The sequence below is a fragment of the Lynx rufus genome, unplaced genomic scaffold, assembly GCF_022079265.1.
Source record: "Lynx rufus isolate CCGP_SWC_20201006 ecotype Redwood Valley unplaced genomic scaffold, mLynRuf1.p SCAF_7, whole genome shotgun sequence".
NCBI lineage: Eukaryota > Metazoa > Chordata > Mammalia > Carnivora > Felidae > Lynx > Lynx rufus.
Genome location: NW_025814889.1, coordinates 129,830,331 through 129,900,405, shown reverse-complemented (window position 1 = coordinate 129,900,405; position 70,075 = coordinate 129,830,331). Strand labels below are relative to the sequence as shown.

Genomic DNA, 70,075 nt, shown 5'->3' with positions numbered 1-70,075 from the left:
ATGCGTTCTTTCTGAACCAGCCAGTTCTGTGGATCACCTATAGTGTGTACAGGATTTTGATGCGAACTGAAGGTTAGTATAAAGCAATAACCCTGCTCGTCAAATAACAAAAATAATCATTGTGAAGATCGAAAAAAAAGAACTTCTGAACCTTAAAATATACTGGTAAGCGTACACCCAATTTCACGGCAACATTATTCACAACAGCCCAAAAGTGGAAGCAATCCACCTGTCTGCGGACAAGTAGATAAACAAAACATGGCGCGCACACATAATATTATTCAGCCTTAAGAAGGAAGGAAGTTCTGGCACACGCTACCACATGGATGAGCCTTGAAGACATTTAGCTGAGTAAAATTAGCCAATTACAAAAGGCAAATTCCATAGGATTCCACTCATATGAGGAACCTGGAGTAGTCAAATTCCCAGTGGTAGAGAGGAGGTTGGTGGTTGTCAGGGGCTGGAGAGATAAAGGAATGTTTACTCAGCACAGAGTTTCAGTTTTGCAAGGTGGAAAAGTTTGGGAGATGGACGATGGTGATTGCTGCGATGGTGATGTACACTTAAACATGGGTGAGACGGCTTCATGTTATGTCTATTTTACAAGAGGAAAGCTAAATTTAATATATATTCTATATGTTCTATTATGTTATGATTTTATGTATGTGTATATATATATATAGGCGCCTGGATGTCTCAGTTGGTTGGGCATCTGACTCTTGATTTCAGGTCGGGTCATGGTCTCACAGTTCATGAGATCGAGCCCTGCATTGTGCTGATAGCTCGGGATTCTCTCTCTCTGCCTCTCCCCCTGCTCCCACGCTCTCTCTCTCTCATAATAATCAATAAACATTAAAAATATATATATATATATACACACATACACCACTAAGGAAGTAAAAGTCAAGACACAACCTGAGAAAAGATATTTGTGATAACTATATCTAACAAAAGACTTTTATGTATAAAATGCAAAAGAACTCCTACAAATCCATAAGAAAAGTAGCCTAATAAAAATGGGTAAAAGGCTTGGACCAGCACTTCACAAAAAAGGACATTCAAGTGGTCAATAAGCCCATGCGTCCATCAGCTCAACATCATTGGTAGTCAAAGAAATGTACGTGAAAGCCACAATCACACAGGTATCACTCCAGGCCTAGCAAAATGGTTAACATTTTTTAGAAGTGACCAGGTCAAGAGATGACGAGGGTGTGAAGCAACCGGAACTCTAACACATTCTTGATGGGAATGAGCATTGACATCATCGCTTTGGAAAACTGTTCAGACATATTTATAAATATAAACATGCACGTGCCTTCAACCAGCAATCCTACTACTGAGTAGATTTCTAAGTGAAATGAGTATACAGGTCTTCCAAAGTACACGTGACCAAGGATGTACATAATGAGCCTTATTTACAACAGCCCCAAACGTGTCTGTCACCATCCGAATGGACAAAGGCGTTGTGATATATTCATATAATGGAGTGATAATCACTGCAATAAAAAATAACGAATTAGCAGGGCGCCTGGGTGGCGCAGTCGGTTAAGCGTCCGACTTCAGCCAGGTCACGATCTCGCGGTCCGTGAGTTCGAGCCCCGCGTCAGGCTCTGGGCTGATGGCTCAGAGCCTGGAGCCTGTTTCCGATTCTGTGTCTCCCTCTCTCTGCCCCTCCCCCATTCATGCTCTGTCTCTCTCTGTCCCAAAAATAAATAAACGTTGAAAAAAAAAAAATTAAAAAAAAAAAAAATAACGAATTATGGCTACGCACCATCTCACAGACAGACCCGTGGGTGCAAAAGACTACATACTGTGTGGTTTCATTTGGATGAATTTTACGAGCAGGTAAAGCTAACCAATGGGGATGGAAATCAGAATAGGGGATGTGGTAGCCAGAATTATAGCCCCCCTCAAATGTCCCATCTTAATCCCCAGAAACTATGTTATGTCACATGGCCAAAGGGCCTTTGCGGATGTAACGAAAGTTGTTGACCCTAAGAGCGCGGGTAAGAGAGAGGATCCTGATGGGACTGATCTCATCACAGAAGCCCTTAGAACCAGAAGTTTCTCTGTCTGGAGGCACGAGGAGGTCAGACAGATTCAGAGTTGTGAGAAGGGCTTGAGCCTCAGTGGAAACCACGAGAAGACAATGAATTCTGTCAACACCGGGATGAACCTGGAAGTGGACTCTGCCCCGGAAGCCTTCCGAGAAGATCCCACACACCCTGACTTTGGCTTTGTGAGACCCTAAGCAGAGAACCCGGTCAAGCTCCCTGGACTTTTCACCCTTACAACCGTGAGACAACACTGGGTGTTGTTTTAAGCTGCTGAGTTTGTGGTAATTTATTATGAATTTGTTATGGCAGCCACAGACAACTGATACAGTGAGTATTGACTCAGAGGGAGATGAAGGGAGCCCTTGGGGTGCCGGAAATATTCCGCATCTTGGTCAGTTGGTAGTTACAGGGACTATACGTAGGTAAAAGTTTATTAAGCTGGGGGGGGGGCGCCTGGGTGGCTCAGTCGGTTAAGGATCCCACTCTTGATTTTGGCTCAAGATCTCTTGGTTCTTGAGTTCAAGCCCCGCATTGGGCTTTGCAATGACAGTATGGAGGCTACTTGGGATTCTCTCACTCTCCCTCTCTCTCTGACCCTCCCCTGGGCTTGCTCTCTCTCTCTCTCTCTCTCTCAAAATAAATATTTAAAAAATTTTATTAAGCTATACACTTACTTTTTTTCTTTTTTTTTTTTTTAAGTAGGCTCCACACACAGGGCTGAGCCCAATGTGGGGCTCGAACACACGACCATGAGATCAAGACCCGAGCTGAGATCAAGAGTTGGGTGCTCAACCGGCTGAGCCACCCAGGTGCCCCTAAGCTTAATATTTTTAAAACCCAGTTAAAAATAGAAAATGAGCCCCACCCCTGTGTCATTTCAGAAAAAAAAAAGAAAGAAAGAAAATGAGGGTGTGTGTGTGTGTGTGTGTGTGTGTGTGTGTGTGTGTGTGTGAAACAGGTGATGGGGATTAAGGAGTGCACCTGTCATGATGAGCACCAGGTGATGTATAGAAGTGCTGAATCACTATATTGTACACCTGAAACTAATATTACCCTCTATGGTAACTAACTGGAATTAAAATTTAATTAATTAAATTTAATTGATTTATTTCAGTAAAAATTCACTATCCTTGCTAAGTTACAGCTTTATTGCACTATGGTCATAGAGTCATACATAATTTCTTTTTTTCCCCCCTAGTTTATTGTGGTTTTCTTTGTAGACAAGTACTTGATGTATTTTTACAAATGTTTCCTGAGCATTTGAGAAACTCCATTCCCTGTTAGGAACAAAATTTTGGATGCATATCAAATTTTTTCATTGCATTATGTAGGAGGAAATGCTTCTTTTTTTCCCTTTGCCCATGTGGAGGGAGCTCCATTAGAGGAACACCCCGGACCCTCTTCACCCTCTCCGGAGGAGGAGGAAGAACCTAGCTGTTAATTTTTGCAGAAGGCGGTTCATGCATAGCTCAGCCCTTTGCTCAAAACTCTCTTTGGGGCTTGCCTGCTCGCGAGAGAACACGTCCTGTGTTCCTTCTGTCCAAGCTGCACGTGTCAGGGAGGTAAGCCCACAGAGGACACTGTCAGTTCTCCCAGCACGCCTGCGCCCCGGGAAGGGAGCCGGCCACTTGTGCGGTGAAATCCTCACAAGCCCACATGCCTTGCAGAGAAGGCTCGCCTCATTCTCCAACAGCTTCGCTGGTAACGAACGTAATGTTTCCATGTCCATCTGCCTCCTTCTTGCTTGTGTCTAGCTCTGGGTTGCTGCAGTGGCCCCAAACTTGGAGAAGTATACTAAGAGTGTAAGGGGCAAAATAACACATGGGGTTGCTAAAGCCTAAATTTAGGTCTTTGGCTTTGGTTTTGTAGGTCATGTGTGGTTATGAACTTGGCAGCTCACGGAGGCAGGTGGCCTTGTCCTCACGAAAGGCTGCTTGCTTGCTTTTTCTTTCTCTCTTTCTTTTCTTTCTTTCTTTCTTTCTTTCTTTCTTTCTTTCTTTCTTTCTTCTTTCTTTCTTTCTTTCTTTCTCTTTTCCTTCCTTCTTTTCCTTCCTGTTCCTCCCTTCCTTCCTTTTCTTTCTTTCTTTCTTTCTTTCTTTCTTTCTTTCTTCCCTTCTTCCTCCCTTTCTTTCTTTCCCTCTTTCTTTCTCTCTTCCTTCCTTCCATCCTTTCCTTCCTTTCCTTTCTTTCTTTCTTTCTTTCTTTCTCTTTCTTTCTTTCTTTCTTTCTCTTTTCCTTCCTTCCTTTCCTTCCTTGTTCCTCCCTTCCTTTTCTTTCTTTCTTTCTTTTTTCTCTTTTCTTTCTTTCTCTTTCTTTCTCTTTCTTTCTTTCTTTCTTTCTCTTTCTTTCCCTCTTCCTTCCATCCTTCCTTTCCTTCCTTTCCTTTTCTTTCTCTTTCTTTCTTTCTCTTTTCCTTCCTTCCTTTCCTTCCTGTTCCTCCCTTCCTTTTCTTTCTTTTTCTTTCTTTCTTTCTTTCTTTCTTTCTTTCTTTCTTCCCTTCTTCCTCCCTTTCTTTCTTTCCCTCTTTCTTTCTTTCTCTCTTCCTTCCTTCCATCCTTTCCTTCCTTTCCTTTCTTTTTCTTTCTTTCTTTCTTTCTTTCTTTCTTTCTTTCTTCCCTTCTTCCTCCCTTTCTTTCTTTCCCTCTTTCTTTCTTTCTCTCTTCCTTCCTTCCATCCTTTCCTTCCTTTCCTTTCTTTCTCTTTCTTTCTTTCTTTCTTTCTTTCTTTCTTTCTTTCTCTTTTCCTTCCTTCCTTTCCTTCCTTGTTCCTCCCTTCCTTCCTTTTCTTTCTTTCTCTTTCTTTCTTTCTTTCTTTCTTTCTTTCTTTCTTTCTTTCTTTCTTTCTTTCCTCAGGAATAGGTCTTGGTTGATGCCAGACCCTTTGGCCTCAGTAAACGGTGCAGCTCAGGAAATGGATCAATCACAAGGAAGAGAAACTCTGTTTGCAGCTCTTTTCGACACTGATAGATGGGACTAGGAGACTATTTTTTCCCTGCTATCAGGTAGTTTCTCAGCCAGGCCGCACACAGCAGCTCCAAATCGATGTTAACCATTACAAATTCATGACGTTAAAAGTTCACTGGGCAATGAATTTGAATACACATTTCTCCAAAGAAGACATACAAACGGCCAATAAGCACATGAAAAGATGCTCGACACCACCAGTCATCAGGGAAATGCACGTCAAAACCACCGCGAGAGACCACCTCGCAGCCATTAGCACGACCGCTACTGGAAAAACACTAGAAAATGACAAATGTTGGTGAGGGTGTAGAGAAATGGGAGCCCGTGATCATGGTGGGCAGGACTGTAAAATAGTGCAGCTGCTACAGTAAATAGTATGGAGGTTTCTCAAAAAATTATAGACTTCCCATTTGTTCGGGCAGTCCCACTTCTGGGGATTGGCTCAAGAGAACTGAAAGCAGGGACTCCAACTGGCATTTGCACCCCCGTGTTCACAGCAGCATTTCATAGCCAAGAAGTGGAAACAACCCAGATGACCACAGGTGGATGCGTGGCTACCCAAAACACGCTGTATACACATGACCAAGTGTTATTCAGCCCCAAAAAGGAAGGGAAGTCCAACATGTGCTATGACATGGATGGACTTTGGGGACATTATACTAAGTGAAATTAGCCAGCCACAAAGCAACAGGTATCGTATGATTGCGCTTCAATAAGTTACCTAGAGTAGTCACATGCAGAGAGATGGAAACCCCAGCACTGGTAACCAGGGCCTCTGGGGGAGGGGTTAAGAGTTAGCGATTAAGGGCGACGGTTTTGGTTACCGATTACAAAAATGTTCCGGATAGGGACGGTGGTGATTGTTGCACAACAGTGTGAATGTACTTTTTTTTTTTAAGTTTATTTATTTATTTAGAGAGAGTGAGATAGAGTGCAAGCAGGGTAGGGGCAGAGAGAGGGAGAGACAGAATCCCAAGCAAGCTCTGCAATGCACTGTCAGTGCAGAGCCCGATGCAGGGCTCGAACCCATGAACCCATGAGATCATGACCTGAGCCGAGACCAAGAGCCAGACGCTTAACCAACAGAACCACCCAGGTGCCCCAACAGTGTGAATGTACTTAATGCCATTGAACTGTACACATAGAAATGGTTTAAATGGAAAATTCTATGCTATGTATATTGTACTGCAATTTTAAGAAAAGAGAAAGAGAATTGCCATTTACCCAGTTTAAAAAAAAAAATTTAGTGTCACGCCTGGGGAGGCTGTGTTCCTTCAGCGGCCCCAAATTCTGTCTCTCTTTCGTTAAAATATTATTTTGATCCACCCTCGGGACCATCCCTCCATGGTACCCACCCTGAATTCCTCAGACTTGTCTGCTGGTTCCAAGCCACGTTTCACCGCGACAAATGTCTTCATCCTAGGAGGTCCCCCACGGTTTTAGAATTCAGATACCCAGACTGTGGCTTCACCCAGAGCAGGGTGGTAGATTTGGTAACTAATAATTTTTAAAAAGAAGGGAGGCAATCACATTTGCTGGGGTGCTGCAGACCAAGGCTGTACGCAGGCACCTCCCCAATGGGGTGCCGACAAAAACTCTCAAGGTGGTGGGGGTGCTGCTGACCTCCCTGGGAATCCACCTGGACGGAAGCCACCTTTGGGGAAAGTGTCAGCTGGGAAGCTGGGTGGGGCAGCCTTGGAACCCACCAGAAAGCTGCCTCTGGGGGTGATGATGAACTCACTGGGATCGATCCCCCCTGGCTTCCACCTGGTGGTTGAGCTCCACAGGAACCAGGAAAGGAGCTCACACCAGAGCCCCGAGGAGAAGTCTGCAATGCGCCCTCTACCGACAAAGCTTAGAATCTGGGTGTAGGTGTGTGAGCGTTCTTCGGAGTCTTCTTGAATTCTTCTGGATGTTTGGAATTATTCCTAAGTTTAAAAACTTAAATCAAAGAACCCTTTTAACTGAAAATGACCGAAATAAGACACTGGGGAGGATGTTTTTTTTTACTTTAAAAAATGCCTTGGGCTCTAGAGGAGAATTTGGTTTTGGACTTTGATTCTTTTGGACTTTAAAAGATTTTGATCTCTTTGAACTTTTATCTCATGAGGGCAACACAATTTGATTTCAGACTAACTCTTTCAAACTTTAATTTGCAAGGAGATCACACTTTCATATTTTTTTTTCCTGGAAATTTGCAATGAAAAGGGGCTTAGAAGCAATGTGGGGGTTCTCGCTGCTCGCTATTTACCGTTGGACTATCTTTCTGCTAAATCTTGACCTCACTGCAAAATCTCTGAAGAGCTATACTGGACATGGATATCATTTGGGATGTGGAATGGGAGAAATTCTGGTCATAGTGAGACCTTAGAGTTCATTTACTACTGTTTTGATCTGACCCATTTCTTTTAAAAACTTTTTTAATGCTTATTTTTATTTTTGAGACAGAGACAGAGTGCAAGCAGGGGAGGGGCAGAGAGAGAGAGGGAGACACAGAATCCGAAGCAGGCTCCAGGCTCCGAGCTGTCAGCACAGACCCCGACGCGGGGCTCAAACTCACGAACTGTGAGGTCATGACCTGGGCTAAAGTCGGCCACTTAACCGACTAAGCCACCCAGGCGTCCCTGATCTGACCCATTTCAAAACCTCTCAGCAGCAAACTTTATACTGCCCAAAGCTGACCCGGGATGATTCAGACAGAAGTGGTTGGTACAGAGGGGACAGAAGGGTGAAGCTGAGAGCAGGGCCGTTCTGCTGCATGGTTGATTGCCACCTGCTGACCATGGACTTGACAGATAAATCTGATGCTTATTTAAAAGAAGATTAGGGGGGGTGCCTGGGTGGCTCAGTCGGTTGAGCGTCTGACTTCGGCTCAGGTCATGATCTCACAGTCTGTGAGTTCGAGCCCCGCATCGGGCTCTGTGCTGATGGCTCAGAGCCTGGAGCCTGCTTCCGATTCTGTGTCTCCCTCTCTCTTTGCCCTTTCCCTGCTCATGCTCTGTCTCTGTCTCAAAAATAAATAAACATTAAAAAAATTAAAAAAAAATAAATAAAAGAAGATTAGGAAGTGTAGAAGGAACACTTATTCCGTTTCCATACGGAGGAATTCCATCCAAGTAATTCCTCCATCTTGCTTACCAACTACAAGGAAGGATGAGCAAGTTATATGGTGGGCAAGTTGGCTGGAAGGAAATGCCATGGATTTGAGGTCCACTGGCCTTCCTAAGCTTACAGGGCTGGCCCGAGGTTGTCCTGTACCATGCGTGGAAAGGGGGTGAGACCATCTAATTGAGGAGTGAAGTGGCAACAAGCCGTATTGGGCATCCAACCCATTTCCTCCAAAGCCGTTTCCTCCAACAACTTTAATCAAGACGATGCTTTCATCTCCACCTGCCCGAACCAAGTCTCTTTCTTCATTGGCTCTAAACTTGGGAGGGAGAAGAGTGGTGCTGTTTATTAGCCCCCACACATCCCAACTCGCCATTCAAATTATGTTCGTCTTTTTTATTTCACCGTCTACATCAGCGCCGTTCAGTAGAACCATCGTGCAAGCCGCACCCATGTAGCTGTAAATTTTCTGCAGTCACATTTAAAAAATTGGGTGAAACTGATTTCAATAATACATTTAATTTAATGTAATCTTCCCAAAATGTTACCATTTCAACATGTGATCACTTAAAATTATTAATTGGATATTATATATATATATATTTTTTTTTCTTTTTTACACTATGCCTTTGAAATCCAGTGGGTGTTGTATACATACAGCACATCTTACGTGCTGAGTGGCCATGTGACCAGTGGGGCTACCATATTGAACAGGGCTGGTCTACATGATCTTGCGTATCAAAGAAAGGAAGGCTAGTTTTCCACTGTGATTTTGTCTAGGTGAATTATAACAATGAATTCAGGCTATCTCTCCCTTCCCCCCTCTCTCCCACAAACACACGTCTTTTTCATTTTCTCAAGGGACCAGGAATAGGTTCAAGTTGTTTCTGACATACTTTCCCCCAGACAGCTATTTCTTTGAGCGTAACATGTGCCTTGACTAGAACACATGGCCATTTGGTTTGCTTGCAGTTAAAAGTGAGATTTTAGACCCACGGGACTGTGATTTATAGATGACAATATTTTGCATTTTTTTCACAAGTTCAAGGGCCACCTGAAGTTCATAGTTGAAGATGGACCTGGGTGAGCTGGGGTGACACATGAAGGCCCCTTGAGGCCACCCACAGGTAGTCAGGTGCTGATGGGTCTGGATGAGTGAGGTTTCTGAGACCTAATTGAAGCCCCTCCCCCTTCCCCAGCTGACTTGGGGTTTAGCTTAATGACTGAGATTCCTAATTTCCTTCTAGTAGGGGGGAGGGAGCAGGTCACCAGCAGGACTGTTGACCACGTGTTTGCTGCTGTCACAGACCTCAGCTTGGGCAGGACAAATTCACTGGCCCCTCTGGAAGGCCCAACGCTTTGGAAAAGCCTGGAACTTGTGTGTGTTAGATTGTGGCATCCCGGGGCACCTGACAGCTGCTTCTCCACACTCATGGGAGGATGCCAACGTGTGCGACTCCCTCGCTTACTAAAAGAGAGGTTACATCTCAGAACCGATAGGCTTCTCAGAATTCCTGACTGGCCGTGGTGGAGTCAGGCATGGGGCACCCATGAGAACCCCACTCAAGCCGGAAGAGTGAGGCCAGTGGTGGGGTGGGGTTGCCCTGAGGGACACAGATGGTTAAAGGGCATCTCTTGGCCAGGAGCACAAAGCCTTAACTAACGGGGAGACACAATGAGGTGAAGGCACCCCTTCTCCAGGATTCCGGGTGGTGTAAGATTAGACATCAGAGAAACAGACGGTGATGCGGAGAGAGCCCAGGATGGAAGGCACTGCCGGGAGGAGAGAGAAGGATCGCTGGGGCTCCAAGTCAGGGAGTGAGGTGCAGAGACACGTGCAGCGAAGAGTCTGTCTGGGAGCCCCTACCCTCTGGGAGGAGAGGCTGAGGCTGAGGGGTGGATGGGGAGGGAAGGACGGCCTCTCCGTCCCCCACCCTCCACCTCCCACCTCCCAGTGTTGGCTCAACAGCCTTCATAAGGACTGGACTTTCTGTCAAGGATGTTTTCTCCGAGACCACAAATCCACGCCCAAATGGAGCCCTGGATTTCATTCGGGCTACACGTGGGTCGTGGCTGAGGCACCCAAATCCAGGAATGGAACCCGGCGGGTAAGTGTCGGAGGTGGGTCTCCGACCTCCATGCTAACTCACTCTTTCACGTTTTCTTCCAGACATTACACAGAAGAAACAAAACCCCAGGCTTAGTGACTACCTATTCCGTGCCTGGTATCATTACTAATAGCGTTTATTTGGAACTTTAAGGACACATACACTAAGCCAACAGTATTAAATGTGGAGAAAGCTGTCTATTTACCGATGGTTGACGCACAATGAGCAACCTTTGTGGAATCTCTAGAAGTAAGAAAGAGAGTTTTATTCGAGCCCAAGTGAGGACAGCTGCCGGGGAAACACGCTCGTCACAGGGAAGAAAGTGCTCCGGAGAATGAACAGTTTCTACAGGGTTCTATGCTTTCTTATGTCTTGTAAAAGCTCAAAAGATTATGGATTTGCATTCAGGCAGGAATCACAAGTTTTATCAGAGAGGAATGCAGGGAGGCACCTGGGTGGCCCGGCTCAGTTGGTTAAGTGTCTGACTCTTGATTTCGGCTCAGGTCATGATCCCAGGGTTGTGGATGGAGCCCCAGGTCTGGCTTTGTGCCGAGCACAGAGCCTGCTTAAGATTCTCTCTCCCTCGCCCTCTGCCCTTCAGCTTTCCGCAACCCCCCCCCCCCCACCGCTGGTGCCCTCTCTCTAAAATTAAAAAAAAAAAAAGAAATACAATTTTTAAAAAAGAGAGAAAGGAGCACTGACTGATATCTCAAGGATGAGATGGTTTTCCTTCAGGGGCTCATTCACAGAGCAGGTGGGGGTGGGTGCACAAACCAGGCCTTTAGAGGGCTTTTCTGTCATCGCTATGCTCACCAAGAACTTAAAACAAGGACACGAGGACAACAGAAGCAGGTAGCACAGTGGCCCAGGCATGGGATGGCAACCGTTTCGCCACTTGGACGGTGAGAGGTGTAGACAACCAGACGGGCAGGCTGTGGTCTGAAATGGCGACGGTGGCTCTTTCTCCTCCACTCTTTTAAGTCTTTCCTCAACTTCCCATGATCTATTTCCCTACCGTGATGGGGGGCTGGGGGGGCGTCTCCTCCTTTCCCTTCATACGGTCCTTCTTTTTACCCCCGTTCAGGGACACAATTTCGAGAAAAAAAATCTCAACAATAACGCAACAAGTTTTTGGCACACAGATGTTCATTTTACCACTATGTATAAGTTTTAAAAATCGCCATTAGTCCAAATGTCCCTGAAAGAGGAGGGCAGCTACCGGACCCCTTGCTGCTTTCCTTCTTCCGGCTCTTTTCAGTAACCATACTGTTTTACCATAAACTCTTACCAGTAACCAGCCCGAGCAAAGGCACGGGACCCAGTCCTGACCAATCAGAGTGGTCCCTGCACCTTTGCTCCGCCCCTTTCCCCTTGGACGCCCCCAACTGGAAGGAAGGGGGCCACTGGGGGGTTTGGGGGTGCCGGGAGGGGTGGGGGGGTTTGGGGGTGCCGGGAGTGGTGGGCCCCACCGCCCCACCCCCACCCCCACCCCCACCCTCTTCCCTCAACCTGGTGGAAGCCTGGTTAACAAACGGGAGCCTGATGATGGGCGTTGAGGAGGGCACCTGTTGGGAGGAGCCCTGGGTGTTGTATGGAAACCAATGTGACAATAAATTTCATATTAAAAAAAAAAAAGAAATGGGAACCTGATGACATCATTTTTACCCTCTGGATCCAGACACACCTGACCCCTAAGCTTTTTAAGTACATGAGTCAATAAACTCCCCTTTTTTGGGTAGGCCAGTTTGCATTGGTTTCGGCCACTTGAAACAGAAAGTGATGACTAACGTGTCTAATTTAAAAGACTACATATGGGGCGCCTGAGTGGCTTGGTCGGTTAAGCATCCGACTTCAGCTCAGGTCATGATCTCACGGTTTGTGAGTTTGAGCCCCGCGTCGGGCTCTGTGTTGACAGCTCAGAGCCCGGAGCCTGTTTCAGATTCTGTGTCTCCCTCTCTCTCTGCTCCTCCCCTGTTCATGCTCTGTCTCTCTCTGTCTCAAAAATAAATAAACGTTAAAAAAAATTAAAAAAAAATAAAATAAAAGACTAGATATAATCGAGAATATTGTGCAACACACGAAAAAAGTCTATAAAAACTAAGTGAAAACAGCAAAATGGAAAGTGCTAGATCTGTAGGCAAATGAAGGAATTGAGAATGAGAGCAAGACCACTCAGTGGGCTGCAGAAAAAAAAAATCTATTACGTAAAGGCAGCCTGGAGGAAGCCCCGCCCCCCGCCCGCACGCAGTCTAATGACCGCTACACTTTAACACCCAAAGCAAGTAACCACGGGAAGGAAATTCCACACCCGGCTGCCAACAGTGGTCACCCTTGGTTGATGCATTGTTTCCAACGCCTGGTTTTTACTTTCCTGAACTTTAAAAAAAGTTGTACCTCATGTCCATGCACTGCTTTCAAAATAGCAGCTAAAACATAAAAAAGAAGAAAAGAAGAAGAGACAGGTGAATGGGGAAGCCTGGAGAGGTCCTAAGTTGTGCAGAGCACTTGGGGAGAAAGGGAGGGCTCCTGATGGAATCTGGTCCGGCAGGTTCCGGTGACATCCCTGTGTGTGCAAACCCAGGGTTTTACTGCAGGGCAGGGGGAGGAAGAGAGCAGAGCAAGGCAGCCGGTGAGCGCAAGGTGAGCCCAAGGTGACCTTCACCTGAGGGACCTTCCTTGTCTTATGGTCCCCGCTTAGCAGAGAGCCTGTGTGCACATGAGCGAACGGGGTGCTGACAAAGCAGTGGGAATGAGGTGGCTCCCCAGGGAAGAGTGGGGGACAATGAAGAAGCCGGGTGGCAAAGGAGAGGCAGGACAGATGGCCCTGGCCACCCTCACCAGCCGACAGCGCCCTCGGGACCCAGGTGGACCTCCCGGTTGCTCAGTTTCCGGGCATCCCTTCTGCCAACCAGCCCGCCTCCGCCCTGCCCCTTTTAATTCTGCTCAGAGGCCCGGCGGCTCAGCCTGCCCTCGTCCTCTTGTGTCCCCTGGGGTCCTGCTTCCCCACGCCTGGCTGGGGGCTGGGGCAGAGACCCCGTGGCTCCTCCCGAAGATGAGCTCCTGGGTCTTTCCTCTTGGAAGAGTTTCTGTAAAGAAAGGAAAACAGCAGTCACAGGAAAGCTACAGAGGGCTCCGGCTCAGCCTGGCGGGCAGCTCCGGGGGCTTCTGCGGTCAGGCTTCCTGGCTGTGTATCCTGACTCTGTCACCACCCAGCCGAGAACTTGGCGAGCCTCAGAAGCTCCCCGTCTTAGCCAGCTGGGGCTGTCCTAGCAGAACACCACAGGCCGGCGCCTTGGATAACAGGAATGTATTTTCTCCTTGTTCTGGAGGCTCCGGCCCATTGGGTTCCTGGTGAGATGTCCCTCCGGGCTTGCTGATGGCTCCCACAGCCTTTCCTCTGTGCGGGCGCAGGCAGAGAGAGAGAGCCCTCTTGTGTTCCTTCCTCCGCTTAGGACACAGTCGTATAGAATCACCCCTTCCTGAGACCTGAATCAGCCCCAATCACTTCCCAAAGGCCCTCTTTGGGACCTCTACCGAGTCGCATTGGGATCAATCATGAATGTTCAGGGGACACATGCCAGTCCACAACACTCCGTGTGGCTCAGTGCCCTCTTCTGTTCAACCGGAAAGACCCTCTTAGAGCACTGAGAAAGAAATAGAAGGCATGACCAGGGCTGTCCAGGACAGGCGCCATTATCATCAAGATGCCCCCGACGTCATTTGGACCTTCGGGGCCACCGTCTGCCCCACGTCCTCAGGAACATCCAAGCAAACTACACACACGCATACACACACACACACACGCGCGCGCGCGCACCCCGGCTCCTTCAACACCTTTCCCATAAGCCTTGGTGCCCATAAGTCCCAGTTCAAGCTTCCCACCTCCCTCCCCCAGCTCCACCCAAGAGGGAGATGTCAGCCTCACCCTCCGCTTCAGGCTCTCATAGAGCTGGGTGAGTTCTGTCAGCATCCTTTCCAGCTCCCAGGTCTGGGCCCTCAGCTCTTCCGCAGACTTCGTCCTTGCTCCTTCCTTCAGTTGCTTCCAGTCCTTCAGGAGGGCGGTCAAGTCCTGGCCGAGGGATAAGCCCGCCATCGCACTCCCCAGCAAGCGAATGTTTGTCGTCATCAGCAGCGTCGTGCCTTTAAAGGCCCTTTGCACCTGCCTGCTCCTTCGGGCCGAGACTCGGCCGGTGGTCAGGAGACGCTTAGCAGCAGTGGCCAGACGTGGGTGGGCTCTAGCTATCTGAAGGGCGCGGATGTCCTTCTTAATATCCTTGATGGCACTTCCATAATCATAAGCCATCTTTCCAACAGCCATGAGGTAAGATGCCTTCTGCCCCCCGGGCTCCCCGACCTCGTGGCCACGGGTGGGCACTAGGCTGCTGGCCTGAGCTCGGGCTTCTTGATTTCGAAAGTGTCCCAAAATGTTGGTCAAGATGCTGGTGACCCCAGCTGCTGTCCCCAGACCTTTACCAGCAGCGGAGAACATCAGACTTCCTCCTGCTGTTGCTGGAGCAAGGACTAGAGCCAGGATGCTCATGGCTCCTGAGACCACCGCCATGGAGTTGGCCGCCATGTTGGTTTTGGTGAGTGTTCTGTGGGTTGTGTCGATGTGGTCTGCAAGGGCGTGGAGCTTTCTGATGCCGGCTTCTAGCTCCTCCTTCACGATGGGGAACTCTTCCAAAAATGTTATCTCTTCAGCTGACAGACCCTCCTCTCCTTGCTGCACACCTTCACACGGAAGAATGTCATCCTGGTCCCTGTGGATGAGTGAAATAAAGATTTGGCTTCAGTCTCCCAGGTGGCAAAGTCACACTCTTAGGCCCATTGCTGTTTCTGGATGCTCTCGCCACTCCTGACTCTGAGTCCTTCCTGCCTCTCCCTGACACCTCTGTTACCTCTGACCCAACTGTGGAGAGTCCCAGAACGCTGTTGGGAGCTGCTCCTTCCGTAAAGAGAAGAAACACGTAAGAGGGGCTTCTGGAGGGACAAATGTCCTGAGGGACATTTTCAGCCTTGTTCAGAGACACTGTCACCCAGGAGAGGGCAGTGGGGGAATGGTAAGATCTGAGTCAAGATGAGCAACGTGGGACTAACGGAGGGACCGGTGTGGGAAACGCAGGAGAAAGAGGAGACCAGGTTGAGGGTCCCATATATGCAGAGGCAAGTCAGAGGAAAGAGGCGCCATATTGTACAACACAGCCTACACGTCCGTGTCCTTGAGTTTGGCTGCTGTGGTGACCTTTGCTTCCACCGGGAGTTGTACACCAAGAGGACTGAGGTGAGTTATCACCAACGTTCTGGAGGTTCTCCTCGGCACGTGGCCAGTTTCACTTGGCCACTCAAAAGGACGGGATTGGTCCTTCGTGGAAGACGTCAGGGACAAAGGGACCCAGGCTTCTCCTCCCCAGTATCTCACGGTACAAAGTTTCACCCCAGCGGAGTCTGACCTTACGGGAGAGTGGTATCGGGCAAGAGCAAACGGACTCCAAGAGCCATCGCTCCACCAGGGAGGGTGTAGGAGGCCTGGCGACGACACAGGTTCCCTGGCCCAGAGGAGGCAATCAGACCTGGAAGGGACCCCAGCCAGGACCCAAGCTGCCTCCTTTACTTTTCAGCAGAGGCAACAGAAGCCCAGAGAGGGAAGGGGGACTTGCCCTGAGGAGCACATGAGGTGGGGGCGGAGCTCCGAGAACCTTCTATCCTGCCGGTTGTTTCTTTCTCCTCTGTCAGCTGATGTCAGGAACTCCTCACTGAAATATATATGCTTATACTGTTGAATCTCTCTCTCTTCACACACACACACACACACACACACACACAATTTCTTAATGGGAAAGGTTAAAAACCAAATAGACTTCCAAGGAAACCCCTTAGCGCTAATAAACTAGAAAATTTAGGCCCAATGATCAGTTAACCAGCAGCCATAAATCAGGTCACGGAGCAGAAGGTTGCGGGGCGGGGGGTGCTGGCCGTGGAAAAGGGGAGGGATGCAGGCAAGGAGGCGGGCCCTGCCGAGGAACCTTAAGCTTTACGGATCCCACAACGCAGCCCTGCCTGCTCGCTGTGTTTCCTCAAGTGAATAGAGACAAAGAGGAGAAAGGGCGAGCAGGGGCAGAGTTGACACCCCCCACTCTGTGCTCACTACAAAGTCACGAGACGGCGGTGCCCACTGACGGGTGTAGACTTGCGGTGCCACTGGAGGAGGCACCACGCAGTGTAGATGCCCTAACTCACTCAGCGGACATATGCTGATTTTCTACCTTGGGCTGCAAGCTGCTGGGGGCTTCCGCCGATGAACGGATAATCGGGCCCGAGTTCATCGATGCAGGGCCACGAAGGGGCTTTTTTGGTGATGTGTGAGCCTTCACGGGCCTGCCCTCTGCGAGGGGGGCAGTTTCTGCCCTTTGAGGCCTATCGCCCGGGGTCATGCACCTGACGGGATCTCGCTTCTTCTATCCAAAATCTTTAGCATAGTCCCTTTTTTCTCCTCGTCACGTATCAAGAGGATGCCCAGGACGTTTCGGCAGAAGCAGCCTTCCCCAGGGACAAAGCGCTCCCAGTTACCTCTGCAAACCAATGCCAGCCTCGAAGCCTTTCCCCGCCTGGTCATCCACCAGCTCCTGGGCCACCAAAGCTGTGCTCGTCCTGCCCATGGGAGAATGAGAGGTGTCCTCACCAGTCAGACAGCCTTCTGGTTGGGCACATGGAAAGCAAGGTTACTGCCGGTGCCCTGATCCTTGTGAAGTTCAAGGTTTGTGGAGGGATTTTAGACTACATAAAATCGAAATAATGAAAAACTCACAACAAACTATTGTTTGTACATTTTATATCGAGGGGCAGCTTATATACAGGAAGTAGACAAAATAAAGTCCTGGGCTCAGTGAACGTTCACTTATATACGCCCCCGAGGAATCACCACCCAGATCGAGATACAGGACAGCGGTTTCTGACTTCTATAACCATGGGTCAGTTTGCCTACTCTTGAATTTCACATGAATGGACTAATTTCTTTAGCTTCCTTCACTCAATGTGATGTGTATGAAATGCGCTCATGTGGTGGGTATCACTGATTTTAAAAATGATGTTTGTGGGGCACCTGGGTGGCTCAGTCGGCTAAGCGTCTGATTTCGACTCAGGTCGTGATCTCACGGTCTGTGAGTTCGAGCCCCGCGTCAGGCTCTGTACTGACAACTCAGATTCTGTGCCTCCCTCTCTCTCTCCCCTTCCTCTACTCACATGCTCTCTCTCTCTCTCTCTCAAAAATAAACATAAAAAAATGCTTTTAAAATGATTGCTATGGAGTATTTCATTGTATAAATACACTGCAATTTATTGATCTATTCTTCCACTGATTGGTATGTTTGGATTGTTTCCAGCCATTGGCTGTTGTGACCGAATTGATTATAATGATGAAAAGATCATTTCACAAGAGAACAATTTATAAGGCCCTTTTTACAAGTTAGATTCCAACGGACATATTGATATTATATTAGTATTATGAGAACTGTAAAAGGTCCTGCCTGAGCTTACAGCTGGGATCTAAAATCCATCCCAGAATCGACTTGCCAAGGTGTGAGCCCTTGGGGGCCACAGATGGGGGGAGGTGCTGTGTCTATGGGGAGAAAGGAGCACTTTGATTGCTTGCTTGCTTGATTGATTGATTGCATGAAGTTGCTATCCATTTGTGGAGCCAGGCGTCCTCAGAGCTATATCTACACTTGTTAAGTGGGTGAGCTTTTTCTCATAAGCCCCAGGACACTGTATGAGCCAGTAGTGCTCCTCATCTCACTTATATGTTAAAAATGATCACTCAGGCTGGAAAATAGACTCTAGACTTGCAAAAGAGGAAGCAAGGAGGCCAGTTAGAAGCTGTTGCAATAGTCAGAGTGAGAGGGGACAGCTGCAAGGGACCAGGTTGATAGAAGTGATGGCAAGGATTATATTTGTAAGAAGCCACAGGATTCATCAGGGGATGTGGGATGTGGGAGAACAGAGTCCCAGATGACTTCAGGGTGAGTCAGGTCTGGGGCCTGAGGACTGTTGCAGTGAACGTTTCAGACTCACTTTGGGGGTGGGTTAAGTCTGAGGTGCCCGTGAGACATCCAAGCGATGCTTGAGTAGGCAGTGGATATATGATTCCTGTTCCGGCTGGGGGATGAAATGTGGGAACCATCTGTGTAGAAAGCGCTCGAAACCATGAAATGGCATAAGAGCCTTAGGGAGAGAGTACCAGCAGAGGCCAGGGATGGTCCCAGGCCGAACCCCAGAGTACCCCATCAGTTAGACCCGGGAAGAAGACAAGAAAGCAGCAAGAAAAGGAGAAGCAGCAGCGGGTGAAGCACAAGGAGAACAAGGACTTTGGCATTTTGGGAGCCACGTCTTTGTGTATCCTTGTGCTTTTCAATGTTCTGGATCACTCTGCTTTTCGTCTTTCTCTTACAAAGACATCACTGGATTCTGTTTTCCCCTCTAAGGAAAATGGCTGGGATGGAGAAAAGCTTACCCTGGCAGATGTGAGGGGCCTCCATTGTGGTGAAGGTCCAAGCGGTGTCTCTGCTCTTCTCCATACTCAGAAGGGCAGGGCGTCCGGCTGGGAAGAGACATGGTTTTAACCTTCCAGAAGAGGAAACTCACCTATCGTTAGTATAGAGACAGTAGGGCAGAGTGGGTGGGAAGTCCCCCTCTGTCACTTACCAGTTCTGTGATTTCAAGAAAATTAACTCACGGCTCTGTTTCCTTTCCGTTATCTGTGAAATAGCTAGGACAACGCCAACCCCAATAAACAGTGAGGAGCAGTAATTTTTCGTGATTAAAATGATGTAATCACAAACAGGATAAAAACCCTCTCTCAAGACGAGAACACCCTTATATTGGCTTAGAAAGCAAAGCCCAGCTATATACACTGTTTACAAGAGATCTGTCTGAAACATAGCGAGCCAGAAAAAGTTAAAATGGACAGTCAGAGCAGGCCCAGGAGGTGGCTGTATCTATAAAGGGGCGGGGGGGGGGCACAAGGGATGCATGTCACAGACGTGTTCTGTATCTCAATTGTGGTGTTGACCACACAAATCCACACGTGTGAAAAAAATTGCATAGAACTAAATACGCACACAAACGAGTGGGGGTAAAGCTGGGGGGCTCTGATTAAGTTCGGCGGTTCGTATCAACCACCATATCAACCATCGCTGATTGCCCACGGGAATGCCAAGACGCTTTGAAAGACCTCTGGGAAATTCTCACAAAGCTCAACATACTCTGATCATACGATCCAGCAATCACGCTCCTGGATATTTACCCAGAGGAGTTGAAGACTTAGGTCCGCACAAAGACATGCACACGGATATTTATAGCAACTTCATTCATAATTGCCAAAGCTTGGAGACCACCAAGATGCCCTTCGGTAGTGAATAAACAAAGTGTGGTCCCGTCAGATAAAGGCGTATTATTCAGCACTAAAAGAAATGAGCTATCGAGCCATGAAAAGACATAGGGGAGCCTTAAATGCATGTTACTAAGCAGAAGGAGCCAGTCTGAAAAGGCTACATTCTGTGTGATTCCCACCATATGACTTGACATTCTGGAAAAAGGCGTAACTCTGGAGACTGTAAAAAGATCAGTGGTTGCCAGGGGCTGGGGAGAGGGAGAAACGAATGGGTGCAGCACAGAGGATTTTTAGGTCAGGGAGACTATTCTTTCAGATACTATAGCGGTAGACACGTGTCATTATCCATTTGCCCAAACCCGTAAAATGTACGCCAAGAGTGAACCCCGATGCCAACTATGGACTCTGGGTGATAACGATGTGTCAGCGTAGGCTCACCATCTGCAAGGAGTGGACCACTCTGGTCTGGGATGTTAATAGTGGGGGAGGCTCTGCATGTGTGGGGAGCCAGGGGGCACAAGGGGAATCTCTTTAGGCTCCCCTCCATTTTGCTGTGAATTTAAAACTGCTCTAAAAAAAAAAAAGTTGGGGCGCCTGGGTGGCGCAGTCGGTTAAGCGTCCGACTTCAGCCAGGTCACGATCTCGCGGTCCGTGAGTTCAAGCCCCGCGTCGGGCTCTGGGCTGGTGGCTCAGAGCCTGGAGCCTGTTTCCGATTCTGTGTCTCCCTCTCTCTCTGCCCCTCCCCCGTTCATGCTCTGTCTCTCTCTGTCCCAAAAATAAACGTTGAAAAAAAATTAAAAAAAAAAAAGTCTATTAAAAAAAAAGAAAAGAGCCGGGCATAGCATGCAGATACAAATAGGAAGCATCGGAGCATTATTTGTAACATAAAAAAATTAAAGGAAAGAAAGAAAAGGAAAAAGGAAAATCGAAAACCACCCCAAATGGATCAGCTGAGTAAACTAGGGTTTATCTACCGATGAAACGGTATGTAGTCATTAAACCAAATGAGGCAAATCCATGTGAACAGAGGGAAGGATCTCCAGCATACACTGGTAAATACAAAGGCAGGGTGTGGAACACTGTATACTACACTTGAACTTGTGTAGGAGAAAGACACGCGTGTTTGTAGAGACAAGAAGCCAGTAACATTGATTGGATTGGAGGTCAGGGATGAGAGAGGGAAGCTTGCTTTTTTTGTTGTTTTTAATGCTTATTTATGTTAGAGAGAGAGAGAGGGAGAGAGCCCACGATCAAGGGAGGGGCAGAGAGAGGAGACAGAGAATCAGAAGCAGGCCCCGCGCTGTCAGCACAGACTTGAGCCCAGGAACCGTGAGATCACGACCTGAGCTGAAGTCAGACGCTCAACCCACTGAGCCACCCAGGCCCCCCGGGAAGCTCGCTTTTCACGCTACGCCCTTTTATACTTTCCATAGCGATCATTTTTGCCATACACCTGCCTGTGATACCTTAATTTGTTTTTCAAGACTGTCCCCTGTAGCAGGTTGAAGAGCTGTGCCCCTCAAATTCATGTCTATCCGGAACCTCCGATATGACCTTATTTGACAGCTGTGTCTCTGCAGATGTAATCAGTTAAAGGATCTGGAGACGAATTCATCCTAGATGGGGGCGGGGTGGGGGGGAGCTAAATCCAATGACTGTCATCCTTCCGAGAAGAGGAGAGGACACAGAAGAGGTGGCGTGGTGACAGAAGCAGAGATGGGAGTCAAGCTGTCGCCAGGCAAGGATTGCCCGAGTCACCAGAGGCTGCAGGAGGTGAGCAAGGGGTTGATTCTTCCCCGGGAGCCTACGGGGGGGAGCTTGGCCTTGCTGACGCCTTGATTTCAGAGTCCAGCCTCCAGGGTTACAAGAGAATACATTTCCGTTGTTTCAGGCCACCCAGTCTGTGGCAGCCTTAGGAAAGGGACACGTCCTTTCATTTCTCCCGCTATATTTGGTACTTGGCCCCAGAGCTATGTCAGAAATGATATCTTCAAGATATGCCTTCTCTCTCATGGTCGTCTTTTTCTCCCTTCTTTTTTCTTTTTCTTTTTTTTAAAGTTTATTTATTTCTTTGAGAGAGAGAGCACGAGCAGGGGAAGGGCAGAGACAGAGGGAGAGAGGAAGAATCCCAAGCAGGTTCTGCGCTGTCAGCACGGAGCCTGATGCGGGGTTCGAACTCCCAAACCTCAAGATCATGACCCGAGGTGAAACCAAGAGTTAGAGGCTTAACCGGCTGAGCCGCCCAGGTGCCCCTCTCTTCCCTTCTTTCTGCTTCTGAAAGAACTTGGGGAAAAAAGTCCTCCCATACATAGTTTGAAGGCACAAAAATTCTTGTAATACTTTTTCCCCTAATTATTTAAATAAGTACAGATTTACTGTAGAAAATTTAGGGATAAAGAATAAAATTCTTCTGTATTCTCCACACACAGAAATGACCACTGTGGACATTTTATTTTATTTAAAAAACATTTTTTTTTACTGTTTATTCATCTTTGAGAGAGAGAGAGACAGACAGAGCATGAGCAGGGGAGGAGCAGAGAGAGAGGGAGACACAGAATCTGAAGCAGGTTCCAAGCCCTGAGCTGTCAGCTCAGAGCCCGATGCGGGGCTCAAACCCACAAACTGTGAGATCATGACCTGAGCCAAAGTCAGACGCTTAACTGACTGAGCCACCCAGGCGCCCCTGGACATTTTATTTTATAAGTAAAACAAGGGGCACTTGGGTGGCTCAGTCTGTTGAGTGTCCCACTCTTGATTTTGGCTCAGGTCATGATCCCAGGGTTGTGGGATCGAGCCCCGAGTTGGGCTCTGTGCTGAGCACCGACCCTGCTTAAGATTCTCTCTCTCTCTCAGGCCCTCTGCTCCTCTTCCCTGCTCACTCTCTCTCTCTCTCTCTCTCAAATAAAAAAGAAAATAAGCAAACCAAAATTTAGACTCATGATGTTCATACAGTTTTGTGTGAATTTTTGTCACTTAACATTGCATTACGGTGGCTCCCTGTATTAGTAAATAATTTCCAACAAGCTGTTTAAAGTCTGTGTGACATTCCATCAGACGGATGTGTCATTGTGCATCTGATAAGTCCCCTACTGTTGAATCTGTGGGTTGTCTTCAGTTTGAGCTTTGGTTTTGTTTTCATAAATAATTTTTTGCTTTATGAATAATTTTTGATCCTTACCTAAATGTTGGCCCACCCATTTGGTTATTTCTTTGGGATAGTCCTGGAGGTAGAGTTAATGCATCAAAGATAAAGACTCTCTCCTTGGGGCGCCTGGGTGGCTCAGTCCCTGAAGTGTCCAACTCTTGGATTTGACTCAGGTCATGGTCTCAGGGCTCCCGGCTTCAAGCTCCGAGTCAGGCATCGCCCTGACAGCTTGGGGCCTGCTTGAGATCCTCTCCCCCTCTCTCTCTCTTCCCCTCCCCGGCTTATGCTGTCTCTCTCAAGATAAAGAAATAAACTTTAAAAAAATAATTTAAAAAATAAATGGAACACATGTTTTCTCCTCTCTGACTTACAAAGCTAGATTCTGGAAGTTTGTCTCCAGGGCACCATGGCCTAGAACATGAAGCACGTTTTCGTGCTTACTTGTGCCAGATCTGCATTTCCCTACTTGATACACCTCTCAGTGATTCTGTGACATGGAGGCTAATATTATCCCGATTTTCCACATGAGGAAACTGAGGCACAGAGAGACCAATGCCATACATTTGGTGAATAGGAGAGGGCAGTGTGATCCCAGCCGGGCCTGCAGTATAAGCCTGGAGCCGTGGGTCTCAGTCAAGGGTGAGTTTTCTCCCCAGGGGTTGTTGGCAATGTCTGGAGACATTGTTTTAACTGTCACAACTCTGGGGGAGGCTGGCTGGAGGCCAGCGAGGTCGCTAAACAGCCTGCAATGCACAGGCCAGGCCCACAGTTAGGAATGACATAGTCCGAGATGTCACTGGGGCTGAGGTTGAGAAACTCCCGTCTGGGGCCCCACCCTCTGCCAGCGCCCTGTCGCCATTTTCCGTGAGTCCTATGGGATGAAGGGTGAAGGCGACACAGGGAGCTCTTTGGTCCCATCAGATCCCACCCCCTGCCCCTATGGACATCCCCTCGATGGGTGTGAGAGGGTGGTCACATTGAGAGAGGAAAGGATTGCCAAGAATGTTCTAGAATTTATTTCCATTTGCGAGCTTGTATCGCCGATGGTCTTTCTTCGCCTGCCTGGGGAACCTTTAGCTCCGTCCTGTTCTCCAGTGGCCCCTTCCCTGCAAACCAACTTCCCCCGACACCCAGGCTAAGGAAAAGGCAGCTCACTCTGAACACACAGCTTTGAGATACTCCCCTTAATCTTCATCACCATCTCCCCTCCCCCCTTCCCCGAGCCTCCCCTCCAATAAACCTACAATCCAGGGAATGAACGCTGCAGGTTCTCTTTGCAGATTGGAGACACATCCCTCAGCGTCTTTTTTTTCTCCAAGGATGACATCGAGGGAAACTCCTGTCGCCGGTGAGGCCCCCTAGGCTCTGGGGGCCGGGACCACTCGTCTAGGGCCGTGGGGTCCCCAGCCAGCGGAGGGGAGATGCAACTTGGTCAGTCCCGTCACCCTCTTAATCCCATTTTCGTTGAAACCTTCAAACAGCCCAGAAGGAGAGATTCCTACCCTGATTTACCACGAAAGACGTTGAACTTCAGATCTTTCCGGTGGTCAGGTATCTGGCGGGATGGGGATTTGGACCCTGGTGGCCCTGGCGGGAGCTCTTTTTCCTAAACCAAGTGCCTGCAGCCCATCGCTGGGGCACATTGCCCTTCAGGGCGGTGAGCAGTGCTGCTGTCTCACCGTGGGCTGGGGTGCCCAGGGAGAGGAGTTCCCCCCCTCCCCCGCTCCGTCCTCACCTCTGCGGGGCCTCTGGTCCGGCCGGGGGGCTACAGGGGGACAGCACGAAGTGCAGGGTCTCCAGCGGGTTCTGCTGACCAAGGGGAAGCCCGAGGCTCTGCTGGCCAACTCTGAGCGATCGGAAAAACTGGGTCCGGGTTCTACAGGCACAGAAATGCCAACGACTGAGGCAATTCTCCTGGGACGACCAGGGCTTGCTGAGAAGTGGCTTGCACTTTCCCCTTCCTTGTTGCTGTCTTCTCTAATAGATGTGCAATGAAGCCGAGCCGGGGGGTAGAATCGAGGGCAGAGGCCTGAGCACCACCCCTCCGCCCCCTGCCCCCCGCCCCCTCTGTCCTAGCTGTGAAGCGGGCACAACGGGCGTGGCTATGAACACCAGGACCCCGGTCCAGCCGACCACGGGGAGCGGGTTCCTCCTCTGTCCTGGGCCTCGATCCCCCAGCTGTGAAATCGGTATTAAAATAGTTCTTGTGGCACAGAGCTGTCGTGAGGAGAAAGTCACGCGGCGCCCAGCGTGGACGGAGCACGCAGCAAATGCGTCAACGGTGGCTGCCTCGGGTGCTGTCACATCCCTTTTCCACGCTCCTAGGTGGGTGACACCCAAGGTCTGAGACCTCATCCCTGCAACCGTGAGATGCAGAGTTCTCTGAAGACTGAGGCGTGCTTTCTGAACTCGTGTGGTAGAGGAACCCGACCCGGTTCAAGGTGATGGTTCTTACGCGTCCCACCTCGTTGGCGGATTCGTCGTTTTCCCGCGGAAATATTAGCAGCGTGTGGCTAGACGGGGCGGCCAGGGTCTTGAAAAACTTGCAAAACTCCAGAAAAAGTTGGAGACTCTGCAACACAGCTGGCCCCGGTGGTTTGGAGATACGGGATTGTGGCCGTGACTCTCCCACTTTGCAGATGAGGAAACTGAGCCCTTAGAAGGGTCACACAGCTAGGAAACAGCAGACGGGCTCTAGACCCCGTGTCTGTGGCCGTGGCCTGTATGGCAGTCACGGGCTGAGCTCTGTGTCTCCATGTGTGGGCAGGCTGGCATCGGGGGCCGCGTGGTTCATTCGTGGCGATGTGGCCAAAAGCCCCAAGTCCTCTCGCAGGACCCAGGTCCTCTCGCAGCTTCCAGAGGCCACACCGGGGGCTGTTGCTGGCAGGCTCTGGGTTGCTGGCACCCTGCCCGTGTCCCCTGGGGCCCTCTGAGCAGGGTGGGACGAGGGGGCACTCTGAACAGACGCTGTCCCTGAGGTAGGGCTGGCCAACCGGGGCAGCGGCCACCTGGCCTCCCTGCTGCTTTCTCTAGCAACAGACCCAGATGCCCAGGCCTCTCCTCGGTCCCGGGAGCCTCAGGGGCCAGGCCGGCCACCGCACTAGGGTGCTGTTTACCACGGCAGCCCTGGTGAAGCAAGAGTCCCAGGAGGCACTGGCGGGGGGGCGGGCAAGAAAGCCTGTCACGCGCGGGAGACGCTGCTTACGAAAGTTTGTGCCTCCTCCCCGAGAAGGCACGGGGCTGGGGATGCCTGTGTGTCCCTCGGGGGTCTGACTGGCCTGCACAGAGGCCGCCTGTGTCCCACCGTCCCACTGGGCGGCGGCCGTGGAAGACCACCTCGCGGATCTCTGCCGGCTGGGACGGGGCCCCTGGGCTCTGAGGTGTTCTGGTCCCAGCCGTACCTGCGTCGCGCCCACACGGCCGGGGAATAGACTCCTACGTCCCTGTGAGGTCCCCACGCCCTGGGCCCGGGTCCCGTGTTGCGCTGTAGGCCTTGCTCAGGCCCCGGGGGAGCCGCAGAGGGGGTGGGGGCAGGACCGGATGGGGGGGCCTGGGGGCAGCGGGGGCCGGTGGCCTCGACCCCAAAACACCACAGGCTCTCCTCTGGTTCCTGCTCCTGCCCCAGTCCTCTCTGCCCCCTCTGGCTGCCTCCTGCCCCCAGGGGGCAGGGAGTTTTCCAGCCGCTTCTACTTCTGCCAGAGTCCGGCCATCCTGGGAAGCTAACCCCTGACTCTTTGCTCTCTCTGCCTGTTTCCCTCCCAACCCTGGGAGGCTTCTCCCTCCTCCATTCTCTGTAGGCACTTCCCCAAGGTCACGTCTGCTTCTCTCTGCCCTGAGGACTTCTTGTCCTTTTCTCTTGTTCCCTGAGTGATTGAGAGTGAAGGGGGCCGGGGAGGGGGACGTCACACAGATAAAGGGGGCATTGGGAACTATTTCAAAAATATCCCCTTTGCTCTCGTCAAAGGCTTGGAGAATTTCTGTGTTACTAGACAAACCAGCAGTGTCTCCCTTTTGTAACCTAATTGAAGGCGGTAGGAGTGCCGACCAGTCTGACGCTGGAAGTCAGACCCTCCAGGTGGCCCTCCCTCCCCCGGGGGCCTGGCCACAACCCCTGGAGCCGAAGAATTAGGGAGCTGACTGCCAAACACCCGGCTGCCTGGAGCTGTGGTTTTATTAAATTTTTTGAACACAAGCGCTGGAGATTGATTCAGGCTAAATTTCACTTAAGAATTTTCTGGAACACCCCCCGAGGCAGTTCCAGCTTCAAAGGCGCAGCAGAACCGCCAGGCCCGGGGAAAGGTCCGGAAGCAGGCGTCCCGCAGTGCGTCAGGAGCTTGGGGTGACTCAGGAGGCTGGTTCCATCACTTAACTCAGTCACCGTCCTTTCTTGTCCCGTCAGGATTTGTGATCCTTCGGGAGAATCGGGTTGGCCTCGTGGAGGTCACAGGCGCACCTGTGTTTTGGGGTGCGTCTTAGTCCTTTTGGGGGGTGCCATAACAAAGTAACCGCAGACTGGAGGGCTTTGAAACCACAGGCATTCATTTCTCACAGTTGTGGAGGCCGGAAGTCTGGGGTCAAGGTGCCAAGACGGGGGGATTCTGGTGAGGACCCGCTATGTGGCTGCAGCCTGCTGACTTCTCCTTGTGTCCTCACATGTGGAAGGGGCCAGGGAGCCGCGGGGTCTCTTTTAAAAGGGCACTAATCCCGGGGCGTCTGGGTGGCTCAGTCGGTTAAGCCGCCGACTCTTGGTTTCGGCTCGGGTCACGATCTCACGGTTTGTGAGTTTGAGCCCTGCATCGGGCTCCACGCTGACAGCCCGGAGCCTACTTGGGATTCTCTCTCTCTCTCTCTCTCTCTCTCTCTCTCCCTCTCCCTCTCTTTCTGCCCCTCCCGTGTGCTCTCCCCACCCCCCCAAGTAAATAAACTTAAAAAAAAAAATATGTGCTTTTAAAAAATAAATAAGTAAATAAAAGGGCACTAATCCTGTTTCTGAAGGCCCCACCCTCATGGCCTCATCACCCCCCCGAGGCCCCACCTCTGAATACCATCACGTGGGGTGCAGGATTCCAATATGGGAATGTGGGGGGACACAGACACTCGGGCTGTAACAGGCTGGTAGGCACGGAGGTGAGGCTTGTTGGTTAGTGGGCTCACTACAACCGCAGGGGGTCGAGAGGCAGTCACCCGCAGGAAGGGGACGCTCTTCCTAGAAAAGGCCAAGAAAGGATGCTGGGCAGGCAAAAGCAACAGGTGTTTGGTCCATCCCGTCCTCCGCACTGCTCTCCCCCCACACACCCTCCTTCCAGGTACAGGACTGAAGAATGCCTTCCTTATGAGACGCGATGACCCAGATAAAGCCCTGGCTGTCCCCACTCCTGCCCAGGAGTCGTACCCGAAGTCACCACCGGGGACTACGTCTGCAACCACGGCTCCAGCCAATGGAGCCACAGGGCTCTGAAGCCAGGGTCTCTGGCCTTCTCTCATTCCATCACAACCCTTGTTGACATTCTCGAATCTACGGCCTCGGTGGTGAATTTAACCACCCTTAGGGAACCCACCTAATAAAGGGAACGAGGAGGAGAGGGACAGAAAAAAAATCCTGAAAAATCATGCTGACACGGCAAGCAGGGAGTGACAATTTTTGGTCGTGATCTCTTTCCGAAACTCATTTTCATACTAAAATTACGCTAATATTATATTATCACCAGCTTCAAAAAAATATTAGTAACAATAATAGCAGTAATCATGCTAGCTAGGATTTACTGAGCACTTGCTATGTACCAGGTACTGTTCCAAGGGCTTTGTAAGAATTAGCTCAAGGTCATGGCCAGGATTTGCAACTTTCCTCCTGATTTACCCATTCCTTTATCCCCTTGCCTTCAGCTGGCTTTCAATGTATAGGACGGACTATTATTCAACCTTGAAAAAGGGAAGGAAACTCTAACACACCTTATAACACGGAAGAGCCTTGGAAACATTGAAATAAGCCCGACACGAAAGGACAGACACTCTGTGATTCCACTTATATGAGGTCCCTAGAGGAGTCAAATTCATACAGACAGAAAGTAGGATGATGGTTGTTGGGCTGCGGGAAGGAGGGATAGAGAGGTAGTGATAGTGGGGACACAGTTTCCTTCAGTGTTGCAAGAGGAAACACGCTCTGGGGTGGGCGGGGTGACGGGGTGACAACGTGGATGTACTTCCTGCCGCTGAGCTGTGCCCTTGGAAGTAACTAAAACGGTAGATTTTGTGTAGCTCTCCTGCAGAGCTCGCTGTTGTCGGCTCAGTGGTCCCTTGTTAGGTGGGGCCCGAGCTGCGGACAGGTGCTCTCTCTTCCCTCCCAGAGCTGCCGGGGAGGCCGCCGGGATTGCACATGGAAGACAGCCAAGCTGCTCATGGGCTCCTGCGGCCCGAGGGCAGCTGTCGGTAGGGATGTCAGCACACCTAAATCCGGCTGGGCCCCTGGGAGCAGGGCGCTCTAGGGCCACCGTTATAAAAATCCCAAACCACGGCTCCGGTGCTCACAGCCCGAAAGGCATCTCGGGGAGCCCCTGCTCAGGTGCTGACAGTCAAGCACTGGGGAGAGGGAGCCTTGGGGAACACTCCGACCCTGAAAATCTTGAATTCCGGGATCTCTTCCCTCCTCCCACGCCTGCCCCCGGGGGAGCACAGTTTGCCAAAAGCAGCGAAAGTTCCATCCCGGCGCAGCAAGCAGCTCCAGGGAGAGAGGCAGGGAGGCAGCGGTCACAGGGGAGTGAGGGACACTGAGCCCAGTCGGTGCTGCTTGTCCTCATAATCCTCCAGCCCCACTTCCGGGGTTCCTGTGAGGCTCCAGTGAGTCACCTGGACAATGGGAAGACTCATCCAGGACTCTTGTCACTGTTACCGTTGACACACACACACACACACACACACGACTCACCTTTCACGGGACATTTGAGAGACTCTTGAGGGCACACTCCCCTTCCTTGTCCTACCCTGAATTAAAAACCAAGATTTTTGTGGTTTTGGGGTTGGAGGGATGGAAACTGCCAAGTGTAGAGCATTGCATCCGAGTCATGTGCCGGGAGCCCAGAATTCCGCCCTTGACTCCCAGGTACTCGTTTCCCCCGCCCCAGCAAACGAGTCTCTGACACCAGATGGGTGACTGACTACAACCTCATTCTGTTCCGACACTGCGTACCCAGAGACGGCATCAGATCCCGCAGGTTAGGGGCTCCGTCCTGCAAGGGTGCCCCTCCCCCACCTTCACACGCCCCCTGCAAGTCCCGGCTGTCATCTGTGCTTGTGACCTAGTGGCTGTAGACCGGAGGTCCCCAAGACCACCTCCATGGGCTCAATTAATTGGCCAGAGGGGCTCACAGGACTAGATCCCCAGTTTACCACAAAAGGATTAACAGAGGAACAGCCAGATGGAAGGGGGGCACCAGACAAGGTCTGGGGAAAGGGTACGGGGCTTCCACACCCTCTCCAGGGGCGCCAGTGTCCTCGCTGCTCCACGTGTTCACTCACCTGGAAGCTGAACCCTGTGCAGTTAATTAAATTAATTAAGTGACTCAATTCATTAAATCATTGGCCATCGGTGATCAAACTCAAATCTCCAGCCCCTTTCCCTCCCCCCCAGTCACACAGCCGGTGCCACTGACAAGCAGCCCTCCCCTCCCCCCTGCCCCCACTCCGTTTTCAGGTGATGTAGGGACATTCCAAAAGTCACCTTATTAACAAAAGATACCTTTATCACTCTGATCACTTAAGAGAGTCCAAGGGTTTTAGGAGCTCTATGCCCAGAATGGGGTTGAAAACCAAAAATAGGTTTCTTATTAGAAATCACAATATAACAGGGGCACCTGGGCGGCTCAGTCGGTTAAGCGTCCGACTCTGGATTTCAGCTCAGGTCACGTCTCACAGTTCCTGAGTTCAAGGCCCGCATGGGGCTCTGTGCTGACAGCTTGGGATTCTCTCCCCCTCTCTCTCTCTCTCTCTCTCTCTGCCCCTCCCCCACTCGTGTGTGCCCTCTCTCTCTCCAAAGCAATAAACTTTAAAAAAAGAAATCACCATATCACAGAGAGTTTCACACACAAACTCATTCCGTCCACACGGTCCTTCTAAGAGGCAGGGAATCCAAGCCCAGTTTACAGCTGCCAAGACTGAGGCTCATGGGCCTGGGCACCTTACCCAAGGGCACGGTGTCTGATCCCACTAAGTGCTAGGGCTTGGGTTAGAACCGAGGTCTGCCTAGGTCGCGGCTCCCCTGCCACTAAAGCACATCCCAGAAGCCCACAGTGCACTTCTATGGATGAGTATGTAAGCAAGGTTGCAGAAGGCACTCCCAGTGGTTGCCTGGCCAGGCATGGGGGTGGGCAGAGCTGGAATCGAGGCCAAGGGCACGCAAGGGGTGACTTCTTTGTTTTTTTACTGTTTATTTTTGACCGAGAGAGAAATCGCGCATCCACGGGGAGGGGCAGAGGGAGAGGGGATCAGAAGAGCTAAAAGCAGGCTCTGTGTTGAAAGCAGAGAGCCCGTGCTGGGCTCGAACTCATGAACCATGAGATCATGTCCCTAGCCGAAGTTGCATGCTTAACTGACGGAGCCACCCAGGCGTCCCAAAGGGTGAATTTAAGTAGCATTTTCTGGGGTTGCAAGTGGCAGACCCGACTTGAACCAGCATTGGCAAAACATGGATTTATTGGAAGGGTATTGATCTAGCTTGGTGGTTTTTCTACCGCAGATCACAACCCGGTAGTGTGTCATGAAACCAATTTAGTGGGTCTCAGCTGGTAGGAAAAGCAAATGACATGGAATAGAATGGGAAGTATCAGAGTGTATCACACATAATCAGGGGGTAAGTATTGTTTCATGAAAATTATGTACATACCATCACGTACTTGAGTGTGTGTGTGTGTGTGTGTGTGTGTGTGTGTGTGTGTATTCTGGATTGCAATGTGAAATGGGTCATAGACAGAATGTTTGAGAGCTATTGATCTAACTTCTGAATTCAAAGGGAAATCTACAAATTTCAGGTTCACCTTCAGGTCCTGAGATTAGGGACCTCCTCATGGTCATAGGTCTCTCTCTCTCTCTCTCTCTCTCTCTCTCTCTCCTTTCCCTCAGCTCTGTGTTTCTTTAGGGGGTACTGGCTTCATTCAGTCCCAGTTTAGGAAGGTTTTTTCCAGAGCCTCCAGCCTATTCCAACTCACGTCCTTCTGGTCCCGGGACTGTAGATGTAAGAGGGTTTCCCCTCCAGATCCAGTAAGAAGATTCCTTGTGTCCCACGTCCCACTGGTCCCTTGTGGCCAGGGGAATGCAGCTCTCTGTTCCCCGGCCCACATCACGTTCCCTCCCCCATAGCAAAAGCAGTGTGCTGTTTCTGGAAGTCCTCGTTGCAAGCGTGAGATTGGAGAGAGGAAGAAACAAGGCCCAAACCGAGGGGGTGTTCTTCTGGACAAGTCAACCGATGACTGTCCTCTACAAACGGGTCAGGTGCCAATGAGCCAGCTGTTGCTGATTTGGACCAGGGACCGCCCGGGCAGCATTTTGCAAAGCATCAGTTTGCCAAGCAGGTGGTCTTCCAAGGTGGGGGGTGGGATCTGGGCATCCTGTGGGTCTGCAGAGCCCTGGCTGAGCCCCCAGTTCTGCTCCAACAGACCTTAACCATTTCAGATGTCTGCCAACCTCTCCAGACTTGGGCTTCCGAAGAGGCAGCCAGTGGGCAGTCTTGCCAAGTTGCTTGGAAAAGGGCGGTCCCTCTGGCATTAAAACCTGACTTCTTGATTGGCTGGGGGTGGTGACATCTTACCCAGAGGCTTTATTTACGTATCCAAGGAACTGCTGGGGGGTGGCTCCAGGAAGTTCTGCTGTGGCCAAAGATGAAAATCCAGAGGCCGCCTGAGCCTGGCTGGGGGCCAGGGGACCCAGGTCTGCTCCCTTCGTGCACTGGCTGTGGGCATGCCTCTTCCCCTGTGTGGGTGGGCAAGTCGGCTCTGGCGGGCTGGGCTGGCCAGGGGGATTGGAGGTTGACGTATGGGGAGGGGTCCTCGGTGACGTCACGGGGAGTGTTTCCCACAGGAATACGTGGAATCCCATCCTTCAGGAATGAGCATGAAATGTGGCGGGCTGGCCCTGAAACCTCCAGATCCCTGCCCACATCTCTAGAACGAGGAAATCCCACTGCGTGGGCTACAGTCCTTTTCTTGGCTGTGATTCTACGATCCTTGGAATCTAACATTCCATGATTCTGAGATCCTAGGAACCGAAAAACGTCAATTATTTTTGACGATGTTCTCTCCCCAACCCCTTGGATTTGATTTTTCAGCCCTCCCCCTGCACCCAAGAAGGCCATCCACACAAAATGTAGGTTGGTCTCTCCCTGGCTCTCGCATGAGGCGGGCCTCGTCGAGGACAGGGTGTGCTTTTGCCCGGGACCCAGACTCAGAGATGAGACTCCTGCGGTGTCTGCCGAGTGGCCCATTTTTATACCCGCAACTAGGTGACCCCAGTACAGGGCCTGCACCTTTTGTTATCTGCCTTTCAAAGCGATTAGCTCCTTGCCCCATGAACCTTATTTTTTTTTAAGTTTATTTCTTTATTTTGAGAGAGACAGAGAGAGCATGAGTGGGGAAGGGGCAGAGAGAGAGGGAGAGAGAATCCCAAGCGGGCTCCATGCTGCCGGCACAGAGCCCGATGTGGGGATCGAACCCATGAACCGTGAGATCATGAAATCAAGAGTCGGACGCTTAACGGACTGAGCTGCCCAGGTGCCTCACTAGCTCCTCGAACTGCGTTGGCCCAACATAACCTAAATTCCACAGCTCACAGCTCTTGTGGCTCCAATCTGGTGAGATGAAGAAAATGTCATTCGCCAGAACTCCAGAGAGGTTGGGGTAGGCGGGGCAAAGGACCGGACTCAGTCCTTGGGAGGAGCAAATCTGAGCTCATGGGCTCTGGTGACAGAGGAAATGTGGGACTGGGAGGGGCCAGAGGGAAAGGACTGGCCAGGTGTGAGGCAGGAGGCTTAATTTAGCTGTTCCCCCCTGCTGTGCATCAAGACTGTGCTCCCCTCCCCCACCCCGCCCCCCACTCTTCCTGACCATGGGTCTGGATCTCCCACGTGGTTCTCAGGAAATGCTGGCTCTGTGAGGCCCACGGCTGTGCCTGGCGAAGGCTAACCCGGGCTGCCGGGACGTCCCACACCGCTCAGTGTTTAAGGTTCTAGATTCTCGTTCTAGATTCTCAAATCGCCTGGGAAAGAAGGCAAGAGTTTGGCTTGACACAGAACAACCCAAACTCACTTCTCGTCCCGGGCTATGCAGAGCACAAGGGTTGCTGGCTAGGGGGTGGGTGGATTTGCAAAGGGGCTCAGAGGTCTTCCCGGAGAGAGGGGGAAGTTCCCATGTCCCGGAGATCATGGCCTGAGCCGAAATCAAGGGTTGGACACTTAACCAACTCTTGAGTCACCCAGGCGCCCCAACTTAAGCCTTTTAATAACTGTATAGGGTCAGTCTCCTGTTGTCCTTGTTTTACCACTAAGAGCATGAAAACAGAAGTCTATGACTTGCCCAAGGCCACATGTTCGGCAAATGGAGACTTGGGCCTGAGCAAGGCCATGTGGGCTCTGAAGCCAGAATCCTAAGGCCCAAGGATTTAGAAGGATTCATCGCTTTATTATTTTTTTTAATTAAAGAAAAAAAATTTTAATGTTTATTTTTGAGAGAGAGAGAGACAGAGCATGAGCAGGGGACGGGCAGAGAAAGAGGGAGACACAGAATCCGAGGCAGGCTCCAGGCTCCGAGCTGTCAGCACAGAGCCCGACGCGGGGCTCGAACTCATGGACCGCGAGATCATGACCTGAGCTGAAGTGGGACACTTAACCGACTGAGCCACACAGGCGGCCCTTAAATGTTTTTTAGTGTTTATTTTTGTGAGAGGGGAAAAAGAAGATGAGAGGGGAAGGGGCCGAGTAAAAGGGAGACAGAGGATCCGAGCAGGTCTGTGCTGACAGCAGATGGCCCAACGAGGGGCTGGAACTCACAAACCGTGAGATCATGACCTGAACCAAAGTCGAGCACACCGACTGAGCCACCCAGGCATCCCGGGATTCGTTCTCTTTGCTCTGCAAAGAGAGCAGAGTCGTCTCCTGGAAAGAACGTGACCCTAGGGCACCTGGGTGCCTCAGTCAGCTAAGCATCCGACTTCGGCTCAGGTAATGGATCTCAAGGTTCGTGGGTTCGAGCCCCGCATCAGGCTCTCTGCTGTCAGGACACAACCTGCTTCAGATCCTCTGCCCTCTCTCTCTGCCCCTCCCTTGCTTGTACTCTCTCTTTCTCTCTCTCTCAAAGATAAACAAACATTGGGGCGCCTGGGTGGCTCAGTCCGTTAAGCGTCCAACTTCGGTTAAGCGTTCGACTTCTCAGCTCAGAGCCGGAGCCTGCTTCGGATGCTGTGTCTCCCTCTCTGTCTGCCCCTCCCCTGCTCGCACGCTCTCTCTCTCTCTCTCTCTCTCTCAAAAATAAACATTAAAAAAATAAAATAAAATAGTATTTAAAAATAAACAAACATTAAAAAAAAAAAAAAGAAAGCAACCCCAAGGTCGAGGGAACTCATTCCTCTTGCCCTCCTCCTCATTGTGACCAGGGTGGCCCCTGGCCTCCACAGAGAAGGGGAGGGGGGCCGGGACCCCGTGAGCGGGCCAGACGTGGACTCTTCCCCAGGGCCTGCCCGCCAGCCCAGGCCCCAGGCACAGAGCCAACCAGGAAAGGAAACTCCCTCCCATGATCGCAGTCTGGGCCATTCTGCACAGGAAAGGGCAGGCTCTCCCAAAGCCCAGACAGTCTCCAGATGGTTTTTCACTGAAGATTTTCCCGGGGCATCTTTGGACCCCGAGACAGAATGTGGGCGGGGCCAGGGCTCGGCCCAGTGTCAGGAGAACAGGCCCTCTCTTGGCGGCCCCAGTGCGCTGTGGGATCCCGAGCAAACCCCGTCTCCTCTGGGCCTGCGTTTCTCCCTCTGCAGTGGGTTGACCGTGATCCCGAAAAGAGAAGTCCGAGTCCTAACCCCAGTATCTGTGACCACGACCTTATTTGGAAATAGGGTCTTTGCCAACGTAATGAAGTGAAGGATCTCCAGAGGAGATCATGATGGATTTCAGGTGGGCCCCAAACCCAACCACAGTGTCCCGAAAAGGAAAGGAGAAGAAGATGGGGTGCCTGGGTGGCTCGGTCGGTTGAGCGTCCGACTTTGGCTCAGGTCATGAGCTCACGATCTGTGAGTTCGAGCCCCGGGTCGGGCTCTGTGCTGACAGCTCGGAGCCTGGAGCCTGCTTCGGATGCTGTGTCTCCCTCTCTGTCTGCCCCTCACCTGCTTGTGCTCTGTCTCTATCTCTCAAAAGTTCATAAACATTAAAACATTTTTAAAATAATAAAAGGAGGGGGCGCCTGGGTGGCGCAGTCGGTTAAGCGTCCGACTTCAGCCAGGTCACGATCTCGCGGTCCGGGAGTTCGAGCCCCGCGTCGGGCTCTGGGCTGATGGCTCGGAGCCTGGAGCCTGTTTCCGATTCTGTGTCTCCCTCTCTCTCTGCCCCTCCCCCGTTCATGCTCTGTCTCTCTCTGTCCCAAAAATAAATAAACGTTGAAAAAAAATTAAAAAAAAAATAATACAAGGAAAGAAAAGGAGAAGACACAGAGACACGAGGAGAAGGTGGCAAGAGGACACAGGCCAGTATCAGAGTGGTGCAGCCACAAACCAAGGTGGCGGCCGCTGGCAGCTGGGGACAGATTCTCCCTCGGAGCCTCCAGAGGCAGCCAGCCTGCTGAGACCTTGACTTCAGACCCGTGACCTCCGGAACTCTGGGAGAGCCCGTTTCTGTTGTTCGAAGCCACCGTGTTGTGGTCATTGTTACGGGGGCCCCAGGAATCCAACGGGCCCTCTCTGAGAGTACTGATCCGGCCAGGAAGTCCCCCGGGGGGTTAGGAGAGGGAGATAAGAGACGGAAACTTGGCTCCCACCCTGAGAAGCTCACAGATGAGTTGAGAAGTCAAAATCCACACCAAATTACTGCATGTCAAGCTCCAGCGTGATGGAACAGAATCTAGGCTGCCCAGACCGGGGGGGCTCCCGGCCTGGGGGTAGCGGAGGGCCACCTCCAGGGGACTCAAAGCTCCCCGTTGGGGTGGGGACCTGGGATGAAGGGCCATAGGGCAGCATCCTTATTAGGGGCTGTGGACTGCTAAGGTCTCAGGGGTCATGGTTGGCCATGGTAGCCAGTATGCCCAGGTCAGAGCAAGGGGTGCTGATGGCAAGGCCTAGCCCAGGGCCTTCTTTTCCTGGGAGTGTGGCGCTAGGAAAAACGACTTATCCTCTCTGGACTTTCCTGACCGCATCCTTAAAAAGGCGTTAATCTTCACACCAGGATGTGACATACACCGTCTGGCAAACGGTAAGTGTTTGTTTGATAGTATTTCCGAAGAGCACACAAATTCGAATAAAGGCAGCTGTGTGAGGCCAAGAGCACTGATAGTAAGTGTGGGAAGAGGGACGGATCGCGGGCGGGAGGAGCAAGGACAGCAAGCGTTTGTTACTTGGAGGGGATCAGGGAAGCTGTATATGTAGAAATCTTTGTATTGCAGGTGACAGAAATCCAACTCAAAGTACTCTGCGCACGAACCGGAATATTTGGCTGAGGTCACTGTTACCGTGCTTTGAGTAAATCAAACACACACCCACCTCAGGGCCTTTGCACTTGCGGTTCCTGCCCTCTGTTGGTATATTTTGTCCTCTAGATATTTCCAAAGTCTCTCCCTCACCTCTTTAGCTCTTTATCAAATAAGTTTAAGTTAATTTTAAAAATAAAATTTTAAATGTATTCCCCACTCAACGCTATGACTTTTCTCTGTTTTATTGCTTTATTTTTCTCCATAGCATTTATCATCATTTAATGTGCTATTTATATTATTTTCTTTATTTATTGTCTTTCTACTTATACCTTTCCCCACTATCATGTGAGCTCCGACAAAGGTAGGCCTTTTGTCTTTTTTTTTTTGCCTTTAAATTTTTTTTTTTTTTTTGAGAGAGAGAGAGAGAACATTTGAGCTCTTAACTTGGGGAGGGGCAGAGAGAGAGAGACAGAGAGAGAAAATCTTAAGCAGGTTCTGCACTAAGCACGGAGCCCAATGTGGGGCTCAGTCCCAAGGCCCTAGGATCATGACCTGAGCCAAAAGAGTTGGACACTCAACTGACTGAGCCACCCAGGCGCCCCAACTTTTTTTTTTTTTAACTTTTCTTTTTATTTTTCTAGTTTCCACCACCTAGAACCATGTGGTAGGTGTGATGGTTCATTTTATGTATCAGCTGACAGGGCCACAGGGTACACAGAATTTGGTTACATATTATTATCTTGGGGGTACATCTGTGAGGGTATTTCCAGATGAGATGAGCATTTGAATTCATAGACTAGCTAAAGCAGATTGCCCTCCCTGACGTGGGTGGACCTCATCCAGCATGGTGAGGGCCCGAATCGAACAAATAGGTGGAGGAAGGGGGAATGTGCTCTCTGGCTGGGTGTGACACTGGCCTGTTGATCTGTGATGTGGTGGGGGCTCTGCAGGGAGGCCTTCCTGGAGGAAGTGCCATTTGAGAAGGATGGACTCTGCACAGCAGGGGATGGATGTGGGCAGATGAAGCCACAAGACCTGACAGAGGAATGTCCTGGAGGCCAGTCTGGGGTAGAATGGGAGGAAAGAGTCTTTGGGGTTAGATATCAAGCTTGTACTGGCCTCTGCGAAAATAAAGTCCCTGGTGGCGGGTGATGGAATTCCGCTAGTGGCCACTGAGACAAGTCACGAGGGAAAATAGTACTCAGGACAGGTACATTTTGACAGAGGGGCAAGTGGAGGGAAAGTTCTAGAAAGTTCTAGAACACAGGGAAAGTTCTAAGCCATAAGTAGAATGAGACCCTAGGCCTTCAGGGAAGAAGTCGTAAGAGTTTCTATCCTCACGAGTTGTGCACTTTGCAGTTTACAAAGCATTTTGCCATCCATCACCTCCCCGGCCCTGAGTGGTAGGAATTCCCTTCTTCAACAAATATTTATCAATAACTTCCTGCTTAAAAGGGTCATGAGGATCCTTATGTGCTGTGTGAGAGGGGGTAATATAGCTGTTGTCAGCATGAACTTGGGCCTGTACCAGACAATGGAAATACAAGACAGATATGGCACGGGCTCTCATGGGCTTCACGGTCCACCGGGAAGAGGGACGTTATTCACTAATGACATAACAGGGTCAAAATTCTAACCATTAAAAGGAGATCTCTTTAAAAGCATTGTTTCTCTATTCGCTATAATTGAGTCCAGTAGCCCACAGTGTATTGAGTGCTTACTCTAGGTTTTTTTACCTAGTTTAGATTTCACCACATCCTAGAAGGCAGGTACCTTTATGATTGCCGTTTGGTTGGCAGAGGAAGAAACTAAGGCACAGAGAGGTTAGGTAACCTGCTTGAAGTCACACAGCTAGCAAATAGCGAAGCCAGAGTTCAAACCCAGTAGTCTGGCTCCAGAATCTACCCCGGGGCACCTGGGAGTCTCAGTCAGTTAAGCGTCTGACTTTGGCTCAGGTCATGATCTCACAGTTTGTGGGTTTGGACCCTGCGTCTGGCTCTGTGCTGACAGCTCAGGGTCTGGAGCCTGTTGCAGATTCTGTGTCTCCCTCTCCCTCTGCCCCTGCCCCACTCACAGTCTGTCTCTCTCTCTCTCTCAAACATAAACAAACATTTTAAAAAATTAAAAAAAAAAAAAGAATCCACCCCTTGATATCTGAACTACCTTTGTCTTTTGCTTATAAGCACTTCTCATTGCTATGTGTGGGGGGGGGGGAGCTGGGGGCACTTAGATGAGTCCCAACTCATCTAAGGGATGCCAACTAAGATCCCTTAGATGGGATCTCAGTCTTTCCTGATAAGTGCTCAGTATCTCAGGTTCTCTACCCTCCCCCATCCCCACCCCTGCCCCAAAGCACCACCACACCTGCTCCTCTTGAAGGTGGCTCCTGGGTGTATGGGAGAAGGGAGATGGGCCTTTGGATAGGGCCTGCCAAATAATACACGATCTAAAAATTTCACAACCAGGGGCGCCTGGGTGGCTCAGTGGGTTAAGTCTCTGACTCTTGGTTTTGGCTCAGGTCGCGTTCTCACGGTTCGTGGGTTTGAGCCCCGCATCGGGCTCTGTGCTGATAGCGAGGAGTCTACTTGGGATTCCCTCTCTCCCTCTCTCTCTGTCCCTCCCCTGCTCTCTCTCTCTCTCTCTCAAAAATAAATAAATAAAAATAAAATAAAATAAAAATTTCACAACCATTATCCAGTTTACAAACACGAATATTGCCACATAGGTAAGGTAAGAGCGTCTGTAACCTGGTCAGCCGTGGAAGGCTCCCCACAAGGAGGGGTTAGCAAGGTGAATAGGGAGGGAGACCTCTCCAGACCGAGGTGGTCTTAGAGTCTGACCGGGGAGTCGGGAGTCGGGTCTAACTGCCCCATGACTTCCTGCTGCCAAGGTCAGAGACCCGGAGTTACCGACCCAACAGCCCAGAGCAGGGGTCACAAGACAGGCCAGAGCCCAGCTCCAACTCCAAGCGCCTCCCCCCGGGCCCCCAAATCCAAAGTAGGAAGGTCGAGGATTCCGTGGAGAAATAAACCCTGGCTGCCACATGAACCAGCACGACTGTTGGCCTCCGGGCGTCTCCGGGCTGGGCCACCACACCTAATTTTAACTGACCTGCTGATTCATCCAAGATGGCTCCCTCCCTCCCCCGCCTGCCCCCCCACCCCCAGCCCAGGCCACAGCCAGCCACAGCCACTCCTCAGAGCTGCCAAAATTCTTAAAGTTCAAGGTCATTCCCCATCTGTTCCAAGCCCTCATTCCAACCTCATCCACGACCAGTTCCCTTCACAGAACTTCTAGCCCTGTCAACTAGTCTTCTCGGGGTTTCCTGAGCATTCCAGTACGTTCCTGCTTCCCTAACTCTCTGGACCATCTTTCGAGCCCCCACTCAAATGTCCTTTTCTGGCGGATGCCCTTCTACAGTCACCACAGACTGAGTGGCTATCCCTCCCCAGCCCCCTTCCCCTGCCCCCTCCCTTGCCTCCCAAGTAGTTTATCAGTGTGACCACACTCACCTGGAGGACAGATATTGCACACTTACTATGGGCTCTGGGGAGATTAAGACATTAGTCATAGGAATGTTTTCTTCCTTTTTAAATTTTTGACATATATTTGTTTTTGAGAGAGAGCACAAGCAGGGGAAGGGCAGAGACAGAAGGAGACACAGAATCCGAAGCAGGCTCCAGCTCTGAGCTGTCCGCACAGAGCCCGACGCGGGGCTCGAACTCATGAACTTCAAGATCCTGACCTGAGCTGAAGTCAGCTGCTTAACTGACTGAGCCACCCAAGCTCCCCAGGAATGTTCTATTCCTAGCCCCTCTTTCTCATTTTTCCCCTAGATTACAAAACCTTTTACTCTCACGGGGGGACGGTGGCAGCACAGTGCTGTGTGTTCACCAAGCCTGTCTCACTTTCTCTGGGCAGATGGGGACGTCTCACCCCCAGCCTCCGTGGAAGTCGGCACGGCCGCGTGGCCAGAAACCATGAGCATCAGTGTCAGGCGTGGCCCCCAAACCTCTCACTCTCCCCCTCTCTTTCGTCTGGCTTGCCTGCTGGATACAGAGGGAGCAGAGGCCTTCAGAGTCCTTGGGGACAGAGCCCGGGGCCCTGAATCGCTGTGTGGAGCAGAGCCCTCGCCCCACCTTCACGGAGGTGAAGGACAACTAAAACCAAGAAGCCACGATTAAAACCAATAAGCCGCTGAGGTCGGGGGCTGTTCGTTACAGCAGCTAGCGCTCTAACGAATACACTAATGTGCCCTCGTTTGTGCTGCAAGCCTCACCCACGCCTAGTATGTAAGAAGTCCTTCCTATTCATCTCCCACCGCGTGGCTCCCCTCCCGTCCATCCTCCACGTGCACACTTGACCCCGCCCGCTTCCCCCTGCCTCCCACCACTGCTCAGAATTTCCCAGGGCTCCCCCCTGTCCTCGGAAATTTCCTTCTCCCCTCCTCTTTCTCTCCCCAATCCTTAAAGGCTCGGGTGTTCCCCTGGGTCCTTCTCTTCTTCCCTCGGCACCCTCTCTGGGGCCATTTCTGCTGCTTCCTCTACGTTGACAACTCACTCGTGCTCTGTGTCTGATGGGGTAAACGGGAGCTTCTCCAAGTCGCCAGGTAGATTCAGCACGTGCGGTGACTCCGGATGGGGGTGGGGGGTGGGGGGTGGCAAGGCCTCTCTTTTAGCAGAATAAGGTCAGGGAATTAATTCTCAAGGAAAAGCTCAGTCATGCTAGTGGGAAGAACGGGAATATCTCCAGCAGACTAAGTGGGTTTTTGAGAGAGAAATTACTCATTGTGTCTCTTAGTTGGGTTCGATTGTGGATAAACCAGAGAAAACCCAACTGCGGTCTGGGTGTGGGTCCATGTCTTTGCTTCCTCTGTCCCCTCCCAGCAGGGCTGGTGCCCTCTTCCCTGGAGGAGTCCTGGTAGCTAGGACTTGGGCTCTGGTTGTTTTTAGAGGGAAGGGAGGAGGTTTTAGGAAAAGGCTGGGCGGTGTGGCTGCAGGATGCTAGGGAGAGAGGAGGGAAGGAGAGGGGAGGAAGGGACACAGCCCAGGGGCTCTCCCTCGGAAGGGAAGGCTCCTCTCCTGACCTGCCAGCCAGATGTGACCACACCCGTGCCCTGTCCACACTGCCTTCCGGACAGTGGAGGAGGGGCTCTCTGCCTTTCCCGATGGCAGGAGCCTTGTGGGCAGTGGGGCTTGGCCGGGGAGGGTACAGAAGCTGCAGAAACATGGCCACCACTTCCCCAGCGTCACCCACCAGAGGACAGTCCAGCCTCGGGGACGCATGTGTATCCCTACGCCCGCTAGACACATGTCACCCAGACGCTGCAGGTGCTGCCGTCCCAAGAGAGACTTGTTCTCTCCCCTGTCCTCCTGGGTGCCCCGCCCGCCTTAGTAAAGGGCGCCACCACCTGCCCGGTCACTCAGCCAGACACGGACTCCCCGCTGCCGGCCCAGGGCTCCACCACTCACGGACCTCCCTCAGCCTCCCCTGGAGCGTCTGTCCCCTCTCCTCCCCGTCCCTCAGCCCTCAGCTCGGAGCCCCTCCCACAGACCTCCGGTGCCTGAACAAAAACCCAAACAGGGAACAGTAGCTGTCTCTGGGAGGTGGTGGGGGTGGGGCGGAGGCGGGAAGGGGCCGGCGGGAACTCTCTGGGGTGATGCTGATCCTCTGTATTCTGATAGGGGGTCGCCCGACACAGGTATCTGGACTCGAATGCTCCGGGCACGTGCACTTCGTTGGACGTAAATTTTACAGCAGAAGAAAAGAAGGCAAACATCTCTTGAACTCTCATTAATGACCTGCCTGCCCAAGGATTCACGGGGGAGGGACGGGTAGATGTTTGCAGCCTGCTTTGAAATGCCACAAACCGTAAGGAAGACTGACGGATAGGTATGTGGTCAAACTAGTTTAGTCAAATGGCCGTGGTGGAACATAGGTGATGGGTATACAGCGTGCACTGGAAAATTCTTTCAGCGTTGCCGCACGTGTGAACATCATTTCAGAATACAAGGCTGGGGGGACGCGTCTCCGGACCTGTCCCCTCCATGCCCTTATTCCCATCTGTAACTAGTGTGGTGCTTCTAGGGCAGCATAAAGCCACTGGCCCTCCCCTGCTCAAAACCCTCCAGAGGCTCGCCGCTGGGGAGAAATCTTAGCCCCTGTGGCTCCCAAGGCCACCCGTGGTTGGCCACCGTTTACTTTTCTGGTCGAATCTTCCATTCCTTCCTCCCTCGCTCTCTTTTCCCACCACAGAAACACCAAAGTACTTCTATTTGCTTGCACAGATCATGCTCTTTACGAACCCTGTGGTGGAAATGTCTAGTGTGCACCCCATTTGCGTTCTCCCTTTCCTCCTAAGTGGTAGAACTCCCAATTTGTGTCTGGGCATATGGCCGTAGAGAAATAAACTCTACGTTTCCCGACCTCCCTTGTAGAAAGGTGTGGTCGTGTAATGTACAACGAGAGGAAGTATTCATTACAGCCTCAGAAAGTGTCCCAAAAGGTCGGGGGGCACAACTGTGTTCACCCTTTTTGCCTTCCTGCTGGTTGGAATGGTGACGTGATGGCTGGAGCTCAAGCAACCACCTCGGATTAGGAGGTGGAGGCCATGTGTGTAACACGGCAGAGCGCTAAAGTAGGCTGTGCCTGGGTCTGTGCCTTACCAGCCCTGAACCACTACTCCTGGACTTCCCTATGAAAGAGAAATGAATCTTCTCTTGTTGAAGCCATGTTATTTTGGAATTTCTGTCACCCACAAGCAAACCTGGTCCAAACCCACCAACTGCCATGTCCTCGAATGTTTTGGTCCTTGTGCTTAGAATATCTTTTCCTCACTCTGCTGCCAGCAAACCCTTAATAATCCTCCAAATTCCGGGGCGCCTGGGTGGTCCAGTCGGTTGAGCGTCCGACTTCGGTTCGTGAGTTCGAGCCCCGCGCCGGGCTCTGTGCTGACAGCTCAGAGCCTGGAGCCTGCTTCTGATTCTGTGTCTCCCTCTCTCTCTACCCCTAACCCACTCGCATTCTGTCTCTGTCTCTCTCTCAAAAATAAATAAACATTAACAAAAAAGTTTTTAAAAAAATCCTCCAAATTACTACTCAGGCATCACCTTCACTGTTACATGTACTTTGGTACGATTAATCATTTCCTCCTTAATGGTTTCTACGTTCCTTATATCACACTGAACAATTATTGAGCACTTACTGCATACCAGGCACCATGCTGAGTCTTGTACATATACTCCCCATTTTCATTCTCATGAAGACATTTGAGATAGGTAACTACTTTCAAAGTTCCCATTTTACAGATTAAGAAAAACAAAAACTAACCCTGGGAACGCCTGGGTGGCTCAATCGGAGTGTCAGACTTCGGCTCAGGTCATGATCTCGCGGTCTGTGGGTTCGAGCCCCACATCGGCCTCTGTGCTGACAGCTCAGAGCCAGGAGCCTGGTTGGATTCTGTGTCTCCCTCTCTTCCTCTACTCACCCCCTCCCAAAAAATAATAAATAAACATTAAAAAAAAACCTGGAAAGTTATGATATCTTCCCTGGATCACAAAAGTGATACGTGCTGGGGCCAGGCATCGCACCCAGCTGTCTGATTCCCTGTGTTTTACCCATCCCTGTTACGTTACTGCCCTTATCATCATTTGTTTACACATCCGTCCCTCCCGTCACCCCCATGTGGCATTCACCTTGGTCTCTCTGGAACCCAGCACAGAGCCGGGCACCCTGTGAGCACGTGTCTGTGGACTTCAACAATCAATTCTAAGTCTTCAGTCCTGGTTCTGAGGCAGAAGGGCCTTCCCAGGTGGGCTCACCTCCCTGCACCCCTTTCCCCATGCATCCCCTGCACCCCTTGGGGTTTTGCGCACACAGTTTGTTACCTCCGCTTTGGGGCCCCACAGCACGCTCCCTCATACTTTAAGGTCCAGTCCCCTTGTGGCCTCTGCCCGCAGATCTTCTCCGTGTAGACCCCGGGCTGCCTTCCCACCCTCCCAAAGCCCTTTGCTTGGGTCTCTGGTGTGGTCCAAATCCCCCCAGGGATTTCCTCCACTCAACCCGGAGTCCGTTGAGAGCAAAAACCACGCTTTGTTCCCCTTTTAATAATTTGGAGAGCCGTCCCTGGTCGGTGCCACGAATATAGAGATGGGAAAAGACCCCGTCCTGGCTGGCGGGGAGGGTGGATGGGGGCGGGGGGGGGGTGGCGAACGCAGGGACCCAGTAGAAGCGGCAGAGCCAGAGGCGGAGGCTTTTCTCCTCGCTGCCACTAGATGGCAGCAGGACCACCCGGCGGTCACCCTTCCGACTGCCTTTGCCTTAACCTCCGGGAAGCCAAATGACCCTGGATGGACTCCGTTCAATAATACAAACATTCAAAGACCTTACTGACCCAGCTCTCTGCCAGGTGTGCTGTCAGAAAGGTGAGAGGGGGAAGAAGAACGATCCACAAGTTGGACCAGTTCCAGCTGGGAAGCACCAACCCCGAAACCGGACTACCCGGCTTCGAACTTCGTGCTTGGCATCTCCTAGCTGTGTGACTTTGGTGGCTCCTTATAACCTCTCTGTGCCTCCACCTCCTCGCGTGGGAGGTGGGGTTTATGGCCGCTGGGAGGGGCGGTGCCCCCGGAGCGCAGGAAGTGCGGTGCGAGTGTCTGTTGTTTTGGTACGTCTGCTCCCGAGGAAGCTCGCGGGGTAGAAATGGGGAGCTGCACCCCAAAGCGGAGAGAGAGAAGGCTGCACCCGAGCTGGAGCCCCGAGGCGGGAAAGAAGGCGCACCTGCGAGGGAGGGTTGGAGTTGGGGGAGGATTCCTGCAGGGGGCGCTGTTTCTTCGAGATGGGCCGCGAAGGAAGGGCGAGGGTCTGCGGAGGCGGCGGGGCCCCGCCGCACCGCACCCGGTGACAGGTGGAAGGTGGAGCCACCCCGCGCCTCCTCCGAGGTTGAGTAGCGGAGAGGTGGGGAAGGACGGCTGGTGTCCTCAGGCCACACCTGTTATTGGGATTTGGGGATCCTGTGTCCCTGCCAGCCCTCTTCCAATAAAGCCCCTCTGGGCCTCCGGGGAGAGGAGGAGCCTTGCCGTGTCAACTGTATTTTTAGTTCCCTGTGCCTCTCCCCAGCTGCTATAAGACACCTCTCCCCACCCCCAGCCCGCCGCTTGGCTGCAGGCTCCTGGAGGACAGCTGGGGAGAAGGGAAGACGTGGTCAGTTCTATGGCTGCCAGGAGGCTGGGCGGAGTGGGGTCTGGGGCAAGCTTGGGGGTCCCGCCGCCCCGTCGAGTCTGCTCTGAGTCGGGCCTGGCGCTGGACCAGGACCGCAGACTCTGGCAGGAAGCAGCAAACTAGGCTGGGCGGGCGGGAGGCACTGGCCAGGCTGGCTTCCAAAGGGGAGGCTCCTAGGAGGAGAAAGGGAGGTGGTCAAGGTTGAAGGGACCCCTGGCTCTTTGGGGCCAAAGTCACCCCCTCGATGAAGTCTTAAAGTGGAATCCCCCAGATTCGCTCGGGGAGTTGTTAGCTGCCCAAGGGCTGGCAAACTCCCAGGTCCTGGAAGAGAGCCGCTCTTTGCACAGCCACCTGGGGACTCAAGCCTGTGGGGGGGGGGAGGGGCAGGATGCTGGAAGCCCCTTGCTAGAGAATTCTCTTTGTGTATGTGCTCGGCAGGAGTTGCCGACTTGAAGATCGCAAAACCAGTCTTTTTCCACCAGACTGGCTCCTGGCTTACCGTGTGTGTGTGTGTGTGTGTGTGTGTGTGTGTGTGTGTGTTGGGGGGTGGGGGGCGGTGCTCGGGTCAAGTCCTTGTCCAAGTAGGGACAAGAAAAGTCTTCAGTGAGCATGCAGCCTCCCTCTCCTCTCAGTAGACTCTACTGGTCCTCTCTATCCCCAAAGAGTCAGCAGAGTGTGCCCAAGGGAGCGAGCGTGACAAGAAGGCATATTTTGGTTCATCATAAAGGAGACTCTTGCAAGTCTTAGGTAAAGAGCTCGCTGCTCCTAGGAGTATTCAAACAGATGCTAGAGGATGATCCGCTGGGAGAATTCCCCGCCTTTAGTGGGAACTTGGACAAGATGCTGTCGAAGTCTTCTGTTAGCCTCCAGACACGATGGCCCTATACGCATCTACACTTGTTTATCTCTGCCTTTCTATGACCCTGGACCTCTCAAGCCCAAATTTCCAGAGCGGCCAAACCCGAAGACTTTGGCGCCCCATAGTTTCCCTCTGGGATCTCCAGACTCTAGAAGTTGAAGACTTGAGAATGATCCTACACGTCTCGGGAGTTTTGCATCCAAAGGCTTCTGTGACATGAGAGGACAGGAAAGAGGATGGGGGCGGGTCCAGCGTGGAGGGATCGAACTAACCCACCTCGGTGTGTGCGCGCGTGTGGGTGTGCGTGTCCGTGTATGACACGCGAATGTAAGGCTCTAGGAGGCTTGTGCCCGCAAAGGCGGCCTGGTTTTCCTATTTCGTGCACCTCCAGCTTCCTTGCCCCGGCCACTGGAAGGCTGTCACCGGGATAATTATAGCCCCCAAACAAAGCTGGTGCCTCTAGGTAGCCATAGCTACTGTTAGGTAATGCCTGCTCTGTTGTAGAGATGTAGAAGTACAAACAGATGTCGGCCCCTTCCTATTAGCTTAAATGGTAAAACTTAAAAGGTCCATCGACTTCAAAGCCACAGGTTTCCATGGGCACGCCAGTTAATGGGGGTGCCTGCCAAGAGATGACGGCTAAGTATTAAACACTTGAGCATCGGTAATGATTTGATGAGCTTTTAAATGCTCGGGCTGTCCCCAGACAAGTGCAGGGGCTGGAGTTGGTGGACCCGCGGCTTCAGATTTGGGTCCCGCCCTGCTGTTCACCAGCCCCTGGGCGGCCGGTGCGGAACCTTGCCAGGTCCTTGCTCCCTTCCAGCCAGGCGGGGTACCAAGCCGCCCCGCCCTGCCCTGCCACCGCGCTGGCCTCAGCCTCCAGCGAGTGACCGGCAGCAGGGGCCGAAGCTGCTGGGGGTCTGAGCCCTTGGCAGATTCTCTCAGAATTGCCTTTCTTCTGTCCTGGGTCCGGCACAGAGTAAGCCCTTAGTACTAGGCTGTTGAGCAAATAGGAGAATGAACGAACGAACGAATGCATGAATGATAGCTCTCCCCCCAATCCCCGTGACATTTCTAGCTACTCATTTTGCCACCACTTCTTCCGCTGTGAAAGGTGGCTGGGCTCCCAGAGGTCTGGGATAATAGGAGCTTCCCATGTGACTCCTGGGGCACCGTGTCAGGGAGAGAGGTGCCTCTGCTTAGGAACCAGCTGATTGATTCGATAAAGGAGTCAACAGGGTTCATTGACAGGATCCGCAAGGGGTCAGACAGGAAGTGGCAGTTCGCGGTGACCCTCACACAGTAATTGGACCGGGCTTGACGGAGATCGGAACGGAATGAATTCTGGGCCCTAGGTGACACTCAAGAGCCCCCACCTTGGGGTTCCTACTCTGTGCTGGCCATGAAACTGACTCTCTTCGACACCGCGTTTCCTACCGCCTAGACAATTCTTGCCAAACGTCCCTGCTCGTATTTCGAACAGGGGATCTGATTCAGGTAACTAACAGATGGAGGCTGTTGGATAGAGCCCTGCCATCGGCTGCCTCGGGTTGGGTGCCAGTCCCGGTCCAGTCGGCTGTGATTGGCCGTGGGGTCGGGGGGGGGAAGCACATGGCCCTACATGGTCATGTAGGGACTGGGACAGAGCAGTCGCTTTTAGAAAGAGCTGTCTATGTGGGGTCGTCGTGACGGACGTGTCTATTACAGACCCAGGACAGCCAGGGCACTTGCTTATTCTTTTGGAACCTCACCGTCCACAGCTATAAAATGGGGTGATGCTCGTTGCCTTGCGGGGCCACTGTGAAAATCAGATGTCATGCTGCCCAAGGCGGTGCTTTCTGAACTGTAAAGTCCTGTGTAGATGGAAGGAAGGGCCTGGTACGTTGATCATAGCACTAAAACAACGGTACTGTAAGCTTACTCCTTATATCTCCCCAAGGGACTGTGAGTTTCTTGAACACAGGAATGTGTTTATTTAGTTTTGTTGTCCTGAACATGTGGCACAGTTTCCATCACACCAGAGGTAGTCTGTCACTATGTGTGGGATGGATGAATGGATGGATTATGGATGGATGGGCAGATGATGGATGGGGGAGTGGGTGGGTGGGTGGGCGGGCGGATGGATGAACCCATACGTGGACGATGGAGAGATGCATGGATGGGTGGGTGACTAGATGATGGATGGATGATGGGTAAATACAAAGAAGGCCAACCATCCTCCCTTGGCTCCCTTGCAAGACCATCTATTTATTCAACAAATACTTGTTCAGCTACGATTTGGTACAGGGCACTGTGTGAGGTCCAAGAGATACAGAAGTCAATAAAACATAAGTGAGTAAGGTATTCGGGGGCATGAACCCAAGAGCCTGACTTTCTGGGTTCAAATCCCAGCTCTACCATCAGCTATGTGACCGTGACAGTTTTCCCTAACTCCCCCCCTGAATAAACGAGGACGATGCCATGTCTGTCCTAGAGATACGGCTGTCAGGGGATTAAACAAGTTACCAAATGTGAAGTGCTCGGAGGAGGGCCCGGCATGTCCCTACACGTATCGGCTGCTCTAACACACTCGTGGCGGAGCCAGCATGGAAAGAAATACAGCACGATGAAGGGAGCCGTACAACAGGGGCGCCCACCCAAATAAATGGAAGGAGGAGGACATTAATGGGGCCTGGAGGGGGTGTGCCAAGCAAAGCTTCTCAGGAGGAAATACTTGAGCAAAGGCCACAAGAGCTACGAAGCCAGTTTTCTGGGTGGGGTAGAAAAATCCAGATTCCAAGAGCCTGTGGATAGACGCCCGGCTATAAGTAGGAACCACTTCTGCTCCCTCCCCTCTCTCACACCCCCCCCCCCCCGCTTCTGGCTGGGTAGGGGCTCTCCGGCAACATGGGCAGACTGTGGACAAGGAGACTGCTAAGGACCAGGACAGTCCCAGGGCCAGCCCAGGAGCCGCTGCCCGAGCTTGGAAACATGACAGTTTCCTTGGGATGGTTGACAACGGGGAGAGTTGAGTTTCAGGCTGCTGGCGTCGGCCTTGGTGGTGCCCTTTCTGCTGGCCTCTGAGACTCCACACAGTGGCCCAGCCTCCTCCCCTGCTCTTGCCACATACACAAACACCCCCGCGCCCCTGTGGCCTGAGCTGTCCTACCTCCCCACAATGGCACCTGCCCCAAAATAGCTCCCATGTGAGAGCTACAGAAAGGAAAAGATTAGACCCCTCATGAAAAAGAGGGAGGAGGGAGAGGAGGGGAGAGTGAACGAGCCGTCAAGTGATCTGTGTCGAGCTTCAGGGAAGGTATAAAATCCCTTTGGGGCCGGGCGGTCTCAAACCCCGGCTGTCAGAGCCAGGACACCGAGTCGGCCCGGACTCCCTCTTTCTGTCTTCCTCAGACTGTGCCATGGGGCTCAGCGACGGAGAGTGGCAGCTGGTGCTGAACGTCTGGGGGAAGGTGGAGACCGACCTCGCGGGCCACGGGCAGGAGGTCCTCATCAGGTAAAAGGAAGAGACCCCATTGCCTCTGTCACCCACTCCCCAAAGATCAAGGGTGCGTGCCTGCAAGGCGGAATCGTTGCCCAGGGTTGACCAGTTGGCTGTGTCGGTCGACTTTGTTAACACCTTCACTTGGTTTTCCTTTGCTTGTAAGTGTCAGGGACTCGCGTCCAGAAAGGAAAAGAGATCCATCCCGGGCCTGTGCCAGCAGTGGGAGAAGCCTGGTGATCAAACCCCGGATGCCTAGCGCCCACCAAGAGGAATCCTAGAATCGTAGGCAGTCATAGTTAACAAGGGCCCTGAGAGATCCCGTCCAGACGCTTCACTAAATGGACGAGGACAAACAGGACCTGGGAGGGGCAGGACCTCCCCTCGCCACAAATCCGTAAAGGTCTATAAACTGTCAAGACTGAGACATGGCCTTCAAGATAAAGACCCACAGGCTCTAGAGCTGGCTCGGCTTCCGAACCGCTGTGTGACCTTTGGGAAGGCACACAACCTCTCTGAGGCTCAGTTTCCTCTCCTATACAATGGGCGGTGGTGTTCCGTGCTACCCTTTAGAGAGAAGTGAGAGTTAAATAAGATAATGCATGTAAGGGGCCTGGTGCTGTTCCTGGAACATAGCAGGTTCTAGAAGATGTTAGTAGTTGTTACGGATGGAGCTAGCTTAAGGACCTGCGAAGTATTATAATTAGAAAATAGAAGACAGAGGCCCGTTAGGGACTTTTGATGTTGAGGAAGTCTTGAATTTGAGAGCTCTGAATAGTGTGGTCTCCAAGCACATCTTGACTGCAGGGGTTCCTGAACAAACAAAAGAAAACAAAATTCCAAGCGTTGTAAATAAAGGATGGTTGTGTGGCTTGTAAACAGAATTTTATTTTCTCATTGCCTTCCACCCCAGACGGTGTTAGACCCCTCTTCTCCAGGTGCCTTCTCTCACGCTCTGGGCCAGCGCAAGTCAAATATCTAATGGGGTATAAATCCACATTTCTGCACCTGGGAGAAAGTGGCCCTGGGGTGGCCACGAGTGAATGGATTGTCCTTCACGCTTTCATTTACAGACGAGTTTCTCCTTCGTCATGAGCCAGGTTTCCCTCTCCCACTCAGATGCCTTTTTGGTCTCCTTGGGCTGCACTTCTGTCCGGCTCCCATGTCTGGATCTGTGATCCGAAGTCTGAGCCCTGAGTCATCCACGCTAGAAACACTTGGGGAAGGATGGTCACGTTCTCTGTTTACTCCGACTGACATCATGGGGGGTGTTCCCTGTGTCTTTCTCCTCCTGTCCCTGCCAGCAGGCCGCTGGGGCTGCAACAGGTCCTGTTGGATGGGACAAAAGTTTCCCCCAAGTTGACATCAGCTCCTTAGGCACCTGTGCTGTGTGACCTTGGATAAGCCACTCCTCCTCTCTGAGTGACTCACTCCTCCTGATTGCCTATCGGTTGAACGAAGCGATTGTCTGCCAGGGTCTCTGAGGTCCCTCTCTGCTCTCATGCCCTGGCATTCCCTGAGCCCATGCTCCTCCTTCGCTTTTGGAGCAGAGGCAGGGGAGTTGGGGCTGGAGACCAGTTTGCAAAGCACAAGTCTCTCCAAGGTGATCTGGGGGCCATTAGCCCCCAAGGCAGCGACTTGAAGGAGACTTGGGGTATTGTGTCATCAGGGGAAACCTTCCCTCCCTCTCCAGAGTGGATCAGGGACACCTACCAAGGGCCAGGGGCTGGGGATGGGATGTGATGCCTGAGACTCCTGGCCCCTGAAAGGTCCCAGAAAGCCCAATGCCCCGTCACGTCTTAGGCTGTGGGACACGCAGAGACCATGCCAACGGGTTCTGCCCTCTTACTGTGCGGGGTCCGGGGAGGAGGGCCTCCTTGCGTGTAGAGGGAAGGGAGGGGGTGCTAACCCCCAGAGCTGCACCTGCCTCTGTGGGAGCTGGCCACTTGATTCTGTTCCAGAGGCTGAGCCTGGGCTTTCTCACTGACCTTGGCAAGGTCACTTCTCCTACTCCTCTTGTAAAAGACGGCATATTCTGTTCAGCGGAGCCTGTTAACAAAACACTCAGGGCTTTGCTGCAAGTCGCGAAGGACACCCCCAACCCCCGGGCTCGCCGCTTCCCGTATATTAACTCAGCCTCCCAAGCACCCGATGAGGTAGATATTAGGATCACCACCCTTAACAGAGAGGTTAAGTAACTTGCCCCAAGTCGCACAGCTGGAATTCACATCCAGGCGGCTTGCACCCAGCACGGCTGCTCTGGGGCGCTCTGCTCTTGGCACATCAGAGCGGGGTTGCCCTGCCCAGCCCGGTTCTTCTGCCTAGAGCAGGGAAGGCATTCCGCAGGTCGGAGTCTCCATCTCCCGTGTGGGTGTCCGATTGGGCCTCCGTTCAGAGGACAGCTGGGAGGTGGCCTCCTTTCTCGCTGACTTGCCTGCAGGCCTGCGAAAAGCGAAGCAGGTAGATGTAGGATTGAAGCTGAAGACGCAAGGCAAGTGAGGGCTCCTGAAACAGGAGGGAAAGTCTGTCCATCCTTTTCCGCGGGCCGACGGGCTTCGTCTGTCCATTTTCTGGGGTGCTGCCCTGAGGCAAATCCAGGTATGGCCTTCTGTGGCTGCCTGGGGCTCCCAGCTGCAGGACTTTGGGCCAAGACAGGGAAGCGGCTGAGTGATGGCAGAATGATCTGGTGGGCACTCATTGGCCTGGTTTTCCTGCACCGTTGAAGGTAAATCTGGGCTCGCTCGCGGGCTGACTGGCACAGAGTGGAAGGTGAGGCAGGGGTCCAGCCTTACAGCTGGAGGCTGAAATATCAGCCAGACCAACCCTTTTGGTTTATGGATGGCTGAACCAGGACCCAGAGAAGCTGAGTGACTTTTTCAATGTCACACAGCACGTTGGAGGTGGACCTGGGACCAGAACTCAGCTTTCGTAATTCTCATCCCCGCGTTCTTTCTCCCAGACATCTTGGGGGCTCCCCAAATATCTGAGACCCCTGGTTGCCTTGGGTACCAGGTCCTTGGCCCTCTTCTGCCCCAGATAGGCTCCCTCCAGCGTCCCGACCTCCGACCTTCACCTGTGGGTGCTAGGTCTCACCTCTGCCAGGCAGGAGTTCAAGGATCATTGTCACCAGATAATAATAGGACCCTTGGGATGAGCTGTCCCGGCCACACAGGCTTGGCCGGGCCAGGATGGGGGGTGAGATGGGGACGTGGGGCAAGGCTGTGGATCGCCCTGGGTGTTCTGGGGGCTGCAGGAGGGATGAGCTCCCGGGAGAAGGGTGTGCTCCCTGTTTGTGCTACTTGGTGCACACGTGTGTGCATGCACGTGAGTATGGGCGTGTGCTGTGAGATGCTTTCACACACCGGAGTGTGTCCACCGCAGGGCTGAAGAAGCGAGTGGCTGAGCCAGGAAGCTACAAAAAGAGGAACCTTGTAGGGACCCGAAGCCGTTAGACAGGAGGAGGGGAAGGCTGGGGAGACAGGGCCACTCCTGCAAACATTTCAGGGTATGACAGGGAGAGAGAGAGAGAGAGAGAGAGGGCGCATGACTTATAGAACCATCCGATCTCTGGTTCGGGCTTTGCCACCAACCCATGTCACTTGCCTCTGTGCTCCATTGGCCCACAGTGGAACGGGGACAGCCACCTCCCACCGAGGCGGCAGGTATGACTCCCTTTAACCGACACCCAACCTTCCAGAACAGGAAAGACCGAGCTCCAGGGCTACAGGTGTGGCTCAGGGCAGAGTCCCTCTGCAGCTAAGCTCCCTGGCTCCCTAGCAGGAGCGGAGACCTGGTCTTTGGCAGGTGGCTCCCTCCCCGGGGCCTCACCATCTGAGGAGCCTGGGAGGTACAGGGCGTCTGAGCAAAATAAGCAAGGACTTCCTGAGCCCGAGAGCTAACACAGGACGTAGTGAGTCTCCTGTAGCTGCAAGTATTTAAGCAGCCAAAGGATGATCCGTAGGCAGGAAGCTTGCAGAGACGGTCCCCTGCGCGGTCGCCGTCTTGAGTCACGCAGACCCGCTTCCACTTGGCCCTTCTGCCTCGTGCCCGTGATGCGATTTAATCACCTACTGTCCAGGCGACTCAGAGAAAATCGGGTGGAGCCAGGGAGCGAGGCAGGCGCGTCTTTCCTTCCTACCTCTCGAGTAGCAATGCAGAGGCAGATGCTACTGACCCGAAATAAGCAAGGCAAGCCTTTACACAGCCCACCGAGCCCCCACAGCGCTGCTCTAGGTAGGCACCGGTTATCCCCTACGCTTGGATGAGGAAGCAGAAGCACAGAGAGAGGTAAAGCGAATGGCCCGACGTCATGCAGCTGGGAAATAGCGGAGCCGGGACTGGAACTCGTGTGTCTCGCCACCTCCAGCCCCTGTGTCTGACTCCAGCCCCCCTTGTGCCCGCAGCCTCTTCAAGAGCCACCCGGAGACCCTGGAGAAGTTCGAAAAGTTCAAGCACCTGAAGACAGAGGATGAAATGAAGGGCTCCGAGGACCTGAAGAAGCAGGGCAACACGGTGCTCACCGCCCTGGGGGGCATCCTCAAGAAGAAGGGCCAGCACGAGGCGGAGCTGAAGCCCCTGGCCCAGTCACATGCCACCAAGCACAAGATCCCCATCAAGTACCTGGAGGTGGGAGGCAGGGCGGGGGCGGGTGGGAGGGTGGAAGGGGAGGCCTCGAAGGGCTGGGATTTGGGGTTCGAGTCCCAGCTCGGCCACTGACTTGTGGGTGACCCACGTCATTCCTCTTTGAGCCCCAGTTTCCTCATCTGTAAAACGAGCTGTCACCCCTGCGGTCACTGAGAGGAAACCCATTTCTCCCCCAGATCGGTATGTCGTCCGGGGAAGTAAGGGAGATTGGATAGTGGGGGCACCCCTTGCACTCCCCCCACCACGGGGAGGTACCATTATCACACCCACCGGGCAGATGAGAAAACTGAGGCACAGGGAGGGCAATAGCTGCCCACAGGATTCAAACTAGGGCTCTACTCCCCCCAGGCCCTCGGCGCCTAACCCCTGTGCCATCTGGAGCCTGATGTGGGCAGGGGTCGTGAGGCAGGAGTATAGGAGCGGGGGCTCGATCCTGGGCTGGGGGTGGCCAACAGGCTGGTGATACTGGTTTCAGCACCTTTACAGATGAAGAAGGAGAGGCCTCGGGTGTCCTAGGCAAGAGAAGTTGGTTTGAACCTCCTGTAAGGGGCTGAGGAGTTGGGTGGGCAGGGGAGAGCCTGAACTGCTTTTATAACCAGTGGGAGGAGGGGTGTGGCAAGAGGGAGCATTGAGATCTGGGGGATAAAGGGCCTTCGGGATAGGCGCAATCCCTCAGGATGGGAGCAGCAGGCAGGCTGATGCAGCGATGAGGATAAAGATAGCGGTGATAGCTACCGGTTAGGATGGGCGTTCGCCTGGATCACTGCGTGGAATTCTCGAAATCTCCCTGAGATTGGACGCATTCAGTGTCCTCTTTTTCTCTGATGCAAAGGAAGTTCAGAGCTAGGGAGTCCAGAGCTGGTGTGGGGGCCCCACGGTCACCGAGAATGCAGCCTCTTTCATGCCAATGTTGGCATGAGTCCTCAAAGTTGACTCATGGTCCAAGATGGCTGCTAGAGCGCCAGCCATCTGGTCCACGTTCCCAACAGGAAGCAGGAAGAAGAGAGGAAAGCTCTCTTTTAAGGAGTCGCAGAAATCCCACGCAACAGTTTCCTTTGCATCTCGTTGGCCAGAAGTTAGTTACAAGACCACACCCATCTGCATGGAAAGCTGGGAAACGTGGTCTGTTGCCACTCCAAATACAACCAGTGTTCTGTTACCAAAGAAGAAGGAGAAAATGGACATTGGGCAGGCAATTAGCAGACTCTGTGCCAGGCAGGTACCCTTCGCATACTCACTTTACAGATTTGGAAACTGAAGGCTCAGAGAGATTAGGTAGCTTGCCCAAGGTCACACAGCTAATAAGCCAGTAGGTACAGTCTGATCAACGGTACTCCGGAACTCAAGCCCTTGACCCTTGCGGTACAGTATCTCCCATCCGCCACCGCCACACCCCTCGTCAGCCTCTCAGCCTCGCCTCCCTGCGCCCCAGCTGCCCCCGCAAATCACACGTAGACAACCTTGCCCGCCCATCCCACTCAGCATCACAGACACAAGGAGCCTGTCCTGCTTTGAGATTCCGTGCCTGCTGTGGCCCCTGGCCTCCCCATCTTCTCTTGTCAGCAAATCCCTGTCCATCCTCCAGGGCCCAGCTTAGAAGCCACCTCCCCCGCACGCGGCCGGCCGTCAGCTGCTCCGTCCACCGGCGCCCTCCCCCCCCACCCCCGCCCCCCTGCAAAGGCGCTTTATCCTCATTCTCTGCCCGGCTGTACTGTAACTCATCTCTTTACCCAGCTGTCTCCTGGCTGGGACATGAGCTCCCCGAGGGCAGACCCTGGCCCTCGCATCTCTGAACCCCAGTGGCGTGGGGGTGGGCTCCCAACACAACCGGAAAGACGTATCCCCTCCGGGGGGACAAAGGAACAAGGCTCAGAAAGAGAAGGTAGCACTGGAAGCTGGGGGACTGGAAACCAGGTCTGCTGAAAACGAGCTTAGTTTACTGCGTCGATCCCCGCAAGATGGAAGGCGGGGCCCGTGTCTGTTCCTCCCCTTCCATGCTCTTCATAAGTCACACATGAGGGTCACGGCGGAGCTGAGCCGGGAGGTTGGGTATCCCACGTTTTCCAGGGGCGGGGCTTACTCCACGGCAGCCCGAGCCCCCCCCCCCCCACCTGCCCGTGGTCACTTGCACTCGGGGCGCCCCGAGAAGACGGGAAAACGAGGTACGGTCACCGCCTCCGTCCTTGGCTCTGGCGGCCGTTTGCCCACCCCCCCCCCCCACCCGGGTGCAAAGTCCTCTTGCTACGTGACCTCAGTCTGGCTACTCTCCCGTCGCGGCCTCTGTAAAGTGACACCACTTGGTGCGCCGGCCAAGGCTGTGGTTGACATCAAAGCTTGAGTCACTGTCGGAAGAGCACAGTAGCATTTAACGCCCATGAGATCGTTGAGTCGCTACAGCCGCCATGCTGTGGGTGTTCCTGGTAAGGAAATCGTGGGTGCCCAAGCAAACGTGATGGTGACAGCGAGGCTGACAGAAGACAGTGTGGGTCCTGGGGGCAAGCCATAGGCCAGATCCTTCCCTCTTCTTCCCTCCTTCCCGCCCACCAAGAATTCTGAGCACCAGCTCTGTGCTTGGCACAGAATATAGGATGCTCTGCACCCCCGCTCCGCCCCCAATAGGCTGCTTAAAGCAATAATCCTATGAAGCCATTAAATGCAAAAAATAAATATACATAGATGGAAATAGTTTCTTCCTTAAAAAACGTTTTTTTAACGTTTATTCATCTTTGAGAGACAGCGCGTGAGCAGGGGAGGGGCAGAGAGAGAGAGAGAGAGAGAGAGAGAGACAGGATCTGAAGCAGGCTCCAAGCTCTGAGCTGTCAGCACAGAGCCCAACGTGGGGCTCGAATTCACAAACTGCGAGATCATGACCTGAGCCGAAGTCGGTCACCTATCCGACTGACCAACCCCTAGGCACCCTGGACATAGTTTCTTTCTATCTAGCTTTTCTGACTGCAAACTCCTGGACAAAACCATGGAATGGGAGCATTCCCCTCCTTTCTGCTGTCTGCACGGAGGCGGCACCTGGGCCCTTGTCTGGCCGCAGCTGGACCCACATCCTGAACACTAGCCGAGGAGGGTGGTGGGTGAGCCGACCCACTGGGCCGCACAACCTTGGGTCTGTACTGGGACGGGCCTGGTCCCCCGTTTATACCTGTCTCCCGGGGTTGCAGGGATAAAAGGAATTCATCTCAGAGACCACTTGGAAGCATGCCTGGTATACAGTAAGCGCTCGATAAATGGCCCTGAAATAAAGAGAGGGTGGGACTCAGCCTGATTGCCCCCTGGCTCCTGGCTTGTCCGCCCCCATGACCAGCACCCCTCTCATCCATCCCGCTGCAGTTCATCTCAGAGGCCATCATCCAAGTTCTCCAGAGCAAACATCCCCACGACTTCGGCACTGACGCCCAGGCGGCCATGAGAAAGGCTCTCGAGCTGTTCCGGAACGACATTGCTGCCAAGTACAAGGAGCTGGGTTTCCAGGGCTAAGCCCCTGCACGACCCCACCCCCACCCACGGGGACGCCGGGCCCCAGGGGAGGGTGGCGCTGGGTCTCCTGTAGCCACGTAGAGTTTGCTTCTGAGTGTCTGCTTTGTTTCTGAGAGGCGGGTGGGGGAGGGGAGGGGGGGGATGCTGTTCGGGCCGGCTTCCTCTGCCTGGGGGCTCCTTGTGGGGGTCATCACCCCGGGAACCGGAAGTGTGGCGCTTTGCTCTCTGCCGCCCGCAGCCTCTCTCCTCTCTCCCCTACTCCAACCCAATTCCTCCAATCTCCAAACCCAACCCGTCACCCGCGCCTCTAATCCCAAATCCAAGCCGTAAACATACAGATTCTCTGACCCATCACCCCCACCCAGATGCCCCTCTGCCATGAGAAACGGGTCTGGGCAGAGTGGGACAGCCACACCCATCCCAAAGGAGGTGGCAGGGCGGTGGGGGGTGGGGTGGGGGTTTCTGGAACCTAAGTGTGCCTTTTCAGCTAATGGAGTAACTCTCCTGGTTTTAATAAAAGACCCTGCAACATGACAGTCTCTGCCTGGTGATCTTTCTGTCCTGGAGCAAGTGAAAGGGCCCCAAGGAAGAAATGGCTGGGATTGTGTGCGTGGGGAGGAGGCTGGGGGAAAGGAGAGGAGGGAAACTGGGTAAAGGAGGGAGAGGAGGGAGCAGGAAGGAGAGAGGAACAGATACCTGCCTTCCTTAGGTCACTCCTCGGTGGCAGGGACAGTGCCGGGCACAGGCGATGGAGGGGAGAGCCCCGTCTGGTCAGGAGAGTGGTCAGCAGACCTTTGCGGGAAGAGGCAAAAAATTGCAGGGCGCCCAGAGGAGAGGACACAGAGCCGGGGGAGGTGCTCACCGTGGACACAGCAGCTTAAAGAACATGCCAAGGACACCAGCTAGTTAGGGGGCAAATCTGGGTTCAAAGCTGGGAAGGCAGCGGGGACTCCAGTCGGGGAGACAAAGAGGTGGCCAGCCAGTGGCAGGCACTGACCTTCTGGCCACAGAGAAAGGACAGACGCAAGGCGAATAACTTATAAACGCCGGCCAGGAGCCGCAAGCGTATCTACAAATGCCGAGCTGTGAGGACCCAGAATAAAACATTGGCGTGTGACGGTGGCTGCCGGGAAGCAGGCTAGAGCAGAGGTCATGGACAGGGGCCATGGCCTGAGTGCAGCCGGGTGCCCAGGCCGTGAGGGCTTTGAACAGCGCCTTAGACTCAGGGTACCGGCTCTGGGAGGCCCCATAAACCTCCAGGAACTCCCAGGACAAGTGACCTAGTTACCCCTGCCCTTGAGTCCTGAGGGCCCCACCCTCTGTGATGAACCTGACCTCAGTCCACACCAGTTGACGGCTGCTGAACAGAGCAGAGCTCATCTGCTAACGTAGACATGTCTCAAATCCTACCTAACAGGCTCATTCATCAGGCTGAGCTGTTGCACCCAGGACAGCACGAGAGGGTCCCTTTGTCCGTTCCCAGCTTTGGGAGTTCTGCTCAGGGGGTGGGAGAGAAGGGGAGGGGAGCGCAGGAGGAGGGGAGGGTTTTGATCACGGAGCCTGGGGAAAACGCTGTGCATTTATATAGTAATTCAATTGAATGCCCAGGCAACGAGCACTTCTATATAGATACGTGCGCAGGATTTAAAGTTGAATAGGCTGGTCCCTGCCCTCAAGCAATTGACAATCTAGTCAGGGTACCGTGTGCTCCGATAATTAAATCAGGGCAGAACAAAATGAGGGCTGCAGAGAAGAAGCCATTTGTCATTCACTCAGCACTCATTCGACAAATATTTGTGCAGCACAGCTGGTAGAAAAAAATCTCACTTTATACCTTCCGTGTGCACCAAACGCAACTTCTTTTTTTCTATAGCTTAAGTGAATTTTTGTTTGGAATCCTCACTGTGGCTGCGTGGCTGATACTTAATCTCTGTCTCCTTGAATGTGCTCCCTCGTTCCAAATATCCCTGGGGTTTTGGCTTATTCTAAGGGGCTTACAGGTGCCAAGTTGTGGCGTGTGGGGGCGGGGAGGTGGCAATCTGTTGCTGTCATCTGTCCGCAGTGGTCCTGAGGGACGCTGCATCCCACCTGATCTCCAGTTATTGTCCTTATCAGGCCCTTGAGGAAACCCTGAGACTGCCCAAGTCTCCTTCTGCCAGGGCCACTTCTTCTCAGGGACACCCCTGACCCGTGAGGGCTTCACCTGGGATATGAGGCATACATTTCTTCTGTGTTTAGACCTTACGGGGCCTGTCTGAGCTTTCCCAGCCTCCTCCAGGGCTTCACAGGGGTGTGCAGGGCAGCCCTGGATGGTTGTATAGGTTGTGCACTCCACATGAGCACCTGGGGTGGGGGGGCGTCAATTAAGGGCTAGATCCCGTCTGTGTTCCAGTTGCCAAGCTGTGCACCCAGAAGGGGTGCCTTTTCCTAATTCACACACGGGTGCCCTCTGAGCTAGCAGTGGCCTCCAGCAGGGACAGAACTCCTTTGTCTGGGGTCCACCACCAACTGCAATCTATTGTTTCCTTTTCAACTCTCTTCCTTTTTGACAGTTCAGAACATTATTTTCCAGCCTGGGAAGCAGGAACGCCTCACAATTTCCTCCAAGTCTTTGCCCTTTTCTCTGTGTTCTTTCTGATCCTCTCAGGGCCTGAGCTTTTGAATCTGCACATCTACACGAGGGACATGTTTTTCTTGCTTTCAGCTGTCACGTCCTTTCCTGAGGCTTGGGCTCAGAAATGCCTTACTGTCTGAAGAGGAAAGAGCAAAAGAGAAAGGAAATCCTGGGAGGGAAATATGGGCTAATATTTTAAAAGTATAATCAATCCGGCAATGGCATTTATTCTGTATTGATTTGACAAATATTTATTGAGCAAATACTATGTGCCAGCGCCCTCCTCAACGGCCCCCCACCGATAGGGACGAGGCACCCAGCCTTGAGTGACAAACATGATCTCTGCCCTCATGGATGTTCTGTGGCACGGGACTGGAGAGGAGTCTGTGCCAGGCCTTCAGGACAGTGTACGTGTAGTGGGGGCCGGGGGGGTGAGGGTGAGAAGCAGAGAAAGTGGGAGAGAGTGTCAGATGCAGGGAACCGCAAATTCACTCGTTGCTGCGTGCACGCCTTCGTCGAATATTCACTGAGGCTTGCGGTGTGCCAGGCACCGAGCTCAGCTGTGGGGGGCCACGGTGAAGAAGACGGTCCTGGCCCCTGCCTGGGGGAGCACACATAGGCTCTGGACACAGGGAGGCGGGAAAGGCTGACCCCTGAGGAGTCTGAGATGGGGACCCCGTCACAGTGGACCAGAGTCACAAAGATGGTGCTGGTGGAACAGTCAGGCTTCTCCAGAGAAACAAGAGCAACAGGATTTATTTTTATATATAATATATAAAATATATATACATAATATATTGTATATGATATATTATTTTACACATGATATATGATATATGACATATTACACCCCCTATATAAAAATATATTATGTGTTATATATTATTTCATATATGATATATTATTTCATATATGATATATTATATAGTATATACTATATGTTTTATATAAAACATATATTATATAGTATATAAATATATACTTATATAAATATAATTATATAATTAATATAATATAATAACATGTAATATATATAGCCATATATAATATTACATTGTATATTACATTGTACAATATTACAATGTAATATTATATATGGCTATATATAATATTACATATAATGATATGTAATATTATATATAGCTATTATATATAATATTATTAATATTATATATTATATATAGCTATATTATGTAATATTATATATAGCCATGTATAATATTATATATAGTATAAATGTATGTAAGGTTTCGCACTTAATGAGATATCTGATATTTTAAATATAGATAATAAAATATATAAAATATCGATGTAAAATAATCCCTTCAAACGTTGTCTTTCCTACATTTATTATTCCTTCCAGAATTCCTGTTTTTTAGATTGACTCACACTAGCCTCCATGACTCTTTCTTTCTTTTGTTTTTAAATTTTTCGCAACATTTTAATTTATTTTTGAGGCAGAGAGAGACAGAGCGTGAGTGGGGGAGGGGCAGAGAGAGAGGGAGACACAGAATCCGAAACAGGTTCCAAGTTCCGAGCTGTCAGCACAGAGCCCGACGCGGGGCTCGAACCCGTGAACCGTGGGATCATGACCTGAGCTGAACTTGGATGCTCAACCGATGGAGCCACCCAGGTGCCCCGCAGTTACACACTTTTGAAGTTCTTACAGTATTTTTTATCCAGATTTATTAGGGTATCAGGAGGGGAGTGTATTTTGCCATGTCCAGTCTGCTTACTTCCAGAAATGGAATTCATAATCTAGAATTCTGAATGTGTTTTTTTTTTTTTATTATTATTTCGCTTTGCTTGTTTGTTTTCTTTCTCCCGTATTGGACACTGGTGTGTCCCGTATTTGCTCACTGGTGTCACACACCTGGCCCCTGGCCCTCCGCCCGCCCCCCCCCCCCCCAGCCGCTCAGTGAGTGCTGGCTGCAGACATGGGTCACACAGGACTCTCTCTCTCACGGCCCTGAAAGCATGTTGTAAACGACAGACCATTTTAAAGATAAGTGAGTCAGGAGGCACAAGTGGAGTCCGGTTCTGAATATCTGGTTCCTGTAGGCGCGTGTGTGCGTGTGTGCGTGTGTGTGTGAGTGTGACAATGCACGTCCGTCTAACTCCTCTGCTGTTAGATCTGATCTCAGCTTTCAGCCCGTTGCCTGCTGCTCTGAAATCCCCAGGAGTCACGCCCCCAGGGCAGCCGAGGTGACCTCCTCATGGACCCAGAAGCCAGCTCTCCCACCGCTGCCTGGGACTGGGCTTTCTGGGTCCAGCCGGGCCAGGAGCTTGTGGCCGTGAGAGCTCCCGGGGCTTGAGTCATGTCTGGGAGAGCAGAAGCAATAAAGCTGTCCAGAGATGGGGCGTCTGGGTGGCTCAGTCGGTTAAACGTCCTACTTCGGCTCAGATCATGATCTCAGGGTGTGTGGGTTCGAGCCCCGTGTCGGGCTCTGTGCTGTCGGTTCAGAGCCTGGAGACTGCTTCGGATTCTGTGTTTCCCTCTCTCTCTTCCCCTCCCCGGCTCGTGCTCTGTCTCTCTCTGTCTCTCAAAAATAAAGAAAACCTTAAAAAAAAATGTTTTAATAAAAAAAAATTAATTGCGGGGCGCCTGGGTGGCGCAGTCGGTTAAGCGTCCGACTTCAGCCAGGTCACGATCTCGCGGTCCGGGAGTTCGAGCCCCGCGTCAGGCTCTGGGCTGATGGCTCGGAGCCTGGAGCCTGTTTCTGATTCTGTGTCTCCCTCTCTCTCTGCCCCTCCCCCGTTCATGCTCTGTCTCTCTCTGTCCCAAAAATAAATAAACGTTGAAAAAAAAATTAAAAAAAAAATTAATTGAAAAAATAAATATAAATTAATAAGTTAAATTAAAAACTAGCCACAAAACTTTCACCTCAATTGCCCTGCATCGACTCCATGGCTTTATGCCTGACCACAGATTACCCACAAACAGGAAAATTCTCTCCGTGCTGGCATTTCACACACAAATGGAAACACAATACTGAAGCTGTGTTAACGCATTTAGAAGGATCGGATCTTTGCTGAAAATATTTCCGCTCATCAAAGGATGTCTTTTCCTCAGGGAAAACCGGCGTCCCATCTCAGGCACAGAGCCCCTGGTATCCTTTCCCCTCTTAGTGGCAAATGTCGCTTTTAATCACGTCACCAAAAGTTTTCACAGGTGTTATTAGATCTATCAGATTCAGAACACTCAGAAGGCAGAATGGCCCCCTCATCACACACGTTAGGGAGCAGAGGTGATTTTGTGGGCCCAGCGAACTTGACACGGGATATGTGGAGACTCAGGGTTTGCGCACCTGGGAACTTGGGTCTTCGGACACCTGTGGGGAAGGAGCGGGTGTGGGGGAGGAGGGGAGGGGCGGGGTGGGTGTCCCCACTTAGGGCAAGGCAGGGGTACTTTTAGCCAACGCGTACATTGTGGTTCTGCCTGACATTTCATGAGAAATAAACCAAATGGGGCTATGCTGCTGGAAAAGGTTTGCCACAACCCAGCAGCCTCCACCGGTGGCCCTCAGTGGGGCTGCATTGTTCCCGGTGGGGGCGTTTTGTATATTTGTGGGAGTGTTTGGTTGCCATGATGAGGATACTGACATTTAGTGGGAGGAGGGGAGGAGGGGAGAACCGGGTGTTCTGGAACGTGCAAGGCAAAAAAATACATGGGGAATCTCTCCCGTGTTCTAGACCAGATTCTAGAACTTACAAATGTTGCTTATACGTACATTATCTTTCAGCTGTTTGTTTCAAACTATGTTGCATTATTGGCGGGGGCAGGGGGGGCTTTTATTGGGGACTTTTGGACCAAGATTTGCTCACCGTCGCAAACAACGGCACCCCCACAGCAGTGCCACCACGGGCTTTCAGGGGCTTTACGGACGTCGGCCGGGACCCTGAGTGTCCTCTCCTTGCAGGCACATGGTGGGTGGCATTTCCCCAGACCCATATGGCTTGTCTGGGCCAACAACCCGGGAGTGGCTGCGTGTCACTTCCTGTGGAAGTTTTGAATCAGTGACAATTCACATCCCTCTGCTGTCCCGGGGGCTGTGGATGTGCGTGTCTACGTGGAGCCTCTGTCGACCGGCTGGGTCTCTTTAGGAAAAGCAGAGCCCCTGCCAGCCACGCTGAACACAAAATGTGAAGCTGTGATCATCTGGGCGTTTGCGTCCTGACCGTGTAGCCGCTGGCCCGACACACCCATGCCGGTGAGCACTGCACGTGGGGCCATTCCGTCCAGGGGCGCGAGCCTCTAACCGCTTCGTACGTCCTCCAGGGCCATCGCGTTAAATATTGAAAGACATTTTATTTTATTATTAAAAAAAAAAACCTTTCGTTTTATCTTTATACATGACATGATAATGAATTTTTTAAATTATGGATGTAGGTAAGTTGTATTATCAGCGAGCCTCATTCCAGGATAGTAAAGGGGGTGTTACCAAATTATTTGTTACAAAGAGAGGGGTATTGCCTGGTGGCGTTGATAATTACTGACCCAGAAGCTTCCGGTTTAGAGTCGGCTTCCGGTGTTCAAACAGCGCAGGGGGCTGGGGTGGGAGATGTAGGGGAGAATATTCGTGAAAGTTACATGATAGATAATAATTAAACTCCAAAAAAAAAAAAAAAAACGGACTGGTTCTAAGCTAGACGCTCACCAGCACCGTCCTGCATCTTTACAAGTAAAAGTCACAACGTCAAAGAGAAAACTGTATCTGAGCACGAATTAATCTACCACTGAGTGTATAATGGATAACCCTGACAAATTTAGAGACTTATGTGGCTCAGTCTCAGAGAAATGTCATGTTTAAATGTTTTTTTTTTTTTAATGTTTGTGTATTTTTGCAAGAGAGAGAGAAAGAGCATGAGCAGGGGAGGAGACACAGAATCCAACTCAGGTTCCAGTCTCCGAGCTGTCAGTACAGAGCCCGAGGTGACTCTCGAACTCATGAACCGTGAGATCATGACCTGAGCTGAAGTCAGACGCTCACCTGAGCCACCCAGGCGCCCTAGCAATGTCAAGTTTAAATAAGACAGTTCAATAACCAAAAGTAACTTGTTAATGAATTAATTTATTTTATTATTGAGAGACAGAGAGTGCAAGTGGGGGAGAGAGGCAGAGGCAGAGAGAGAGAGAGAGACGGAAAATCTCAAGCAGGCTCCATGCTCAATGAGGAGCCCAACTCAGGGCCCGATCCTACGACCCCGGGATCATAACCTGAGCTGAAATCAAGAGTCGAACGCTCAACCAACTGAGCCACCCAGGCGCCTCAATAACCAAAAGTATTTAAGGAGAAATTCCATTCTTGGATTTCTTGAAGGACATTCAAAGAGCTCCCACTGCACGAGCCGCATCAATATTTACTCGAGTTGTCTTTCCCTGTCTACGTCCGCCATGCGTCAAGACTGCGGTAGAACCTTCCTTCTTCAAACTCCTGGCCAGTGCTCCTTTCCCACCTCGTCCTCTCCATCCTCCATGACTTTCTTATCTACATCAAATTAGCGTCCCTCCCAGCAAGTAGAAAATGGCCTTCCTCTTTAGGAGAAGGAGGGCCAAACGCAGACACCTAATCAAAAGATAGTCTTCGCCCGGTCCCGGAGAGGGAGACCCTGCAGATGTGCCCTCCCAATGGGTTAGAGTTTCTGGAAATGGACCTGGCTGCCTGGGCGGAGGTGAGCTCCCCACCATCAGACACAAGCAAGAGCAGACTGAATGATCGCCGACTGGGACCGTTCTACTCATTCCGCAACGTGAATCACACCCCTCGGTGCCAGGCACAGCGAGACAAGGAGAAGCACCAAGAGGAATAGAACAAAAATCTCCAGCTTTGGGCCGTTTGCAATCTGGGGAAGAGAGAGAGAGAGATGGAGAGAGGCAGAGGAGTGTGCACAGGGTACCGGGTAAGCAGAGGGGGGAGACGTGATCAATATTCCCAGAGGACATCAGGGAAGGCTGGGTCTTGAAGGGCGGGCAGGATTTTACCGTCCCTGTGCAGGGTGGAGGCGGGAAGGGGGGAGCGTGTGTGGAGGTGGGGGGTTGGGATGAAGCAGGTCCCTTGTGGAGACGGTTTGGGGTCCATAGTGCAAAGGAGAAATGAGGGGAGGTTTGAGGGGGTTCTGGGGGGCGGGGGGTTGGGTGTCCCAAAATACTGGGTGTTGAGAAGACGGCTTGAAGTACCAGGTGAGAGGAAGCGTGTCGGCAGAGGCGAGGGGGTCGGGATGGGCTCTCGAGGCCCCCCTGCCAGCCCCCCGCATTCCCAGGAGCCGATTCCTTAAAGTAAACCTCTCTCCGTAGGCATCATTGGTTCCGTGCCTCTTGAGGACCCTGTAGTAACACCCAGCATCCCTACTCACAGGCGGGGAAACCAAGGCAGAGTTTAAGGGAGCTGTCTAGGGTCGCCCAGCTGAGGAGAAGAGCCGGCTTGCGGCCAGGGTCTCCGCGGCTCCCTGCCTGGCGGGATGCACAGGGTGGCGTAAGAAGTGTGCCATGCCTCATCAGCCCGGGGACAGATGGGCTCCCGCTCCTACACTTTTCAGAGTAAAACCAGCTGGAGCCTCCACTTTCGAATCAGCAGGAAGTCCAACTTTTCCATCGGGGCTTCCTACCATCTTCCTGAAAAGACCCAGAATCCAGGGGCTGACTGAGTCCAAGGAGTGGGGGGGCAATCCAGTTACAAATGTGGGTGGCCAGCCACACGGCTGTGATCTTGATCTCTCTCTCTCCTGGTGGAGGGTGGGGGGCAGGGGGGCTTCCTTGTCCAGAGACCCATGTCCTGGAGTCCCGCCCTCCATCCTGCAGGCACCCTGGAGGCAGCACCGATGACATTCGATGATATTCCCCAGGCGAGACTCGCTAACCCACCAGTTGAAGCCAAGAGACCAAATCCCCCGCTAAGCGTCTACGGGCTTGGCTGGCAAGAATCCTAAGCTGCGGGTGAGGTTCCAAAGGCTACCGAGTTGGCCAGACCCGGGTCGCTGGTATCTCACCTCTCACTTAATGTGAAAGTGTCTCTGAGAGGTCACTAACGAACTCTCCGGAGCAGAAGTAAATCACTCCAGGGGAACCAGAGGTCACTGCCGCTCAGTGGAAACTTGGATTCTTTTACATGGCGGCTTCTCTTAAAAAAAATAACCCACCCAATCATAGACCCAATATATTTAACTCACCAAATGAAACACTTACTGTTCTCATTTCTGTTGCTGCATAACACATCACTGCAAATTATAACGATTTAAAACACAACAGTTCAATATTTCATGGTTGCCTCTCATGGGGTTGACAGGGCTCGGGGTCACTCGCTCGGCTCTGGGTCCGCTACTCTATAATTCACCTTCCCCTCCAGCTCACATGAGGGCTGCCACAGCTCCAGATCTCACATCTTCACCCAACAGCCAAAGAGAGGAAAAGGCAAGTCTTTGTTTCAAGTCCCCTTCTGACAAGAAGTAATTCCTAGAAGCCCTCTCCCTCCACTCTGACGGATTCCTTCTCAGTCCTCATTTTCCAGGACTCGGTCACATGCCCCTGCCTAAGCCAATCACGGGCAGGACCGCCATGGTGGACCGAGAGCAATTGTAACCCACCTCTGGGGTCAGGCTGGGGTCATCTTCCCTGAGCATCAATCCCAAACCAACAGGAGACTCAGGGCAAGGAAGGTGCTAGGCCGGAAGCAACAGCGTCGGCTACGAGGACTGAGCGAGGCGATAACACGCTTAACACTCAGCCAGGTGCTGGGACTTGGGGACGCTCAGCGAGGGCGGGCGTCACCCTTAACAGACTGAGGCGTGAAAGCGTAGACGGTGTTACGCAACCCTTAACTGTCACCGACTCAGGTGCCGGGGCCAGCCCTGCCGCTTCCCAGGGTGTGAACTGGGGCAAATTAGCGCACCAGCCCGAGCCTCCGTTTCCTCATCTGTGAAATGAAAAACACGGAAAGAGTCCTTCGTGAGGATCAAAGGAATTGACGCCCATCACGGGCCTAGAACAGCGCCGGGCGTTCCTGCTGGTTCTTCACCATCAGTAGTAACGAGCGAGTTGGGGGGGCAGCCTGGCAGGCAGGTGGAAAGGTGGAAGCAGGAACTGGGCCCCCTTTTCCCTGAATTTGTTTCTGTCCTCAGGCAAGGGGTCCCAGGCTGCAGTGTCTCACGGAGAGAGTGGGGAGAAAGAGGCTGGGTCAGGAGCGCTGGGTCACGCCTCGCCTTTCGCTGAGAGGTCCCCAGACCGCGTGGGAAGAGGTGTGTGCAGCGACCAGGGTCGCCTCTGTGCTGGTCCGCTGAGCACTGAAGGCCAGAGAGGGGACGAGGCAAGAGAGGCGATGGGGCTCGGATCTGGGTGCCCGGACACAAGGAGGTGGGAGCCCT

General features: G+C 52.1%; 2 protein-coding genes across 2 annotated transcripts; one reads left to right on the top strand and one right to left on the bottom strand.

Moving 5' to 3' along the window:
- Positions 1–12,361: 12,361 nt before the first annotated feature.
- On the bottom strand, positions 12,362–23,684 carry APOL6 (apolipoprotein L6). Its single transcript, XM_047066408.1, has 5 exons — positions 23,663–23,684; positions 21,046–21,106; positions 16,804–16,884; positions 14,162–14,996; positions 12,362–12,367 (listed from the first exon to the last, which is right to left on the bottom strand). The coding sequence occupies exons 1-5, from the start codon at positions 23,682–23,684 to the stop codon at positions 12,362–12,364; spliced, it is 1,005 nt and encodes a 334-aa protein (XP_046922364.1).
- Positions 23,685–50,890: 27,206 nt separating this feature from the next.
- MB (myoglobin) lies at positions 50,891–59,103 on the top strand. Its single transcript, XM_047066973.1, has 3 exons — positions 50,891–50,985; positions 55,374–55,596; positions 58,957–59,103. Exons 1-3 carry the CDS (start codon positions 50,891–50,893, stop codon positions 59,101–59,103), a joined length of 465 nt encoding a protein of 154 aa, XP_046922929.1.
- The last annotated feature ends 10,972 nt before the right edge of the window (positions 59,104–70,075 follow it).

Bases quoted from the DNA above. Each gene is read 5' to 3' on its own strand.
- APOL6 (XM_047066408.1), bottom strand. From the start codon at position 23,684: ATGGGACCAAAGAGCTCCCTGT. The intron at 21,107-23,662 runs GTCGCCTTCACC...TACAGGGGACAG, and splicing joins GGGACCAAAGAGCTCCCTGT to TCTTGAAAAACAAATTAAGG. The intron at 16,885-21,045 runs GTATAAAAGGGC...TCCCATGGGCAG, and splicing joins AAAAATGATCGCTATGGAAA to GACGAGCACAGCTTTGGTGG.
- MB (XM_047066973.1), top strand. From the start codon at position 50,891: ATGGGGCTCAGCGACGGAGAGTGGCAGCTGGTGCTGAACGTCTGGGGG. The intron at 50,986-55,373 runs GTAAAAGGAAGA...TTGTGCCCGCAG, and splicing joins GGGCAGGAGGTCCTCATCAG to CCTCTTCAAGAGCCACCCGG. The intron at 55,597-58,956 runs GTGGGAGGCAGG...ATCCCGCTGCAG, and splicing joins TCCCCATCAAGTACCTGGAG to TTCATCTCAGAGGCCATCAT.